This window comes from Benincasa hispida, chromosome 11, assembly GCF_027475165.1.
Source record: "Benincasa hispida cultivar pf3 chromosome 11, pf3_genome.v1.1, whole genome shotgun sequence".
Taxonomy (NCBI): Eukaryota; Viridiplantae; Streptophyta; class Magnoliopsida; order Cucurbitales; family Cucurbitaceae; genus Benincasa; species Benincasa hispida.
In genome coordinates this window covers 13432186-13504274 of record NC_143488.1, presented here as the reverse complement: position 1 = coordinate 13504274, position 72089 = coordinate 13432186, and the positions used below count along the sequence as shown (strand labels likewise).

At 33.1% G+C, this 72089-nt stretch overlaps 2 protein-coding genes across 6 annotated transcripts; one reads left to right on the top strand and one right to left on the bottom strand.

Moving 5' to 3' along the window:
• The first annotated feature begins 15602 nt into the window (after positions 1–15602).
• LOC120091164 (putative WRKY transcription factor 2) lies at positions 15603–22158 on the top strand. Of its 4 annotated transcripts, none has more exons than XM_090306846.1 (7): positions 15603–15950; positions 16726–17219; positions 19292–19480; positions 19621–20504; positions 20598–20756; positions 20845–21390; positions 21544–22158. In XM_090306846.1, exons 2-7 carry the CDS (start codon positions 16758–16760, stop codon positions 21545–21547), a joined length of 2244 nt encoding a protein of 747 aa, XP_090162972.1. In that variant the 5' UTR covers positions 15603–15950; positions 16726–16757; the 3' UTR covers positions 21548–22158. The 4 variants fall into 4 exon arrangements, with proteins under 4 accessions (XP_090162972.1, XP_038904982.2, XP_038904983.2 ...); XM_039049054.2 differs by having other exon boundaries at positions 19292–19507; positions 21544–21684; XM_039049055.2 differs by lacking the exon at positions 21544–22158 and having other exon boundaries at positions 20845–21527.
• On the bottom strand, positions 21923–42807 carry LOC120091163 (chloride channel protein CLC-f). 2 transcript variants are annotated; one of them, XR_005485670.2, is made up of 10 exons: positions 41745–42807; positions 40505–40910; positions 40178–40372; positions 25104–25558; positions 24880–24984; positions 23783–24016; positions 23475–23681; positions 22811–23031; positions 22300–22544; positions 21923–22204 (listed from the first exon to the last, which is right to left on the bottom strand). XR_005485670.2 is itself a non-coding variant. In XM_039049053.2 (9 exons), the coding sequence occupies exons 1-9, from the start codon at positions 42204–42206 to the stop codon at positions 22463–22465; spliced, it is 2367 nt and encodes a 788-aa protein (XP_038904981.1). In that variant the 5' UTR covers positions 42207–42807; the 3' UTR covers positions 21923–22462. The 2 variants fall into 2 exon arrangements, 1 of the variants encoding a protein (XP_038904981.1); XM_039049053.2 differs by having other exon boundaries at positions 21923–22544.
• Positions 42808–72089: the final 29282 nt, after the last annotated feature.

Below are 72089 nucleotides of genomic sequence, written 5' to 3'. Positions count from 1 at the left end.
AATAGATCATTAAACTTTGAATTTTGTGTTCAATAGGTTTATGAATTTAAAAATGTCAAATAGGTCAATGATGTATTAGTACACAAAATTAAAAATTTAATGCTAAGATACAAATTTTTAGATCATAATTATAAATTTAATGCCTCATTGGAGAAAATTGAAAGTTAAAGATACTTGGAAAATGTTTGGGAGTAATTCTCGAATAGTTAAAATCACTTATGTCATTTTCAAAGATACTCTAAAACATGTTTTTAATCATTCAAAAGTTAAAAACCAATTTTGATAATATAAAAATTACATTTTAAAGTATAAAATTAAATATTAAATTAATTTTAAATAATTAAAGGCATATTAAAATAATTTTAAGTGATTAACATCGTATTTTAATATCATTTTATATATGACAAAAGTAAATTTAGCCATTTTAAAATTACTCACAAACATACACTTGGATAAGGCATAAAATTTTCGTTAAAGTTTTTTTTTTTCCTGATGCAAAAACCTTACGTTTTAACCTTTAAAATTTTATTTAATAAAAAATCAGTTTTCTAAATCTTATCCAAATTTTTTTAAAAAAATAAAAAATCAATTTTTTCTTTTGTAAATTTCAGTAGCTAAATTATAGAAAATAGGCACTTTATATTGAAAATACTCTTTCATCGATACTCTTAATAGTTAGTTTTTGGACAACTATTACTACTTTATTTTAAAAAGTACCAATGAATTTTTAAAAGTCTCATTATTACTCTTAAATTTTGAAAAAAATTAAAAAAAAAATACTTCTACCGTCAATATAGGATGAAAATCGTTGTTATATAATTTAAAATATACCTATGAATTTTCAAAAGTTGCATTAATACTTTTAACATGTCATATATATATATATATATATATATGGATAATTGTTTTAAATGATAAAATTGTTGAAAATATTTTCAAATATAATAAAAATATCATTTTCTATCAATGATAAATCATGATAGTCATCTATCACTGACACTGATAGATTAGATTGCAATTAATGTCTATTTCGATTTATCACAGATAGATAGTGACATTTTGTTATATTTGTAAATAAATTAACTCATTTTTCTTTATTTGAAAACAACTCGTATATACTCTTATCATTAATATCTAGAATCATTACCTCCTTCTTCCATTTTCTAACTCTCACTCTCATCTACTTCAATCCATGGCATAATATTTTTTTTTCCTCTCTCTATTTTCTTGAATACTCTCTCCTACTATTCTTCTTCCATTTCTCAATCTCTAAAATTACCCCTTTTAATCAAGGTATATAACTACAACAAGAAAAAAGAATTACAAAACCACCGAAGAACATTAGGACTTAACTACTTTAACAAAGTTGTAAATTAAATTAATTCATTTGTAGTTCACAAATAAAGAGGTGTTGATGGTAATTCTCAAATATCGCAGAACAAAATTTGATACGGTGAAATAAAATGCAATTGAAATAAAGATATAGGGAATAGGTTACCTACTCTTAACCGTCAATGTGAACTCTTATATTTCGAATTCTTTCACATTGAAAATTTAGATCATGATTTTGAAGATTACCAATTGGAGAAAAAGAAAGAAAACTTGTATACATTCCCAAATTCATAGCAATGAATATTTTTATTGATCTTTTTTTGCGGTTCAAATTAGTCTCTTTTTTTGTGGTCACTTAAAAGGTTCTCCATGATTGAAGAAGTATTCCTTTGTTGGTTATCTTTGTATTTGGCGATACATTGTTTTGCTAAATTTTGAGAAGAGATATTTATTTTGAGAAGAGATATTTGGTGATTCATCATTTTCATGACTATGAAAAAACTTGTATTTAAGAGAAAAAAATTCGTTAATAATTTTCAAAAATACATAAAACCCTATTTTTCTTCCTACCTAAAATGCCCCCATTACCTTTCTCTCTCTCTTACCTTTATTTGCATTGCCTATGATGCCATGGAATCTCAAAATTGTAGCATGGCTTGGTGAGTTCTTTTCCTTAAAAAAAGAATACAACTGATGGAGGAGAATCAAACTTTAATATCGAGATTGAGATGGATAGTATAAATTTTATGTCAATTGAGTTATCTTCATATTAATGAATTATTATGTCTGTCTAGAGAGATTATTGAACTAAATAAGAGAGAAATTTCCAAATTCCTTCAAACTTCTAGTAAAAAAGAACAGGAATTTTAATTCCTCTTCTGGATTTTAAACAACTCGCTATATATCAACTCATTTTTTTATATTATATATATATATATATATATATATCAGTCAATTTGAAAAAAATGTAAAAATGGAAGGGGGCTCTATTGAAACTTTTATAACACGGTTGAAAAATCGCCTAAAAATTAGAAACTAATATATATGTATTATCCTAAATTTGATATTAAGTGTCTATTTAGTCCTTAATTTTTAAAAATAATTTTTAATTAAATTTCTAAATTTTCAATTTTTAGTATAATAAATCTTTTTTTATTAGTATCATTACTTAAAAGGTTGACATATAATAATAAATTGAAGTAATAAGTAATAATTTGTTACAATGTAATAAATTGAAGAGTATACAGCTGGATAAACAAAGAAGGTCCAAAAAAGTCAATGGAAACAAGAAAATACAAAATATTTTAAACTATACTTTTTTTTTATTTTATTTAAATCTTATTTCGATTCCTAAATTTTTAAAAATGTTTGTTTTAATCCCTAAATTTTTTAAAAAGTGCTTATCTAATTATATTTTTGGATGAGTAGACTACCAAATAAATTAGCTACGCTAAAAAAAAATCTAGAATTTCAATTTTTGAAGGTGGCAAAAGGGGAGAATTTAAAAGACGTTTTTAGTTCAAAATTGTAATGGTTCACTATTTTGGCTTCATCTTGTTCAATACATCTAGAACTTAGTTATCCACAAATACAAGCTCCTCCCCATTTTCGTTGAAGAGTTAACATAATTTAAGTGGTAGAGATGAAAATAAATACTTTTTAAAAGTTTAAGGACTCAAACCAATATTTTTTAAAGTCGACCAAAATAGAATTTAATTTTTTTTTCCCAACCACTCTTACTTTATCTAATTGGCATGCTTCCAAAATGTTTGTTCTTTTGCAACTTTCTGTCATTATTTCACTCAAACCACTCTAAACAATTTTCATAATTATGAAATATAAAGAATAAAACTATTTCACGAGCCGTTTTTTTTCTCTTTGAAATCAGGATAAAGAAAATCTTAATATTTAAAATTGTAGATGCTCGAAAATATAGTTATATCTTACTTCTTTAGATAATTATGTGTCTTACAAGAAAATTTATAAAGACATCCAAAAATATTAAGATAATCATATTTGTTTTCAAAGATTTCTAAATAAAAGTGCCTTGAAATGATTAATCATTTCAATCATATACTTCTATATTAAATTTATAATTTCATTGTAGTGTCTTTAGTAATTTAATATTTTTTTGTTATGCGAATTCAGTTTATATCAAATTTATATGTTTTTTTTTCTATAGAAAAAGTTTAATACATATTTGTTTTGAAAATTTTGTGAGAGATTTGAAAATTAAATATTAAAGAAGACAATTTTATGGTCAGTAATATTTGTTTTAGTGAATTATGTATTATTGAAAAAGTATAATAAATTGACCATTTCATTTTACATTTTAATTAATTGAACATAAAAGGAGCTATATATTATATCATTTAAATAAGAGTTTACTGTATATGTAAATGAATAACATAACAAATAGAGTTAATTGTATATGATTGTTTATTACTATATGAATATATTGATTTATTCTGATTATAGAATGCAAATAAAGAAGCTTGATATATATATCACACAAAAGAAAAATAAATAAAAAGAAAATGTTCTCAAAATGAAAATCTCCAAAAACCCATGTTTTAGGATGGAATCCAAAATTTTTTAGATGCTAGGATATATTACCTTACTGCAAAACGAGCAAAGTGCTGTAGATATTTGTCTCAGGTGATATAATGCAAATCTTGAATTTCCATGAAACAAACAACCTCTTACCCTTAATATTAACACAAAATTGGTGGTGAATAAAGTCCACAAGTTTTTTTTTAAAAACATATTAAATAGGTCAAAATTAGACACAAAATTAAAAGTGCAATGACTTATTAGATTAAGTGCAAAAAAATACAAATTCAAAACTTAATGACAAAAAAAATACCATCCTAAAAGTATTAAACTAAATATGTAATTCAATTGAGAAATTTTATATAAAATAAAACATAACCATTCTTACAAAAAAAAAAAAAAAAATTAATAATGGTAAATTTGATCTATATAGATTGGGCAAAATTAAATTTAATTCCAATAATTTAACAAAAGGAGTGCTTATTTATAAAAAAGACTATCAAATTATAGAGATTATTTATGAAATTTTATCAAATTATAAAGAGTAAATTCAAACTTTTAAAGTATAAACCCTAGATTTTGATAACTTTTTTAAACCATAAAAACCTAATTTATAATTTAACAAGAAAAATAAAATTAAGATGCATTTGTAATGTAAAACATTCGAAGTCCGAATAGTTTGAGAAAGTAGTTGTAAGAATGCAACATAGGTGACTGACTGTCACTGCGCGTGGGTGAACTATGTGGTGAACAGCACGCGTGGTCCTTTCCACGTGACGCTTTTACATGTGGCTGTTCATACAAGATTGGTGACAGCCCAGTGACGTTACCAAGAAAGGACAAAGACTTGGTCGGAATTCCAAATTCCTTTTTTGACCGGGTCCGACCGTCTTGGTTGCCGACCGGCTACATAAAACAACACCAATACAACATATTTTATTTATTTAATTAATTATTAGTTTTTTTTTTAATTTTTAAACATAAAAAATTAAGAAAACTATTTATATAATTTTAATCTTCTTTCATAGAAGTTAATAGAAGTCTATCAATATTTTTTTTTATTATCATTTTTATAAATAGTTTGAAATATTTTTCAACGGTGTAAATTTTTTTTTTTTTTTTTTTTTTGTTTCTTCTAAATTACTATCTTTCAGAAAAAGAAAAATTAAAAATTGATAGTGCATTTGATTTTAGTGTCTTTACCGGCTGTTTCCTTCTCCAGTTGAGGATGGCCTAAAACAAAATGCTCAACTTTGTTTATTTCAAACTTTTGATGATGACTTGCTTTTATGGAATAAAGTGTTTTTATTTTCTTTCCTTCCCTGTCTCTCAATCATCGTAATGTACAAAATAAATAAATAAAAAATAAAATAAAATCAATTTATACCTTGAATTTTATGTTGTACCAATTTAAACTTTAAATTAATAAATACTACCAAAATCAAGTCCTTTTTTTAAAAAAAAGACTAGTATTTCTTATTAAAAATTTTGTTCCTATTTCACATTATTTTGTCCTAAAATTTTTAGGGAAAAAATATACTTTTCTTTTTAATTTCTTTTTTTTTTTTTACCATTTTTATCTTTATTTCTCTCTAATTTTCTCTCCATAAAGTTTTTATAATGTTTACCTCTCATTTCATTCTTTTTTTTTTAATATCATTTTCTCACTTTTTTTTTTTCTCTCCAATAGTTTTTAACTATCTCTAGATTTTTCTCTCTCATTGTTAACTTTTTGTTCTCTCTATCTTCAAAATTTTGTTGCCTCTATTAAATTTATCCTTTCTCTAACATTTTTTTTAGTATTATTCAGCTCTTTATTTTTCTCTCTTAAACTTTTGTTTTTCGGTATAAAAGTTTCTCATCCTCTATTTTTTTTTTCCAATTTCAAATGTAATTTTTTAGTATTATGATGATTCTGGAACTACCTTTGATAACAAAGGTTATTCACTTAAACATAATTAAATTTCAATCATTTGCAAGAACAAATATTAACATGATTTTTTCACATTTTTATTTTTTTCTTGGCAAAACATGTTTGGTAAAAATGTGATAAATCATGTTTTGAACCAAATATTGACATGATTTATTATATTGTTACAAAAACTCATCATAATTAAATATTTAGTTGAAAATATTTATTCTAAAAGTTAATCTTAAATATGCTTTGAGTGATTAAAATATTTTGCAAAAAAAAAAAAAAAGAAAGAAAATCACTTAATAAAAAGTGTAGAACCAATATCAAACAACTACATTAAAAAAATTTGTTAATAAATCAATTTTGTTAAAATCACTATTTCTATAAACGCTCTCAAACATGTTCTTACACATGTTTCATTAAAAAAAATATCGTGTGAGATTATAACTTGTATCAATTAAACTCTTAATTTTTCATACATGTATCAATTTAGACTTCTAGTTAGGGATTTGTTTTGAGAAAGATTGATGCATAAATTCTAATTATCCATTTTGTAAAAGCAACATTTGAAGAAGTTTTTGCACACTTGTGGGAATTGATGTAATCATAATGAAAGGTCCAAATTGATTTACTATTAAAAAAGATAGTTTACTTGATACAAATTATAAGTTTCACATAGTGTTTTGAAACAAAATATGAAACTATAAATTGATACATTTTTTAATATTCAAACTTTAAATTGTTACAGTAATTAGTTGAGAGTTATAATTGATATAGCCCACAAATTTTCGAGTTATAAATCGTTGAGGGTTGACCAAGGCAAGACCAAAATCCAAAAGGTATTGAGAAATGGCATGGGGAGCATACGTCCAAAAAGGTAAATGTCAGTGCTTCGAGGTTTGGATCAATCAGTAGAGCCAATATAAATGTATACCAATTGGGAAATAAATGAGTCGAGCTGAACTAACATCCTACAACATCGAGCGTAAAAAAATGTCTCTAACACCTCTGTCATCACATGCAACCGTTGGCGTGTATTAGAGAATTAATTTATAAAGTCCAGTTCAACTATCCAAAAGGATAGGGTAAATAATCTCAAAAGGAAAGATCCGACCTTACTCTTAATACTGATTTAAGCATCAAAGTGTAGTATGTTCAGCACCATACCAGTACAAGATTTCTTATGTAGGTCATTTCAAAGCATTTGGAGACCAGACTAAGAGAACAGATCAGAAATCAAGGCTACTAAACACCTCTAACAAAATCTAATGTGAACGAGATCTGAACTCTAGCCATATGTTTTAGTGTCTAGTCATGTTAATATTAGTTGAGTGAATGAAATTCATTTTTTTTAAATTAAGTTTTAATTTCATCCGATTGAATTATATCTCAGTGTCTAATTTTGTTGAAAATTTGTAGAAAAATCTTGGTGTTCCCTTGACTTAAATCCTAAATGTAGGATTAGGATTTAGGGCTACACTTGAAATATAATTTTTTAATTTAAAAATTCAACATATTTTGTAGTATAAAATCATGAATTTAACGAAAAAACTAAATATAAAAAAGTTCATAACATTGTTGAATAAAAAACCAAATATATTATTATGAATTATTATTTAATGTCTCAAGTAGCTATGTTGTCCTAAAAAAAGGACCTTGTGTTATTTTAGTTGACTTTTTTATTTTTCATTTTTTTATTAAGTGATGTAGTTCTTTTAATTATTCATATATTTAATTTACTTTTATCATAATTCTATAATTTAAGTATGAACATGCCTGGATCAATTTATAGATTCAAAAACAATTTTTATCCGAATAAGTTTTATAAAAGTAACCCTTAGTTTGTACAACTTAGTTGATGTATTTCTAAATTTGAAACAATTTAATTATTAATTTGAATTTATAATAATCTACTCAAATTTTGTAACAATAAAATCTCTATCGTGAAAAAAAAATTATATAAAAAAATGAATTGTCAAAATTTTATTATATTAAATTAAAAGAAAAAGAAAATGATCTCGGACCAAAAAAACAATCAAACTCATACAAATAATCTCCAAATAATACAACTCAAAGAAACAAATCCCAAAAAGAAGTGCATATATGAATTCCCTCGCCACTTAGAATAGCGGAGGAGCACATCATATTGAATGATTTGACAAATCATATAAGAGGTGCAAGATATCACCATGGACATGAAGCTTAATACTTCTTTCAAAGATGATAGATAATTACAGACCAAGCTACTATCTAGATCTTGCATCACAAATGATTGTCTATCATAAAATGACAAATCTAGTCAAGTTTTCTGCCCTCAAGAGAGATCTTATGAGAGCAATCACCCTTGAAAGAGGTACGAATAAGGTAAAAGGGATTAACCTAGAGATCTAACTAAATTATAGGGGATTAAGGGAACTCCTTATTAAGAATCATATTCGTCGAACCACTTCCTCATAGAGCAATCATCACTTATTGTGTGTAGTAAAATTTTTGTACGAATGACCCACTCCCAAGTGTCATAACCTTTAATGACTTGTCGCCTAAAAATAAATGAAAAGTAACCTTCTACTTACGTCAAAGAGCACTTACCAAATTTTATGTAGCATCGTGTGAGGGCGTCTCTCCTAGCCTGAAAGTCTGAAATTGTCATAGCCCTAACTCGATGTGTTGGGTTATTGTGGTTTTCATTTTTCTCATACTTTTGCCACTCAGCGTAGAACCCTGTTATCGCGATTTTTTGAATGTAGTCCTGTCGCGATTTTAAAAGATATCGTGGTTCTAAAATTAAATATCTAACAATATCTATAACATATCGAATATATCAAATAATACTAAAAAAAACAAATAAAAAAAAACAAAAAACAAAACAAACAAATAAAAGACATGATTTCACACAATATTAATGTCTTATAAACGAAAAATGTTGATTTCTATTAACAGAGGATACCACATACAAAAAAAAAATAAAAAAATAAAAAAAAATTACGTATAGACAAAGAAAATCAAACAATCGGAATCCAAAATACACAGCACAGTAAAGAGGGATTCATAGACGAAGGCACTTGGGGAAGACTACGTGAAAGACAACTGATCAATCCGGAGAGAAAGAAGAAAAAAACAAAAATGCAGAGATACCAATGGAAGTTATGAATGTTGAGATCGATGCTCTAAATCTTGTGGATCCTGTAATTTGTAATTGTAATATACAAATGATTTATTTATTTAATAACATACGAGATATTTTATTTGACATTTAGTATCATTAACCCACAAAACCAATAAACTAACATTCAAGGTTATCTTCTATAATTTAAACATATATGTAGAGACATATAGGTGGATCATGTTTAAATGATAACCTAAATGGTTTGTAGTAGATGGATAAGACTGGATACTTTATCCTTGTGACACTACAAATACGTCCCGCTTTATAGATGTTACAATTGTTGTACCATCTACATGTGGAGATCAATCATGTGGAGACGTATGAGCGGGGGGTGTTCTATACAATAGAGTTCATATAAGATTGGATGAAATGAATAGTCTCATTATATGACATCGTTAACAATAGAGACTTACATTTTACCATGATAACCATAGGTGACATGACCTAAATCTTAAGTGAGTTGTGAACTCATGCCTATGAAGGCAGTCTTTTGATTGGTATGGGTGAGAGTGGTCAGATTGTCGACTCAACAATCGTACCATTTTGGGATTCGTTTGATTGGGGAGCTGGGAACATAGTTACACAAGACAAAATTCAGTCCTTCCCTAATGTCAGGGTAAGTAAATAAATTGCTCCCTTAAGGGCTAATTGCAGGACTTGAACAATGTGGCGTCATACCCTCTCTTGGCCTGAGAGGGGTTTGGTCATAGTTGGAATATGACTTATTGTTCATTAGAGGAATCAGTGGTACTTAAAGAGTTAGATGTAACTACAGGGGTAAAACGGTAATTTTGGCCCACCTGTATTTACGAGCAATCTGTGAAGGGTCATCGCCCTGTTGACTGGTTATATTTAATGGACATAGAAATATATCCGTTGTGTGAATAGTGTAGATGTCAATTTTTAGTGGAGTGACTGACAGTTAATAAATGTTGAGTACTTTAATTAAAGGAGCTTAATTAATTATTCAAGTACCATTTGAGATTCAATCTACAGGTTCATAAGGTCTCCTTTATAGCTTACGTGAGATTATTGAGGACTAATTTTGAATTAATTTGAATTGTTCAAATTAATTGAGGGAATTAATTATATGTGATATAATTAAATTAAAATTTAAATTAATTGTATGTGATATAATTAATATAATGTATTTCATACATTATAATATAAAGTTTATTTTAAGTATTTGAATATGATTCAAATATTAATTATTTAGATGAAATTCATATAATTATATTTAATATAAATGTGATTTATATTAAATTTCATGCATTATTGAGAGAAATAAAAACTATAAATTACATTGTATTTGATACAATATAAAAACTATACGTTATGTGTTATATTTGATATAATATATAGTTTAATATATATATTATATGATAAGGTGGTTATTATATATATATAATAATAATAATAATAATAATAATAATAATAATAATAATAATAATTTATTAAAAATAAATGATTTTTTAAAAATCAATTTTAGAAGGGAGTTGTAATTCCCTACCCCTCTTTTCTCTCTAGTGGAAGACGTATAGGGGGTCGTTGTTCAGTTTTCACGATTTTTCATCTTCTTCATTAGAGAAGAATACAGAGATGGTCTCTGTGAATTTTTCCTAAGGCACACTCTCCCTGCAAGAAATTTCCTCTTCTGTACAACTCTCTCCCTCTTCCCAAATAGAAGAGCATACTCCTCATGTAATTCTCATCCCTTATGGAGAATACAGATGATGATTTTGTGGTGGTGGCCATCTTGGATTGCTACGTTCTTGCGAGTTTTTTGAATTGTACGGGACCGATCAAGGAGGAGATTCGTGAAGAAGTTGTTCTTCAAGGGTAAGTTTATTTCCTAACCCTTTTTCCTTTTATTCTTGCACGCTGTAAATTATTCCGTATATATACATAATTTGTTTGTACTGTAATTTTAACTACTGTGAAAAACAAAATTGGAAACGATCAGCACTTCCGCATTGGACCTAATGGTTCCTTCAATGAAAACATGAGTCTTTCGAGATTCTATTTAATTTTAAAATCGCGACAAAGCTACGCTAAAAAAAGGGGGTTAATAGAGCACCCATGAGACTGATGACAAAAGTCTGAAAAAAAATGAAAATCGCCATAGTCCAACACATCGGGTTGATGCTACAAATGCAGTAAATGATGTAAGTAGAAGATTACTTTTCCTTTTTTTTTTTTTTTTGAGTCATTAAACGTTATGGTGTCTGAGAGTGGATCATTCGTATAAAAATATTGTGGGTAAGACATGAAAATGAACTCCCTACTTGGGATTAATACAAAAATAAGATAAAAGACATTATCTAAAGATTTACCCAAATTATCCTAATCCTATCTACGTCAACCAACATATCTCAATTAGCTAGTTAAAGAGACAATAAAAAATTGTCCTGAGACTCAATCCATTGTTGCAAAGAACACACCAACACAAGGAATTTCAAAGTACAACAACTAGCCTACAAACCAAGAGAGGCCAAACCAGGACACCACAAGATGCTTAGGGCTCAAGGAATCTCACGTACATACGAGTGATAAGAGTTTAGAATGACAAAGAAGTTAGGTTACTTGTTCTAATGTGATGGTGTTGACATTCAACAAATGGAAGCAATCAGGATTTTAAGCACTCTAATTACATTAATTTGAGATATAAAGCATGCTTGTTTAGAAACTTAATAATAGAGTTTCAGTGAATATCTTTGAAGAACTCTAAATTAGTTTCAATCTTCAACTTGATTAGATTGTGGGATCCAAAATGGAAAAAAAAAAAATTAAAAAGAGAATTTTAAGAGAGACGTTGAGTTTTGGCATGAAAATGGATGAAGAACTATTTCTTCCCAAAATTCCAGATTTTGCATGAATCCTTTCTGAATCAAAACCTTCTTCTTTATGAAATCTCTTCATGCAATTGTAATTTATGAAATATTGACACCAAAACTAAAATAGGTGAGTGGGATTCAAGGAGTAAAAGTGGAAAACCCACTAAGTTTTTCAATTTTAAATTGATTTTCACTAAAATATATTAAAACTGAAAATTTAATTTTAAATTTAAAAAACATAATTTCTGGTTTCTGATTCTTAAATAAAATAAATCAAAAAATTAATTTTAAATAAAAATCAATTAATTAAATAATTTAATATCAAATATTAAATTAATAAAGCACCTATCTTGGAAATGAATCCCTATTCATGTATACAATATTTAAATCAAAATGTTTAATTATATCATATATAATTAATAATTCCCTCAAATCGAATTTGAACATTTCAAATTTTCTCATCACACTATTCTAAGGTTTAGTCCGTTTATAAGCTAGTAGGGGGACCTAATGGACCTACAGATCATGAGCTCCAACGATTCAAGATTATTGATTAAACCCTAAAACCTAATAGTTGCATTCTCCTCGCTGTATATGTACTTCTATCCACTTGATTTAACCATGATCGGTAAGTCAATCCTTCACAAGTTGTCCGTATTAATAGTTGGGTCAAAATTATCGTTTTATCATGGTAATACATCTTGTTCCTTAAGTCTCTACTGATCCACTAATGAACAATTGGTTTATGATCCTACCAATAAGTTGAGTCCCTCTCAGTCATAGAGAAGGCAGGACCCCTGTTCAAGATTAGGAGTCAGTACTTAAGGGAATAACCTATCTATCATCACTGTTAATGGGTAGGAGAGTGAATTTCATCTTGTAGGACCATGTCTCTAGCTATCTACCGGGCCTTACCCCTAAAATGAGAGGCTTATTGAGCAGCGATGTTGGGTCAATCTCACCATTGCAGATTAAAGGATAATCTCGAATAAATAAAAGTTTGAGGTACCCAACCTTATCCTTATATTTATAGACAGTTTTGGCTATATACTCAAACTTGATCCACTTTTATGTCTCTATATAAAGTTCAAGTATTCATGCTATAGCTAGAGGTTCGCTAGTTTATTGGATTTAGGCTATTACAAGTGCAATTTACATGTTCAATAACAACTTTATTGAATAAACCTCAATAATTATTTTATTGCAAATGGAATATGTTTAACAAAATTACAAATTATGAATTTTAGGACATGCAATGGTACCTTGTAAACCGTTTCAGTTATTTATTTATTTTCTTTTTTTTTAGGATTATACAATTGGAGGGAGGGGAGTATCTAATCAATTATATAAACATACATGCATGTTTATGAATTCGCATTTTATCTCAAGAAATTTTTTTAGGACATTGAATAAATTAATTATAAATTTTAAAGTAAAAAGTCTAAATTGTTGCATATTATTAACTTTTATTTTAGAAAATGTAAAAAATCATTTGTTTTTTTTTTAAAGGACAAGTCAGCTATCTTCACTACATTAATGAAAAACGGGTAGTATAGACCAAATAAACTATTTTCTCAAACTTCAAGAGTTAATATGTCCTCAAAAACGTATATGCTACCAAATACAAACTTTAGAGAGAAAATTTATATATTTTTTAATTACTTTTAGAACTATTTTTTTAGTTTTAAAATTTTAGTTTGGTTTTTGAGAATATATTTAAAAAGTAGATAATTAAAAAAAAAAAAACTATGGATGAAATAATGTTTATAAAGTTAATCTTGAAAAACCGAAAAATAAAATAAAATAAAAAGCTTATTCTAACTTTTTGATATTTTTTTTCATAGGTATTAATATTTAAAGGGCATTTTAATTATGTGTTGTTGTCCTCTCTTGTTGTCCCCTCCATTTGGCCTAAAAACAAAATATTCAAATTTGTTATTTCAAACTTTGGATGGTGACTTCCATTTATACAAGAAAAAAAAAAAGTATTTTAAAGTCATTTCTTTACATTTTACTTCCCGTTTACAATACTAACCAAACCTCAATTTCTTAATGTTATTCTAATATAATGTAATATAGATGAAATACATTTTCCGTCGTCATCGAGTGGCCGAAAATTTGAAAACTAAATTTATAAAGTAATTTTTTAAAAACATCGTTTACTAATCATCATTTCACGCGATTAATTTGAAACACTCTTTTTTATTAGTCATACTAGATAACAAGTAACTAGTATTAAAGTTTGAAAACTAGATTTTTAATTTTTTTTCTTTGAATAAATTAAAACCAACTTATCTTCCATAAGAAAAAAAATAAACTTAAAACCAACCTTAAAATTTTTTGTTTAAATTATTAAACTAACCTACTTTGGTTATATCTAACATCCTCTAGTAAAGTTGTAATGGTCGTAGGGCCAACCACTGGGACTAAGGGCACATCCTATTCAATTATATTTTTTTTTCCCTTCAAAATTTAAGCATATTGATCATACAAAATACCATAATTTTGTTTTTCTTGTTTATTTGTTTTTTTCCATAAAAAATAAGCTATAATTTAGATGGTGTTTTATTTTTCTGATTCTTTTGAAAATAATTCTAACTAAAATGTGATCTCAATAATATTAATATTATTTCAAAATTAATTGGTATCATTAAATGCATGATAATTGACAAAAACAAAAAAAAAACATTGTATGCTTTATTTATTTTTTTATTTTTAAAAAATCTAATTAAAAAAAAAGATGAAGTTTAATTTAAATTATAAATATAATTTTATTAGAAGATTTTAGGGATAATTCTAAAATAGTTAAAATCATTTTTGTCATTTTTAAAAATCAGATGAAACATGCTTTTTAATAGTGCAAAATCAATTTTACCACTTCATATATATATATATATATTCTAATTTTTAAAAACACTCCTAAATCTTTCCACCCATAAACATATATTTTTTTAAGTTCCTGTTTGGCTACTTGTAAAATATACCCAACATAATTAATTTGATCCATTTAAATAAAAAAAAATCAATTTTCGAAATAATTACTAACTCTACCCATCTTAAAAATTTAAACTTATTCAATTGAATAACTACGAGACAATATTTATTTAAAATTTTGACAATATCTGTCCCACTTGGCCTCTTGAAAATTCTATAAATTTAACAAAATGTGAAAAGAAAAAAAAAAGATAAAGACAAATGAAGAGGGATTAGTTATAAGTTATAACACCCTCCCCATTTCAAAGCTAGAGCTTACAGGTGTTAGGTCATTGTGTAGTTGAAGACCTAAAGATCTATTACATTATATTTGTATTATTGACAATTTTTTTTAATTTAATTAAAAAAAGATATATTATTGCTGATTTTAAGGCACCAAATCAAACTCTATTATTGTCTATTCTGCAAAATAACCAATTATTGTAATAACTAGATTTAGAGTAGTGCTCATTTTCTCTCTCTCATTTTGATTTTGACCATACAGCTTAAATGTGTTAATGGAATTAGTATTAAAAAAAAAAAATTAAAGTGTTAGAACATAACCAAAATGGGCCCCTAAAAAAAGGATAGATTTTTCAAAAACTGGAATGATTTAGTTAGAAATTTATTAAAAACAAACAAAATTGTTATTATTGATTCAAGACAATAATACATACTCATTGTAAAATCTTAAAAAGAAAAGCATTGGAAATAAATAAATATTATTATTATTATTATTATTTTTTTAAAAAGGAAAATTTTCAAAATCTCCTTTCACTTTTTTGCTTTTGTTTCTTGAAATTCAAAGATTCCATCCATTCCATTCCCTGTCGTCCAAACACAATCCCCTTTCTCCCCTTTTCCTCTTCAAAGGGTCCGACCATTTTTTTTGTTCTTTCTTTCTGGGTTAATTACAAACAGTGAAAGTTTTATCTTTTTGTTTGTAATTTTCTCTCAAAATACAATCATCTCACTTATGGCCATTGTTCATCAATTGGGTTTTGACCAGAATCACAAAAAACCAATTTGAGAAACGAGAATTTGGTGCTAAGGGGTGACTGTTCTTCAATGATCCCTAAACCTTGATTCTGCTTCTGGGATTTTCCCCCTGTTCAAACCCATTTCTTGTTCTTCTTCTTTGATTTGATTTCATTTTCCTACCTTCAAATCCACTCAGGTAATCCATGTCGGAATCTAGTTTTTATTTTTGTGATTTTTTTTTTGTTAATTCTGTCTGAGGGTTCTGTTCTGTTCTGTTTCTGAAATGTTGTTTTTGTTAGCTTCAATGTTAAATGCTTAGATCTTCACTGGATCTTCGGATCCAACACCATTTTGAAGGTTCTAGGGATTTTGAAACGGTTAAAATCATCTCCAGTATGCTTTTAAACATTCAAAATTGTACTTAAAAGTGTGAAACCATACGCTAAATTGATTTTGAAGGATGAAAGATATGTTCGAGAGTGATTTTGAATCTGATAAAAGTGATTTTAATAAATTTTCGAAATCACTACTTGATTATTATCATGTTCTTGTTGGTTTCTGGGGTTTTGATTCCTTTTCCAGGATGAAATGGTTAAAGAATCTTAAACCCCTTGTTCACATAAAGACAATAAGAATTAGGAATAACAAGAATGGAAAGACATGTTGATGTTTTGTTTAACCTTTTTTTTAGCTTTTTTCAGCTGAGTTTTCTTTTTTTGCTTTGTGTTTGTTTGAGAGCTAGGATTGGATCATGCATAGTCATTCCATTTCCATCTTCCAAATCAAATGTAAATGCTAATTTTGTTGCAAAGAAGATTGGATTTTATGTTGAACTTAGATTATTACTGACTGAAGTTCAAATTGTTATTTGATTTGTTTTACATGTTGAACTTAGATTTTTATGGTGAACTTGGATTTACTGGCTGAAGTTCAAATTATTACATGATTTCTTTTACATTGTCACCCTTTAGGATTCATCGTTCAAGCTCGGGATCGAGTAGAAATGGGGAGGACTGATGATAATGTTGCTATTATTGGAGATTGGGTTCCTCCAAGTCCCAGCCCAAGAACCTTTTTCTCAGCAATGCAAATGCTAGGGGAGGATATTAGTTCTAGACCTACCATGGATACTACCAGTAATGATCATAAAACTGAAAAAATCTTTCTCAGGCCTCGAGAACATACGGTATCAGAAAATGCCGCTGCAAGAGGTGGGGTCCCGGGTGCCAATTCTGGTGATCGAGCAATGGCGTTCGGTACGTTATCAGAGCAGAAATTCCGCGGGGGACTTGTGGAAAGGATTGCAGCCAGAGCTGGATTTAATGCTCCAAGATTGAATACAGAAAGCATTAGATCAACAGACCATTCTTTGAATTCAGAAGTAAAGTCCCCTTACTTGACAATACCACCTGGTCTCAGTCCAACTACATTGCTAGATTCTCCAGTTTTTCTTTCAAATTCACTGGTAAGTTAAACATTCAAAATATATGGAACTTTGTACCTTATCTTCTTGTTTAGAGAAGCACACAATCATTATGTTTGTTTGTTTTAAATTGTGTTTGGTTTAACTTTTCAATTATTTAATTTTAAAAATAAATCATTTTGGAAAATATTGAAGTGATTGACAATCATTTAAAATAGTTTTTTAAACATTTTCAAAGTTTATTTTAAACAATTTTTACCAAAAGAGTTTAAATAAAAATGACTTTTTTGAAAATCATTTTTTCTTTAATCAATCCAAACAGACTTTTAGTGGATTAAATTTAGTTTCTAAGCTCAATTAATTGCATTCGTTTAATCATTAAACTTTAAAAAGTTTTAATTACACCTCCAAATTTTTTATTTTGATTTTAATAAGTTATTGTCATTACCACCGGTACTCCAAATTATCTTTTTTTTTTTTAATATCTATCCTATTGGGTGATATTATTTGCTTTCCTTAGTCGTCTTAAACTATAAAAGTTTTTAAAAATTTTAACTCTCTAATTTTCTCCCAAGTTTTTTAATTTTTATATAAAAGAAATTGAAGAAATTTGCCCAAAATGAGCAAATCCTGATTATGGACTCCTATATCAAATTCAAACTTAAACTTGCAATCCATGTTGTTCTAAGTTTTTTTTAATAAATTATTATTATTATTTTATACCTTATGTGGAAAGGGAGAGTCGAACTTTTACGCTCGAAATTGATAGTACTTGAACTATGCTCGTTTTAGCGGATGCCTTAGGCATTCAATTTTGAAAATGATTTTTAATGTTTTAATTTTTTTATTATATTGCTTAACTAGACATCAAAATGTATTCTATGCATTCAGCTACTGATATGACTTTTTAAAAAAGTTTTTGTACCATTTACCAAGGGAAAATGAAGTTTAAGGATGATCAGAAGATATAGGAATGAGAAATGACACACTTTTAATATTTGAAATTAAAATTATTTTTTTCCCTAGTGCTTGGATGTATTTTTAATTAAGGCTGTATCTTAATTATGGTTTAATTATACTCATTTTGTTGATGAATGTTAAAATTGGTTGAAGATGTGTTTACATGTCATGATATTTAGATTCCGTTTGAATTATCTTCTAATTTAAACACATTTAGAGAAAAAAAAATATTTTTAATTATGTTTCTTCAAAAATTGTTTTTAAATTACTCTATTTTTTTTAACTACTTTTATTAAGATGTTTTAAAAACCATTTAATAATTTTAAATCACTCAATAAGCTATATGAAACATTATTTAAATTAGGGAATTTATTTTAAATGACAAAACTGTTGAAGATATTTACAAGTAATAGCAAAATATCAGTCTATCTGTGATAGATCGTGATAGACTACTATCTGTATCTATTTGTGTCATGGTCTACCACGATCTATCACAGATAGACAGTAAAATTTTCCGTTTGGTAATCATTTGTTTCTTGAAAATTAAGCTTATGTTCTAGTGCATATATATTAAGTAAAAGAGTTGAATTCTAAACCAAATATAAAAATTGACTTGTTTTTAGTTTTCAAAACTTGGCTAGATTTTTGTAATCATTGGTAAAAAATAGATAAGAAATCAAGAACCAATGTTTACAAAAATCTAGCCTAGGAATAATCAAGAACCAATGTAAACAAAAATCTGCCCTAGGAAACATTGGTAAAAATAGCCAAGTTTTTAAAAAATTGAGTATTTATAGGTTTCATTCTCAAAAACTAAAAATTAAAAACCAAATGGTTACCAAATGGAACTTGATTTTCTCAAAGGTGCTTTTAGAAAAATCAATTTTTTTAAAAAAAAATTATTGAAAACATTAATTTTTAAAGTTATTCCAAATTTCTATCCAATTTCTATCCAAATTTCTGAGGAAAAAAAGTTGATGGATGAACAGTATGAGAAAGGAGTTGTAAGTCTTCTGTTGCTTCATTCTTCTCAAACTCATGAAGAATTTCTGTTCTAATGTTGTCAATAAGTTGTTTTTTCTTGCAATTTCTTTCAATTTATTTTTGTTTATTCTGTCACTTTGACATGTTCTCCTTCATCTGTCTTACTGCAGGCTCAGCAATCTCCCACAACTGGAAAGTTCCAATTTTTAGGAAATGTTTGTAGTAATCGGAGCTCGACGATTATGTCGGAGGCCAACAATAAAGGCAACAACAATCCTTTCGATGATAACAGTACATCATTTGCTTTCAGACCTAGTGTGGAATCTGGATCCTCCTTTTTTCTCAGTGCAGCAAGCAAAGTAATTTCACTTCCATCTCCCAAAAAAGTAGGAACAAAAAAATGAAATTTGTAGCCAATTTATAAGATGCATATACACCAAGAGACTGCATATTGTGTTATTGTTTGCTAATCTTTTTCCCCTCCAACATATGGTTGTAGACAGCTTCTGCTACTATTCTTCCACAATCTTGTCCAAGAATTGAGGTTCCAGTTCCACGTTCAGAAAATTCTTTTCAATCTCATCTTGTAGAACCATCTCTGTCTTTACCCCAAAATCAAATCGGTCACCATCCTCAAGTGGGACTCTCTACATCATATGTGGAGAAGGATGATGGCGGTAAGACTGTGTTGGATGATCAAGGACCCTTTGATTCTCTATGTGGTGGTGGTGGTGGTGGTGGTGAACATTCTTCGCCACTCAACGAGCAACCAGATGAAGGGGAGCAAAGAGGCAGTGGGGATTCTATGGCTGGTGGTGGTTGTGGTGCTCCCTCGGAGGATGGATATAACTGGAGAAAATATGGACAAAAACAAGTTAAAGGAAGTGAGTATCCTCGGAGTTATTACAAGTGCACACATCCAAACTGTCAGGTCAAGAAGAAAGTCGAGCGATCTCACGAGGGCCATATAACAGAGATCATCTATAAAGGAGCACATAAACACCCAAAGCCCTCACCAAACCGACGAGCAGCAATCGGATCTTCTGATTCCCATATCAATATGCAACTAGACATCCAAGCACAAGCAGGCCATCAGAATGCTGAAGTTCCCCTTTGGGAAGATTCACAAAAAGGGATTCCAGGTGGAGCTCCTGATTGGATGCAAGAGAACCTTGAGGTGACTTCTTCAGCATCCTTGGGTCCTGAATATGGCAATCACCTTAACCCTTTACAGGCTCAAAATAACAGTCATATTGAAACAGTTGAGGCTATTGATGCCTCATCCACATTCTCTAATGATGAAGATGAAGATGATAGGGGGACACATGGCAGTATAACATTGGGATATGAGGGGGAAGGAGATGAATCTGAGTCTAAAAAAAGGTTCTTCACGTTACCATCTTATTTTATGAATGACAAAACCGATCAGATTTGGAAAGAAGCATGAAATTAACTTGGCTTGCTTTGATGTATCAGGAAACTCGATGCCTATGTAACAGAGATGAGCGGAGCCACTAGAGCTATCCGTGAGCCTAGAGTTGTAGTCCAGACTACCAGTGAAGTAGATATTCTGGACGACGGCTATCGTTGGCGCAAATATGGACAGAAGGTTGTGAAAGGAAATCCAAATCCTAGGTACACCAAATTCCATGTTTGTGTGTTCTCGTCCTGTTACCAAGTGTATTTTTGACAAGTTTGTGGTGTGCTAATTGCTTGTGTACAGGAGTTACTACAAGTGCACGAATCCTGGCTGCACGGTGAGGAAGCATGTCGAGCGGGCATCACATGACCTGAAATCTGTGATAACCACATATGAAGGAAAACACAATCATGATGTTCCTGCCGCTCGCAACAGCAGCCACATTAGTTCTGGTACATCCAGTCCAGTAACAGGTCAAAACACGACCGCAGCAATGCAAACGCATGTTCATAGGTCAGGGCCACCCCAGACTCAAAACACTATTCCAAGATTTGAAAGGCCAGCCTTTGGCTTTTCTGGAAGACAGCAAATGGGCACTGCCCATGGCTTTGCTTTTGGAATGAACCAACCTGGACTGGGAAATCTGAACATGGCAGCAGTTGGCCAAGCCAAGCTTCCTGTTATGCCAATGCATCCTTACTTAGCACAAGCACACCATGTTAATGAAATGGGTTTCTTGTTGCCTAAAGGAGAGCCCAATGTAGAACCTACATCTGATCTTGGCCTGAACTTTAATGGTTCAACCGTGTATCAGCAAATTATGAGTAGGCTTCCACTTGGACCTGAGATGTGAGTTGAGTTTATATTTTACCCTTTTTTCTCCCAATCTTTGTTCACTAGGAAAGTAAAAGTCCTTACTAGTACACATAGTCATAATATGAATATACATGTGACATTTCCATCAGTAAATCTCTAAAATTTCTCTCTTTGGCTTTTGGTTAGATGATTGATCGGACGAAACGACATAATTCTAGTGGAAACAATTGGCACAATATTCACATAATCAGAATTCAAGAATTTCAACCAAAAGGATCCATAACTTGCAACTACAAAGAAAAAAAGAACAACTCAATTATTTCCTTCAAATCTTTCATCGACGTGTTTCAGAATTTCATCATCATTTTTTGCTTTTCGACCGAAGAGGGTACTCAGTACTCAGATTGTGGTAGATTGATCCTCAATATTATCTCAACGGGTGCTATGACTTCTTTATGCTTTTTTTTTTTCAAAGACGGAACCAAGTGGTATTTTCAATATGAAAAGGGTGGGGAAGAATACATTGCTCGACTAAATTCTCCAAGCAAACAATACAAACAAATCATGAGAAGTGGGAATGAGCTAATTCATTGAAATGAATCCACTATACCCGACCATTTACACTTACAGATCAGGAGTACACATTCCAGTGCAAAAAATAGTGAAAATTGATTGGCTACAATAAAACCTAAATTGTAAGGAGGCTGAATCCTTTCAACGGGTATGGACCATATATACCCTAATAAACCATATGGATCCCTCACAGCCTGAATTCTCAGTACACCATCAAAGGCCAACATGTTTTTCATGTTTTTCTCTCAATGTTCATCTCTGCTTCTGAATTAATCTGTGTATTATGTTACAGATGTTGGATAGTTGACTTTGTGTAAAATACAACTGGCTAAATCACTTGGAAAATTATTACATATCAACTTTACTCACCATATAATTTCTCTCTTCTCTGAAGACCAACCAGATGGTTGCAACTATTCTGTCATCAGCGGGAATAATTCTGAATAAACAAGATCATTGCAGTTCATCATTCAGTTTGTACTTTAATACTGAATGCTGGAAAACTTGAGCTCTGAATATGTTCCACAGCTCCTTAATGACCATCTGCAACAGTCTCTTGGGCAACTATCTCTTTTCCACTAGGATATACTGTTTCCCTTTGATTGATGACCTCTCTGCACAGAAACAAAAATGCCTTTTACAAGAAAAATCCAGATGCATAACCATTAATCTCAAGAAACGACTTTGTTTTATTTCTTGTAATATCCAAAAAATTTGAAAGATTTTCTTATTGGTTACATTTCTTTTCCCGGGATAAACCCAGCCTGGTATTTCAGGAGGCCTGAGCCTTTTAAGAATATAAATCCAGTAAGTACCAATTAATGTACAGGTAAACGATAATTTTTTAATAAAACACAAAAATTTAAGAATTATTAACAACCTGAGACAGCTAAAAATTGAATCATAGTGAAGAACAGCTACAATTCTTCTTTTCCTTTCTTTACCACGCTTAACAACGGGCAACTGCTTTATACCCTTAGCCTCCATAAGTTCCTTGGCAGTTGCCAGAGTAGTGTCAGGATAACATGTTAAGATCCCCCGTTCTCGCCCACGATAACTGATCCCTCGAGTATAAATAGAGGACACGAGACAGGTATCCACCTGCAAAGAATTCGGGGGATCTTTGTTATTTGTATTCAAGAGTACAAATGAAACGGAAAAACAATTATATTGAGAACAAATTTTTTATGGAAAATCTTCTGCTTTTGTAGATAGAACAAAACACTACGTGAATCAACACAAGATCATCGGTCAATGTACAGATCATAAAAGGATGCATGCATAGGAAAATGTTTTGGATTTGATATGGAGTTCTTCTGGAGACAAGATTTTGAGGCATCTACCAACTCATGGACATCTCACAAGAAAACTTCTAGAACTTATGACCACCATCCCTAGACATCAGATTTCACACTAATTGATTTTTATTAATCTAATTTCGTAAAATATGCAAACAGGATTTGAACCAACTGGGCCTTAGAAGAAAACAGAAGAAGAAAAAATAAAGCATGGAACAAAAATTGCCAGGCATAGCTGATACGTACGCTCAGTGAATCACTCATGAAAGCATCACCATACTTCTTGAAGAGATATCGTTTAATGTCACCATGTGTCAAGATCCCCTCAAGGAAATCATCATCGTCAACCACTAATGCACAGTTCTGCTGGTTATCTTTCATATATTTTAGAGCATCTTTCAGATAAATAGACAATGAAACCTTCAGACAGTTCTTTGACATCGCTTGAGAAACCTGGAAGGCAGAAAATCAAGAATAAAAGTTAGGATAAATAACAAGTTGAAGAGAGAGAAGCAGGTAAGGAGACAGGGTTTCAGAAATGGAGAAACAAGTACCTTTAGGTCTTCGAGCAAATTATCTTTATAACTAGATTCATGGCCAGATGGATTTACTACCTCAGAGAGCTCCAAGTCATTGTCACCATTATCATATCTCCAACGTGCCCCATCTTTATGTTCAGATGGTGAAAGAGAAGTATAACCTCTGGCAAGACCCCGCTTATCAGATGATTCGATTTCCTTGGTCTGTTTTGTAACTGAAGGTACCCATATGGCTAAGCCTACGGCCCCCTGCGCAAATGTCAGAACTAAGGAAAATAAGAATCAGGCTTTGAGAAGTATATGCCTCACAATATGCCTAGTAATAGGAATAACCGAGACAATACAATCGAACTGTGTTGGAATAATAAGATATCAAAAGAGTTTCTAAATTGCAACTGGCAATCCTGCACTATTTTTTTAGATTGGTATCCTCCCTACGTTTGAACTGTTGTAGTAAGGTAAGGACTCCTCACCTATTAATGCAACTGCTAAAAGACTAAAATTGACGCTGTGATTTAATTTTTTAATTTTTATCATTATTTTGGTAAATGAACTCTCAATATTGGATTAGAAAATGATAAACCGAGCGAGAGGTTCAGAAATAAACATTTCATAAACAAATATCCAAAAATGAAACTTCTAAGATAATAATTCAAAAGGATAATGTAAATGAATTTAATACTAACTACACCCACTATCCATATTATTACATCCTTGATTACCATAAATGTTGTTATCAAAAGCATTATGGGCAAAATACTAGAGAATCTCCTTTAATTCCAGAGAGACTCTAACCCAAGATTCTATGAATGCCTTTGATTTCCACAAACGGGCCAGGGAGTATTATATGAAGTTAATTTGGTAACCCTTGGAGGTGGATTAAAAATATTGTTAGATTTTTAAATTGATACGTGGTTGCACCAAGTTCATAGGGGAATGAGATTTTTGGGCGAGCATAAATAGATTTACCCAAGGAAAATTGGTATCCAGTTTCTCAACTAGACATGGTTATTTTTCACAGAAGCTTTTTTTTTTAAAAAAAAAATAATAAAAAAGAAAAAAAGAAAAGGCATCTGTAGAAGAATGTACTAAAGATATCACAGAATACTTGCCATGAGAGGAAGAAGTATCCTATAATCCTTTGTCAGCTCAAACAGAAGTAGAACGGATGTTAAAGGTACAGAACAGACTGAGGCCAGCGTAGCAGCCATTCCAACCTGTATAAAAGCATCAGATTATAAAGAATAGAACAAAGTAATGTAGGAAGTAACCACCAAAAGAATCAACGAACGCATCATTTACTTTTAACCCAAAAAAGAAGGGGGAAGGAAGTTACCAGTGCATATGCTTGTGGCTGTGCAACAGCCGCATTTCCAGGAATTGCAATATTAATGATTTCAACAGCTGAGCCCCCAAATACAGCACCAACAGCAGCACCAATCATTAGACTAGGTGCATAAAGGCCACCTACGAGCCCAGAACCCTTGCACAGAGCTGTAGCCAGAACTTTTGCAGCTGCTATTTGAGTTAATAACCAAATCCCTGGAGCTGAAGGACGATTCCCAGTATGTAGGATTTCTTCAACATTTGTGAAACCCCAATATAGGATTCCTGGGTACTTGAGAGCTATTATTCCAGCTCCCAAACCACCTAAAGCAGGACAGACAACAGGAGGAAGGCCGAACCTTTCCTTGATGAACTCAAATGATTTACCAAACCAAGCAACTAAACGTGTCACTGCTACACTCACAGCGCCACATAGCATTCCCAATATCAAGTACAATGGAAGTTCTACAATGAAACACGAGGTAATCAGTAATGAGTCAAAACCAATAAGCTTGTCTGTTATTAATCAATTTATATGCTTTGTCACAATTAAATTGTGCCATCAATTCTAAAATGAAACACAGGGTATTCGTGTGCTTTTTATTTTTAAATTGGCGATCTTTATGTGGGAAAATCAGATTTCATGCAGATCAATTTTGGTATTTGTGTGGGCATTTCCACATGTCTATATCTTTGAAGGGCTAGGGCATCATAAACGAAAGTCCCTTCTCCAAGAAGAACCCTAAAACTCAGCCAACAAAGAAAGGATAGTTTCCCTTTCATACAATCAACAACAGAACTCAAAGTTGGGGTGGTGAGCCAGAGTGTCAGTCACCAAAACATTGTTCAACGAATACAGATGATATAAACAAACTTTTCTTCTTTTATAGGGACAAGATTCTACATTTAGGGCAGAAGATAAAAAAATTAAATATATAAATAAATAAAGGGAATGGGTCTAGTCACTAGTGGCATGGGAAATCTAATATACCCAAGCCAACGGCTTCATAAAATATTATTATTATTTTTCCTTCTAATCAATTCATATTATATTTTGCAGTACAACAACATTTAGAGGTGGGATAATTAAAACCTTTGACCTCTTGGTTGAGTGTTTGTGCCTAAACCAATTGAGTCATATGCTCAAATTAGCCTAATCAATTCATATTATTATACAATTCTTGCATGATCAAATTTGCGATCACCATACTTTTTTCCGTATGTAGGAGGAAAAAAATGTAAAACAGGGTTTTCTCCGTCTATAGGACGATTCCCAGTGTGTCCTCTTTACCTCTCTTCATCTCTAAGTATGTATCCACATGGCCATCTATGCGCCCACTTCTCCTCTTTAGGGTTTTTTTCCACTTGTAGTGTCCTATGTTGTCCAACACTTAGCCCAACTCTCTCCCTTGAATATCTTATGTGCCCACTAAGCTCACTCTATGCGTCCATCCCTACTTTCTTCTCTTGGTGGTGCATAGTTCAACACAAAGTTCACTCAACACTTAACCCAATCTTCCCTGTGCTTTCACCTTGTCCCTAACCTCAAATCATGGCTCTTCAAGCTCACAGCATAGATCCTCATAACATAGCCCCTAATGTTCACAGCATAGCTCCTTATACTCATAGCATAATCTCTTGTTTCTCATAACATAGTTTCCAACATCCCCCATGCATCCAAAATTATCCACAATCACCCTTAGGATGCACCTACTATGCATCCAACTAGCTATGCTATGACTTGGTTAACTACACTATCAACTATGTTATGACTTTACCTATGCTATGACCTACTTCCTCAACTACACTATGAGTTGAACTGAGCCAAAATTCTCCAATTTCTCCTATGCTATGAATCCAACTCTTATTCTCATAGCATAGTTTGGATAGTAGAGAGTAAAAAAGTTTAGGTACTTAGTCGAACTTTTCCCTTCCAAGGCTTGAATTTTGAGTTCTTCCCTCCATACAAGGAATCCTATGAAGGCTTGGGTGTTACATCTTTAAACTCAAGAATTTTGATTTAGTCCCTAGATTTCTAGCCACTATTTTAGACTTTAAGCTTTCAAAAGTTCATTAGAACACAGATTGATCATACATTTATTGCTTCTACATTTTTTTTTAAAAAAAAAATAATGAAAACAACAACTTTCATTGAAAAAAAAAATGAAAGAATACAAGGGCATCCAAAAAACAAGTACACAAAAGCACCTTCTCTAAAGGAAGGGTGATGTAAGAAGAATGAGGTTAATTGGGTAATATTCTAAGTTAATTTTCTTTTTACCCCCACTTGTATTAAAACTCTATAAATAGGAGTCCTTTCCCTCATGTATGAACAACTAATAAATAATATTTCTACTCCAAGAATTCTCCAAGATTCATAGTCTACATCAAATTGATGTAAGAAGAATGAGGTTAATTGGGTAATATTCTAGGTTAATTTCCTTTTTACCCCACTTGTATTAAAATTCTATAAATAGAAGTCTTTCTCCTCATGTATGAACAACTAATGAATAATATTTCTATTTTAAGAATTCTCCAAGATTCGTAGTCCACATCAAATTGGTGTCAGAGTGCCTTCGTGAAAGGGCCTAATGGTAATCAAGAACACCAACAAGCTTCCCGACCTCCAAACTCGTGATGTAGAAGCATCCTTCTCCACATCTCCTCAAACCGTGGATCGAGGACTTCGCAATTTGGAAATCTCTATAAGTGGTTTATTGGATAGGACGATTGCAATGCAAACTTCAATGGCTGTTATGAAATAATCAATTGAGAATTTGACTTTTGAAGTAAGAAAGATAGCCAATAGAATGAAAATTGACCACCTCGCTATTATCCGTGCCTGGGGAAATGGAAAGAAGCTAAGAGGAACTTTGGTGGATATGACTTCTATTGGAAGAACTTCCTTTCTATACAATCGGTGAAGGCTATTGATTCACCAAGGAATGAGCTTTTTTCTTTGCTTAAAAATACTAGCTTGGTCAACGGGTACTCGAACAGCTACAATATTTGGAGTCTTGATGAACTTGATGAAACATTTAATGTTTTGGACTTTTTTTCACAATGTTTTTGTTCAAGATGTAGGAGGCTGGTTTGACCATACTCCGTTGAATAAGTTTATTTTATTTCTTGATTGTTTCAATTTCTTTTCTTTTTAAAACTTGAAGACGAGTTTTCGTTTTGAAGGGGTAGAATGATGTAAGAAGAATGAGGTTAATTGGGTAATATTCTAGATTAATTTCTTTTTTACCTCCACTTGTTTTAAAACTCTATAAATAGGAGTCTTTCCCCTCATGTATGAACAATTAATGAATAATATTTCTACTCCAAGAATTCTCCAAAATTCGAAGTATACATCAAAGGGTTTCCAACTAAATAAATTATTATGTAGGGAATAATTACAAAAAACCTTTGAAACCGAAGCTCAAAGTGAAATATGTAACATGTAACCTCACTAAGGATCAAACCTCACTAGGATCCTTTTCCAAACCTCAGAAAACTCTATTGTTCCTCTCTCCCCCAAACATCCCACAATAAAGCACACACCCTAGCAAACAAAAAAAAAGGCCTTTCTCTCAGAAAGGCAAATGCAGGAGAAACTCCCCAATCATCGTGCGAACATCCCTCTGACCAACAATCTGAACCTCAAACTCCTACAAGAAGCAAATCCACATAGACCTCGCAAACTGACAGTTCCAAAGAAGGTGATCTAAGTCTTTCTCCGCCTTCCGACAAAGAATGTAGCAAAAAAGACCAATTAACGAGGCCATCTTCCTAACAAGCCTATCCAAAGCGTTCACCTAACCTAGTAAAACTTGCAAGGTAAAGAACTCGACTTTCTTTGGCATCTCAATCCTCCAAACCACATCGTAAACCGACTCAATAATAGGAAAGGGATCTAACAACAACCTAAAAGAAGACTTACGAGAACAATCCTCCATAGGATTAGGACTCCAGCCCCGACCATCCCTTCTCCCCTCCCTAAAATTGCACTCTTCCAACAAAGAAGGAGAGAAGCAACCTCAGTCATATCCCTATTGGATAAATGACGATGGAACCCGAAAGAAAAGGACACAGAGCTATCTGGTCAAACCTAAAAGTTAGAGATCAAATGATCTTTAAAGGAAGACAAATGATAAAGATGAGGAAACACAGAACAGAGGGGGCTATCCCCCACCCACTAATCCTCTCAAAAGTATGTATCCTTACCGTGCCCCACAATGCAACGGATCAAATGAGAGAAGCTCAGAAGAAATATCTTTTCAAGGATTTCGATATGTGCCTTTGAGCCCCTTTGCCACCCACTCAAAGGGATTAGTGTCATGCTTACTCACAATGATCCTATGCCACAAGGATTCAGGCTCAAGAGCAAAACGCCAAAGGCATTTAAACAAAGCCGTGTCTCGAAGCCTTAAATTACCAATCTCCAACTCACCCTAGTTCACAAAATGCTCAATGACCTCCCAACTAACTAGATGAGAACCCTTCCCTTCCTCCACCCCGTCCCAAAGAAAGTCTCATATACTTTTCCAGGCTTTTGCAAACCGAACTGGGCCCGAAAGAGGAAAAAGTAGTAAACGAGAATGCCACTTAGCACCGATCTAATCAAAGTTAGTCTACTAGCCTTGGAAAAGAAACCTTTCTTCCAAGAGGCTAACCTTTTACGAATTTTCTTAGAAATGGGGTTCCAAAAAGCCAAGGCCCTCGGGTTACCCCCAAGGAAGGCCAAGGTAACAGCTTATCTAGAGTCATCTTTCTCCTCCTCTTTTAATTACAGCTTATTTGCCCTCTGCTTCATAATGGAGGTATTTTTTTGTAACTATTCCATAGATAGAACTTGCTTTTGTAATCTATTTCACCAATCAATGAAATAGTTTATGTTTACTATACTTTTTTTAAAAAAAAAGTTCAAGGTCAATGCTTTCAAACTATATCTTAAGTCCTACTAAGGTTGAGATTTTAAAAGTTAAAATAACCAAAATGGGGATAAATAAATTTCTTTGGGGTACCCCTAGTACCTTGTGTCACCAAAAAGAGCAAGACAACTAATTTTTTATTCTTTTCTTTTTTCCTTGTATTAGAGGATTGTTAGTGAGGCATTTATCATGAGGTGATTTATATGAACCGTTACTATTATTATTTCTTTTTATAGAAACATATCATTACTATTACTATTTCTTTCATGAGGTTTCTTCCTTATCCATAAAGTTTAAGGACCAATTTGAAATTCTAAAAGTTGGAAGTCTAAAATAAAATGGAAAAGATTTTCAACCATTATAGTACTCAAACCCCATTAAATTCTACATGCCCCCCATCTTTCTCCTCCTCTTTTAATTATAGCTTATTTGCCCTCTGCTTCATAATGGAGGTATTTTTTTGTAACTATTCCATAGATAGAACTTACTTTTGTAATCTATTTCACCAATCAATGAAATAGTTTATGTTTACTATACTTTTTTTTTAAAAAAGTTCAAGGTTAATGCTTTCAATAACTATATCTGAAGTCCTACTAAGATTGAGATTTTAAAAGTTAAAATAACCAAAATGGGGATAAATAAATTTCTTTGGGTAACCCCTTGTACCTTGCGTCACCAATAAGAGCAAGACAACTAATTTTTTATTCTTTTCTTTTTTCCTTGTATGAGAGGATTGTTAGTGAGGCATTTACCATGAGGTGATTTATATGAACCGTTACTATTATTATTTCTTTTTATAGAAACATATCATTACTATTACCATGAGGTTTCTTCCTTATTCATAAAGTTTAAGAACCAATTTGAAATTCTAAAAGTTGGAAGTCTAAAATAAAATGGGGAAGATTTTCGACCATTATAGTACTCAAACCCCATTACAAGAAAAGGTTAGGAACCATTACAGAAATCTTACTGGGAGTACCATTTGACAAGAATATTGACACAAAATTTATAAAGTCTAGGACTGGGATTGACTGTATTCTTGCACTAGCAACTTTTCTCCAGAAAAATCAATGAAAGCATCATCTTTCTAAATCTCCCATGGAGAGCCATTTCTCATTAACAAAGCTCTCTGATGGAAAAGGAATTCTCAAACCTAAAGAGCTTAGGGAGGTCATGGCCTCTAACAAATCACCACATTCAGATTGGTTTATAGCATAGTTTTTCAAAAGAATATCAAAACATCATCAACATCAAGTCTACGTTCCACAATCTTTTAAAGAAAGTTACCAATAATGCCAACCTCGATGAATAAGTTCTGTACCAAAGAAAAAGACGTCAAAGCAGTTTATCACTACACCCAAACAGCCTTTTTCAAGTGTTGGCAAAGTGCCAAGATTTTTTTTTTTTTTTTTTTGAGTTCAATATTGGGTGGGAGAATTCGAATCTCAGACTTTTTAGTCAAGGGTACATAATGCTAGTTGACCTATGCTCACTTTGGCAATGTTTCAAGATTCCTTTGAAAAATGATACCATCATACCATAATTCTAACCTTCATGAAAAATTAATATCCCTCATACCAAAGAAAAAAGACGCCAAAACAACCCATGACTATACCTCCTCCAAGTGCATATAAGATTTGGGCTAGAGTCCAATCCATAAGACTTAAAGTCGTGCTACCTCATATTGTCATAGAGTAACGATCAACTTTGTAAAAGAGTGATAGATCCTCAATGCATCATTAATTGCCATTTGCTAACAAAATTATAGATGATTGAAATTTGAAACCTTGGAAAAGAGAAAGGTTGCCATCAAACTCAATCCTAATGATGTCAAACTTTTGGCAAAGTGGATTAAAACTTTCTTAACATAATTCTTGAAGCCAAAGGATTCAGCATTAAATGGAGGACATTGATATACGCTTGTATCCCAGAGCCAATGCTTTTCATATCATCATTAATGATAAACCAAAAGGCAAAATCTTGACTTCTAGAGGCCTTGGACAGATGGACCCCTATCTCCTCTCCTTATACTGATTGTTGATTGATTGCCTTGGTAGATCAATCTCCCCAATGTTAGGTATGGACTAATATCTAGCTTCGGTTCAAAGAATGTCTCTCATTGTGTAAATGGTTAACAATTTGTATACAAGAGGTTGGCTTTTTTCAGGCTATGGTTTCATCTAGAATCTTTCCAATATAATACATATATATATATATAGTATGTATATGTGTGTGTATATATATATATATATGTAAACTTAACCAAGCATCAATAAAAAGTTTGGTAAATCATAAATTTTGGGTATTAACTTAAAGACCAATTCCATCAAAAACATTGCTCATGTTTTTGGCTGTAGGGGTGAGATCATGGCCATCATCCTATGCGAGACTTCCTCAAATGGGTAAACACCACTCCATGTCGTTTTGGCTCCCTATAATTGAAAATTTTGAAAACGTGCTTCCCGAATGGAATTAATCTTAAATATCCAAAGGTTGTAGATTGAGCATCATCCAAGTTTATTTTTTCTAACTTGCAACAAATACTACAGTTTTTATTCTCAATTCCAATTGTGGCCAGTCATCCTATCTTCAAAATTTTCTTATGGATGAGTGCTAAAAAGAGAGGACATCCAAAAACAACTTTCACAGAGAATAGTTACAAAATTTTCTAATGGATGGGTCCTAAAACAACTTTCATAGAGAAAAAATGAAAGAATACAAGGACATACCTAATGTAAGAAGAATAGGGGTTAATTGGATAATTAGATAATATTCTAGGTTAATTCCCTTTTTACCCCACTTGTAATAAAACTCTATAAATAGAACATTTCCCTCTTGTATCAAACACATTATTCATTCTAATAAAAGATCCACAATCTTGATTCTTGGAGAGAATTCTCCTTTTATTTCCTTTAGGCTACATCACATCCAAAAAACCAAAGCCCACAAAAGAAGAGAATCCCGCTAAAGAAAAAGGCTCCATCTATACAAAATAGTGCCGATAGAAAAATAATTATAAAAGGTCTCCTAAATTGAACCCAAAAGGAAACATAAAATCTAACAGTGGACTAAACATCACTAGGATCTCCCTCCATCCTTCTAAACACCCTATTATTCCGCTCCCCCAAAGAACCCATAAAATAGCATACCCCCGGAAAAGCTATAAAAAGCGCACTTGGTTAATTGGCAACATGTTGTCGCACTCCCACTTTTAAGTGGGGGACACAGCATTAGCAACATTAGAATTAAGAACCAAGCACTTCTATCTAAATCTTTTAGAAGCATGTGAAGAAAAAAAAATCTCATTTGAGAAAATTCTTTGATGCTAAATAGGGAAGTCAGATGCAAATTCTTGGCTAATAAACAAACCCCACTACTTTAAGGCTTCATGGACAACTATTTTGAAGCTCGTTGACCTCATCAAGGGTAGATCCTTTTGCAAACAAACCCCACAGTCAATGATCATTTTTTGGCATGACGGGAAGGCGACATATACTCCATTATGGCAGCAATGGTCAATGATCCATGTTTATCAACTACACAATCATGGGATAGCAAATTCCGAATGTTATTAAATGGGGAAAAAATACTTATAATGGATTGCCCTCTCCCACAAGCTCTCCTGATCCTCCCAGCCTCTTTGGATGACAAACAAATAAAGTCAAAAAAGCTTTTCTGTAAGATCTATGTTCAAGAAACTCCCCCACAGTCAAGATGCCTAGAAACACTTACAGCAAGATCTGCATAAATGTCCTGAGAATATCAAGTTCTTCCTTTGGGAGTGTAACCACACTGTCATAAACACGTGACTTTATTCAGAGAAGATCTACTAACACGGCCATCTCATCAAATTGGCGCATCATGCATGTGCAAGCGAAATGCAAAACTCAAGGGCATTTATTTATATCATGCAAGTCTGCAATCAAGTTTTGAGCTTGCTCTTAGCTTCTCTCAAATGGCAGACTTTCATGAGAAAAGAAAATAGAAGGAAGGGGATCCTTTGAGTTCAGTCGGTGAGCTCTTGTGGTGCCTAAGGATGCTACTTTTGACAATTCCTCTGCTCTGGTTTTTCTTCATGCGTTTGGCTGGTGAAAATATTTTTTTCCTTCATTTACAAATTTCTTTGGCAACCACATGTTGTAGAATCAGGAAGTTGTCTGGTGAGATTACAAGGTGCACAAAATCAATCATCTAGCTCATAGTTCATGAGGTATCGCTTGGACAAGAAAAAATCTCAGCAATCATTTCCATGGCCACAAGCTTCCAAGATCGAGATGTCCTTTTGGATGGCCACCAAGAAAACGTGAGTTATTTTCGACAAACATTGAAATTTCTTGTTAGCTGAAAATAACTTCCTTCCAAGATCTTTTAGCCCTCATAATAAGTCATAAAATTTCCTCAAACATTTCCAGCAAAGAGTCCCTATCATCTCTTTAGTTCTTCCAATGCCAAGACCATTAATTTGATGGTAACTTTCATAAGAGCAAGCACCCTCCCATAAGAAATATTGCTAAAAACCATTATTTTTTCTCTTATTAATCTTAGGAGGAAAGGATTTCTTAAATAGAAGAAATACCCATTACAAATAAGGAAAGAATAAAATACAGCAAATATAATACAATAAGTACAATATAAAATTTCACAATAAAGGAAATAATCAACACTCCCCCTCAAGCTAGTTTGAAGATATCATTCATAGCCAACTTGTCAATCAACTAGTTGAATTGCCACTTTGGAAGACCTTTGGTTAACACATCTACAATTTGCTCTGCTGTCGGGAGAAAGGGAATGCATATTATTCCTGCATCAATCTTTTCCTTTATGAAGTGTTTATCAACTTCAATATGTTTGGTCCTATCATGAAGGATTGGATTGTGGGCAATGGAGATTTGTTATCACAATAGATGCGTATGGGTATTGTCCGAGAGAAATTCAATTCTTCCAGTAGTCTTCTTATCCATATACCCTCACAAATACCATGGGCTAATGCCCTAAATTCTGCTTAGCACTACTTCTTGCAACCACACTTTGTTTTTTACTTCGCCAAGTAACCAGATTTCCTCCAACAAAAGAGCAATACCCTGAAGTAGATCTTCTATCAGTCGTGTTTCCTACCCAATCAGCATCAGTGTAAACCTCAATGTTTAGGTGGTCATGCTTTGTGAATAATATATCTTTTCCTGGAGTACCTTTCAAATATCTCAAAATTCTATAAACTGCTTCAAAGTGAACTGACCTAGGAGTATGCATGAACTGACTTACTACACTAACTGCGAAAGCAATGTCAGGACGTGTGTGAGAGAGGTATATAAGTCTCCCTACAAGCCTCTAGTACTTTTCCTTTTCTTTTACTTCTTTTTCAATTGCAGCAACCAATTTTAAATTTTGCTCAATAGGAGTTTTTGCTATCTTGCAACCAAGTAAACCTGTCTCATTCAATAGGTCAAGAATATACTTCCTCTGGTTGACAAGAATGTCATTTTTAGATCTAGCAAACTCCATTCCTAGGAAATACTTTAAGGTTCCCAAGTCCTTGATTTGAAAATCATTAGCAAGGTTTTTCTTCAAGATATTCAGTCCTGTCTCATCATTACCTGTAAGAATGATATCATCAACATACACTATCAAAACGACCAACTTACCACTTCCAATATGTTTATAGAACATAGTATGATCAGCTTGACTTTGACTGAATCCATAACTTGTGACTGCCTTTCCAAACCATTCAAACCATGCTATGGGAGATTGTTTAAACCCATAACTTGTGACTGCCTTTCCAAACCATTCAAACCATGCTATGGGAGATTGTTTAAACCCATAACTTGTGACTGCCTTTCCAAACCATTCAAACCATGCTATGGGAGATTGTTTAAACCCATATAATGATTTCTTTAACTTGCACAATTTGTTAATTCCGAGATCCACCTCAAAACCAGGTAGCAAGTCCATAAAAACCTCTTCTTCAAGATCCCCATTGAGAAAGGTATTCTTCACATCAAGTTGATAAAGAGGCCAATCAAAATTAACTACCACAGATAACAAGATTCTAATAGAATTAATTTTAGCTACTGGAGAAAATGTTTCTTGATAATCAATGTCATAAGTCTGAGTGAACCCCTTGGCAACCAATCTGGCCTTGTACCTTTCAATACTACTATCAGCTTTACATTTTATAGTGAACACCTATTTGCATCCCACCGTCTTCTTATCTTTTGGTAGTTCGACTATGTCCCATGTGCAATTTTGTTTCAGTGCATTGAACTCTTCCATCACTGCTAATTTCCAATTCAAATCATTTAGGGCTTCCTATATATTCCTTGGAACAAATAGGTTGGTTATTTTGGATGTGAAGGCTTTATGACAGTCAGACAATCTATGATAAGAAAGATAGTTTTCAATGGGATATTTGGTGCATTTACGAGTACCTTTCCTATGGGCAATTGGAATATCAAGATCAGAGACGTCAGGTTAAAGATTAGAAGGAGATGAAGAACTAGGAGAAATAGGAGTAGAGTGTCTAAAACCTAGATCTTCAGGATCATTCGTCGGAGTATTTGATTGGTCTTGTGATAAGTCAATTGTCTGATCTCGGACTCTTTGAGTCAAGTTTCTTCTAGTATAAATCTGAAGTTCAAGATTTCGACTTGTCGTTTTGTAGTGTTTCTCCCCCTGAAGAAGAACTCTCCATACTTGGTATCGAAGGACTAGAGCTCATAATTGCAGGACCACTGATGTTTGAGAGAGATAAAGTATCCCAAAAATTATCTTGAAGGTTAGATATCTCCCCCTCAAGAAAATTTGGGCCAACAAAAGGTTGATTTTCCAAAAAAGACACATCCATACTCTCAAAATACTTGTGTGTCAAAGGATCAAAACATTTGTAAGCTTTCTTATGAGAAATATAGCCTACAAAAATGCATTTAGTGGCTCGAGGATCAAGCTTAGTTCGAGAAAGAGGAGAAGTATGGACATAAGCAGTACACCCAAATAATTTAATTGGCAAATCAGAAGACAGCTGGTTATTAGGAAAAAACTTATTGAAGTGATTAAGAGGAGTTTTAAAATTCAAAACCTTAGACGACATTCGATTGATCAGATATGCAGCTATAAGAACAGTATCACCCCACAATATTTTAGAACATTCATAGAGAACATAAGGGCACGAGCAACTTCAAGTAAGTGTCTATTCTTTCGCTTAACAATGCCATTCTGCTGAGGCATGTCACGACACGTAGCTTGATGAAAAATGGCCTTTTCTTGCAAAAAATTGGTTAATTGTTCATTGAAATATTCAGTGTCGTTATCAGAGTGAAGAATTCGAATTTTAGTTTGAAATTAAGTCTCTATCATATTGTAAAACCGAACAAAAACCTCTTTTACCTCTGACTTTTTTGTTAACAAATAAAGCCAAGTTAAATTAGTGTGGTCATCTATAAAGGTAACAAACCAACGGTAACTACTATGAGTTAAGACTTTAGACGGACCCTAAACATCAGTATGAATTAAAGAAAAAGGTGATGAAGCCTTGTACGGTTTAGGCAAATAGGTGCATCGATGATGTTTGGCAAAAATGCAACTTTCACATTGAAAAACTGAACAATCAAATCCTTTAAATAAATCGGGAAACAAATACTTTAAATAAAAGAAATTTGGATGCCCTAATCTACGATGCCAAAGCATGATAATTTCTTTAACAGAAGGAGAACAAACACTACTCAAGCCTTGAACTTTTTTATGACTAGCAGAAACTTCATCAAAGTAATAGAGACCATCAATCATCCTAGCACGTCCAATCGTCCCCCCCAACTCCTGATCCTGAAAGATACAATGAGTTTCACAAAAAATAACACGACAGTTAGCATCCTTAGAGAGTTTACTAACAGACAAGTTACAAGCTAATTTTGGAACATGAAGGATAGGACGTCGTATAAGTTTTGTAGTCAAAGGAATAGTTCCTTTTCCTGCAATAGAGGTGAAGCTGCCATCGGCAATGCGAATTTTTTCATTGCAATACACAGAAGAATATGATTCAAATAAACAAGAGGAACTAGTCATATGATCAGAAGCTCCAGAGTCTATAATCCATGGAGATGAATTGAGGCAAGAGAGAGCTTGAGGACAAGTACCTAATTGTGCCAAGGAAATACTAGGATTATCAGATGATGAATTGATCTGTAGCAGCTTCAAAATTTGATCAATTTGCTCTTTATTAAACGGGCTGGAGTCAACAACATTAGCATTAGAGGCATGTTGCTTAGAACTTTTCCAATTCACAGGTTTTCTATGAAGTTTCCAACAAGTTTCACGTGTATGTCGAGGTTTATTGCAATGGTCACACCAGACACGAGGCTTTTCATGTGGCTTATTGGATTGATTAGAAGCCTTCATTGCAGTATTTTCAGTCACCAACGCAGAGCATTCAACTGAGTCAATAAGTTTTTTGTAAATCATAGCATTCATGTGACTTTCTTCCCTACGAACTTCAGAAAAAACATCATTAATAGTTGGAAGAGTAGTTTTTCCAAGTATTCTACCTCTAACTTCATCGAATCAACATTGAGGTCAACAAGGAATTTCTAAATACGACCATCTTCAACAGTTTTCCTATAGTGCTTTTGGTCCTCTGTAGACTTCCACTCATACGTATCAAAGAGGTCAAGGTCTTGCCAAATCCTTTTTAATGAATGAAAGTATTGTGTAACAGAGTTAGTTCCTTGTCGTATATCACCTAATTTTAAGTTCAACTCAAATACTTGTGACTGGTTGCCCAAATCAGAATACATCTGAGTTACACTATCCCATAATTGCTTGGCAGTAGAGTAACACATGTAGTTACAACCAATGTCTTCAACCATGGAATTGACAAGCCAAGTCATAATCATGGAGTTTTCAGCGTCCCATCCGGCGAATGAAGGGTCATCTAGACTAGGAATGGTTTTTTCTCCTGTGATGTAACCAATCTTCCCTTCTCCACGAATATACATATGGACATTTTGGGACCAACGAAGAAAATTATCCCCATTGAGTAAAATGGTAGTTATTTGGACAGTGGGACCAGTTGAATGGCCATGATTTTCGCAAACTCGAATGATGGGTACCTTAGTGTCCGACATATCATTGAAAAAAGGAAACCCAAAATACAAAACCAGTAGATCTGGAAAAAAAAAAATATAGAGGCTTAAACGAACCAGTAACTAGGAAAATTATAGCTGTCGGACAGCGGCAACCGGTCGGCAGTAGAAACAGCGGACATCCGGCGGTGGAGCTTCAGGTGGCCGACAGAAGGTTAGATTTTTTCTAGGGTTTCAAAAAGGAAAAAAATAGGGTTTTTTTTTTGGGGGTAGGGTTTCAAAAATTTTGTTGATCTGATACCATGCTAAAAACCATTATTTTTTCTCTTATTAATCTTAGGAGGAAAGGGTTTCTTAAATAGAAGAAATACCCAATTACAAATAAGGAAAGAATAAAATAATTACAAATAAGGAAAGAACAAAATACAGCAAATATAATACAATAAATACAATATAAAATTTCACAATAAAGGAAATAATCAACAAACATCGAATTATTATATCCATCATCTTGGAGATGGACTTTGGGGCCAAAGAAAAAAGAGGAAAAAAAAATTGTTAAGAGGCTACAGAGAACTAACTGAACAAGATTTGATCTGCACCGTTTTCCAATGTTAGTTGTACTTCCATCAGGCTTGGGCTGATCATACTTTAGCTAGTTGAATTGAGAGGGAAAATACAACCTTCCATAATTAATCTAGGACTCACTGTATTCTTTTAGAGACAGTAAAGCATACTTCATTCACTTGGAATGCCTTATATAGAGAATTTTCTAATCTCTCTCTCTCTATATATATATATATATATTAAATTTGATTATGGATTTTTGGCTATTTTTAAGAAACCCATGATATTAATGTTTTAATGGGCAGATATCTTATTTACCTTCCTTTATTTAGTACCTCTTCTGTCTCTTCTCAAGATTAATGAATTTTGTTATGTTCCTCACTAAATTTAAAAGTAAAAAAATAATTAATAAAAATATAGAATGTGACATACATAGATACTATCATGCACCAAAAAAAATGCCTACTAAACATGAGATGGTGTTGGATAACTGAAATGACCAAAACGGAGGGTGAGGGTGACAAAAATACCGGCAGCAGATTTCAAATCATATGCAGGTACTGTAAAAGCAGACTGTGTTCCAAGTAAAACAGTTGAGACTGTAGATGAAATAACAGATGCCAATATGATCATTGCAGTCGTAAAAGGAGGTGAATTTTCTGCACGCAGTGGCCTTAATACAGTTTCTATTGCAAAGAAGCTACCAGCAACAGCTGCATTGAAGCCTAAAAGAAAAGGAGATGAAACAAATTAGCTACTGAACAAGTAGATGGCTCTACCAAGAGGAAAGGTCAAGTTATAGCGTATGCAAAGATTAAGCCATATTGACGAATAATTGGTAGGAGGAAATCTAATACCTGAAGCAATTCCAGCTGCTGCACCAGCTGCAACAAATGCTATTTTTATCTTTTCACTGTTGTTTTCCATCATAAGATAGAACCCATTGGCACAAGATTTCCCAATATCTACACTAGGTCCTTCAGGACCCAATGAACAACCAGTACCTAAAGTGATGGCTGCCTGTATGGCTTTAACTGTAGGAAAGACTCCAGAAAGTAAATCAAATCCTTGCCCTTGGGAAGCACTTGACTGTTTTATTTGGCTGAGTATCTCAAGCAAACCATGCATCATACCCACTATAACACCTCCGGTTACCGGTATCAAGAGAATGCGATGCCAAGTATCAGCGATTCTCTGTAAGCGAAGCCAAGCAGCACCCTCATTTGGAGTGCCAGCCCAGGCCCACTCATGGATAACATGTACCTACTTGAGAACCATAGCGTCAGCAAATTCACATAATTCCTCTTGCTATCTAAGTGCTTAACCGTGCTTTTCTATAATAGGAAACATATTTTCATTGAAAGAATGAAGATTACAACAAAATAAAATAATTAGTTCTATAAAAATGGAGGAAATCCAACACAAGCCATGGGGGTTACAAAAAGGTCATCCAAGAGGCCAAACGACCATTTAAACCATAATTACATAAAGGCGAGTTACAAAATTTAGCATCAAGTCGATGCAGTCATTAAAACTGATTCAAGAATGCTGCTACTAGAAGACTTGTCTTTGCAATTAACGGCTAATACAGTACAACAATTGCGGGACGAGATTGAACCTTCAATCTCTAGGGAAGATAGTCATGCTAATTACCGTTAAGCTAAGCTCACTTTCACGAAAAATATAACTTTTATCTTTTTTTTCAAGACAATATGGCAGACAAAGTCACTAACGGCTAATCATTTCATCGCTATCGTTATTAACATTAGAAGCATTGTAACAGTTGGTGACTAAGAACATTTGGAATTTGGCTGAGCCAAAATGGGCTTCTGCAGCTAAAGGCTTCATCCTAAACTTGTGAACATCTTCACCAATCAAACAAACAAAAAACAGGTGCAAATTTGAATAGTTAAATAGATAAGCATATAACAATCAAGTCAGTAGTAATGAAAACATCAGAAAAAAATGAAGACGTGAAAGGAAAAGGCTTCACTATCATTGCAGACACCAACCAGAACATTAAGGCGCAGGCAAATGGTGCTAGTAAAGAAAAATATACAGATACTGCCAATTTAAGAACAGAACTGAGAACCTAACCCCAATGTTAAAAGCTGCAACACAAAGACCGGTGGCGAGGCCAAGGAGACATGCAATAAGCAACAAAGCCCATTCAGGAGGGGCAGTATCATCAACATTGTCGTCAATTTCGCCATCGATTGCAGTTGGGGCATGAAGAGAATGCGAATTGAAATTGTTGTGACGATCAGAAGAAGAAGAAGAAGCCGTACGACTTCTACCAACAATATTAACAGAAGAAGGGTTGAAATTAACGTTATGATTATCAATATCAAGACGCTTATAACTTAAACGACGACCAGAGAAGCTGCTCCCTCGATTGAGATGATGAAGCAGATCCAGAAACCCACCTCGTTTTCCACTGTTATTTCTCAATGGATGAACTCCATTTCCATCTTGTGATTCTAAATCAAGATCTTCCTCATTATGATCTTCCATAGATCTAAGAAGGCGATTCTGATCGGAAAATTCCCCTTCCGCCATACCCAATTACTCCCCAAGTTCGAGGACGGTGACCCTCTTGTTAGTTATCACCGACCCAGAAATCAAAAAGGCAAAATCAACGAAAATGGTGAATTGGGTAATGATTGGAATCGAATTTCAAATGGAAAATTTCAGAATTCAAATTCCGACGAGCTCTGTTGAAGCCGGGAAGGAACCCGGCGGAAGGAAGTGACGCATAAAGTTAAACAGGGAACAACGCCGCTTCACGTTCCGTATTAGATGCTGTGGGATGGATTCAAATTCGTACAAATTCTGGGGGCACTAATTTCCAAGTTTCTTCTGGATTTCGATTGCTATGTGTTTATTGATCGAAAGTTCGATCCAATGTATAATTTACACGTTCAAAATGTGAGATATATTATATGAATGTTTTTGTGGGTCAATTCATCAATACATAACAGCCTTAGCTATGCTACACGTTACTCCTATAATCGTCTTTTTTTTCCCTTTTAATTAAAGTACACCTCGAAGTTCAAGTATGTTGAATTGTTGATTAAACTTTTATGATCAAACTTTTATGTGGCTGGAAAAATGTTTATTAGAAGATTAATAAGAAGCAGGTGGAAATTAAAAGCTCTCTAAGAAAGCCTTAATCGAGAAAGACCATGGAATATTTAATGTCTCAAAGGTTGGTGCTTTTCTTCTTAATCTTAATTAATTGACACGATGATGGGTTTGAATATGCGATTTTATTGTAATTCAATATGTGGATGTGGAAGAATTTAATGTGTATATGTCTTGATTAGTCAAGTTATATTCAGATTGATATGTTTTTAAAAGACAATTAATTTAGCATTCTCATCGACTAAAGTTATGAAAGTCCATTCAACGTGAATTAGGTTATGGCAACTATTATAGTCATTTACACAAAATTTGATTGATTTCATCAATTAGCTCAACTCAACTACACCATAGTTCTCTTAAATGATAATTCATAATGAGAGGTCATTTTCTCTAAAGAGTGTGTAACAATAAAACTTTTTTTTTTTTATTTAACGAACTTGCCTCACAACATAGAAATTAGAACAGTCGAATTATGGTATGTTTGGTTTAACTTTTCAAGTGATTAAATTTGAAAATAAGTTATGTTGGAAAAAAATTGAAGTATTTAGTAATCATTGAAAAATATTTTTTAATACACTTTCTAAGTATATTTTAAACCGCTTTTATCAAAAGATTTTAAATAAAAATGATTCTAAAAAAATATATTTTGTCATGTCGATTCAAACAGATCTTTGCTTGAAAAAGGGATTCAGACAAATAATTAGAAACTAAACAACCTATGTATAAGGCAACTTAAGAGGGCCAAGGTTAAGCTATTCTTCAAATAATTCTTCAACTTAAGAGTTTTCATTTGATAACATTTCAAATCATTTTAAACGCATATATCATTGGTTTCAATTTATCACATTTAATGTGATAATTTTGGTTTGGCTAATTAGATGTTTATGTTAAATTAAATGAGTCATTCACTTGCTCAAAAATATTTAGTCCACGTTTATCCCATTGAAAACATAATAGTTTAATGAGAAAAAAAAAAGTGGACCTCATTTGATTACTTTTAATATTGTTTACTTGTGTTATGCATTTGAGTCCCACATCTAAATCTGTAATGAAATAATGCAATCTGAATGATGAATAAAAAGTACTCAATCCGATTGCACATGAGAATTACATATTATTGTTACCATTACCGTTATAGTTATTGTTACGACTACCATTATTATTATTGTTATAACCAATGTTGGTGAGAATTTTTATTTAAATGAAAATTAGATCTTTTATGGATTTTTGTGAAAATGAGAATCCCATACTACTTAATTCAACAAGGGGAAGTCCCTTTATATACCCCCACCTATAGTTTTGGGTTTGAGCCCCAAGGGATACCCATGTTTTAGAAGAGTGAAGAGATAGCCAAACATGGCTATGATGGTCATTCTACATGTGTGCCACTGCCATTCGGATGGGTGTGGAATTATTTTTTATTAAAAATAATAATTTTTATTTTATATATTTTTTATTAAAAAAATACGTAGTCTTTTACAATTTAGAGATGGTCACCCATTTTTTACACAATCTTTCGGCCGTTTTCACATCATGCGTGCATTCACACGTTACCCCTTCTGAAATGCACTTTCAAGGCCTACAAATTGCCTTCAATGCTTGAGAAGGAAGATACAAAAAAATCAGAAATTCTTCTGCTCTTCTTCTCCTCGTTCCCTTCGCGTTTTTTCGAGCATTATCAATCTACAAGGGTATTAGAATTTTGATTGGTTCTGGTGCAGTTCCAATCAACACAGAATTTTCTGGGCTATTTTATCTTAAGGATGGCGTGGCCTTATTCCGAACTGCTTGCACAAAGGGTAAAGCCACAAAACATCTTAAAGAGAGTGAGAACCACGACTCAACCTTTCACAGTTTGTTCTCTTTGTAGTATCTACTTCTAACGACTATCTTCTGTGTCGTTCGTTTATTGTCTTCTTCTGTTCGTTGGGAATTTTTTTTGACAATTTTAAGACGTGTTCCATCTACCGCGATTTATAGTCCTGTCAACACAAAATGACTTCATGCCCTCCGATCTCAACTATCCTTTCCGATTTGAAGGGGCGCACTTTAGACGTTGGAAGCAGAAGATGTCGTTCTTCCTCACTATCAAGAAGGTTGTTGACTTTTGCACCACGAAAAAGACAGTTATTTAACAAATCAAAGATGCAATTGTTTGGGAAGAAAATGATTTTCTTTGCATAAACTTTATCTTAAATGTTTTAACTGATGATCTTTATGATTATTACAATATAATAAAGACAGCAAAAGAAGTTTGAGACGCCCTATAAAAAAAAAATATACGATACCCGGTTAAAAAAAATATGCAGTAAGCCGTTACCTAAAGTTCCAAATGATAGACAAAAAATTTGTGGAGGTCCAATCCTATGAATTGTAGAAGATAGCTCATGAGATAATAAATGAAGGTATGTCCCTTAATGAGCAATTTCAAGTTGTTATTATAGACAAGTTACCCCCTATATGGAAGGATTTTAAAAATATCATAAGGCAAAAGATCAAGAAATTCTCTCCTTGGAAAGTCTAATAACATGTCTAAGGATTGAGGAGGAAGCCCGTAAGCAAGACCAGAGGGAGGAGGTAAACATCGTACAAAGGAAGGTCTGCCTCTACTGTGATAAAACTTGAACCAAAGTCAAAGGAAACTAAGTGGAAAGGTAAGAATCGGGGATCTAGCAACCAAAAGAAGCAAAAACCCCCCTCATGAGAAGTGGTACAATAACTGTAGGAACAAACTTGCAACAAACTTGGACATATGACCAGGAACTGTAGGAACAGGCGTCGTCCTGTTGAGCAGGCAAACTTGACAGAAGAGGCATTAGTAGCCATGATCACAAAAGTAAATGTGACCGGTGGCTCTTTAGTGGATAGACACTAGCGCTATACACCATGTCTATCATGACCTTAGTTTTAGGATAAAAATATATTGTTAGGGGTTCAACACTTAACAAAGTTGCTGGAGTTGGCAAGGTGGAGCTGAAGTTTACCTCTGGGAAGACCGTCACTCTGAAGGAAGTTTTGCACACTCCAGAGATAAAGAAGAATTTGGTCTCGAACTATTTTTCAACAAGGCTGGCTTTACTTAGACCATAGATCCGACTTATATACTCTTACAAAAAATTAATGTCTTCGTGAAAAAGGGGTATGCAACTAATGGAATGTCGTGACATGAATAAAACTAAGTCGTTTGTTTATTTGTTGTGTTCTTTTAATATTTGGCATTCTAGGCTTTTTCATGTCAATAAACAGATAATTAGTAACACGAGTAGGTTGAAAACATTTCCTAAGTTATCAATAAAAGACTTCGATAAATGCGGATATTAATTGTAGTCAGACTAAAATAACTAAGACTTTGCATAAATTTGCATTTAGGATATATGAGCCTCTAATTTAATTCATTCAGACTTATGTGAATTTTGTAGACACCATATTTGGTCCGACTCAATTTAAATTGTTTTATTTTATTATTATTGTTATTGTTTTGTTTTGTTAATGTTTTTTTAAAGAGAAAATTAAAAGTTAAAAGAAAAAAAATTTTCCTTTAATTGTTTTTTTTTTCATCAAAAGATTTTATTATTATTATTAATTCAAAGATAAAAATGTATTAAAAAGTAAAAAAAAATAATAATAATTAATTTTAGCCTTCCTCATTCCCCTCCTTTGTTCTTCTTTAAACCCTTCTCCATTTCTCTCAACTCTCTCCCCATTTTCTACTCTCCATATTTTCAACAACCTAAGCTAATTTAAGCTTTACTAATGGCTTATAAAAGGAACAAACACATACACGAGGAAATGGGGAAGGAACCAAAGAGACAAATTGTGAGAGAGAGAGGCAATCAAAAACAAAAGAAAATGGTAGAAGCTTAACACCTATTGCAACTTCCATGGTGGAAGAAGAAGTTGTGAGGTTGAAGAAAAAGGTGGTGGAATTGGTAAAGGTAAGTGGTGGGTCCCACTTAATTTCTTTATTAATTTGTCTATTTTCTTATTTATTTATTCTCTATTTATTACTTTTGTTTTTTTCATTAATTCATTTATTCTCCAAAATCTTGTTTTCAATTCAATTTGAAAATTTTCATAAAACTTTATTTGAATTTTTGAACTTTCAAATAAGTTCTAAACAAAAATTTCCAATTGGTTTTTATTACAAATTTTAGGTGGAGTTTCGATTTAGTTTTAATTGAGTTTTACAAACAAATTTTAATTTGATCTTTAATTCATAATTTTTAATTAAAACTGAATTCAACTTTTAATTTTGAAATTTTTAATTAGTTTCAACTTTCAATACAAGTTTTCCAATGATCATTTTAATTTCAATTTGGAGTTTACAAACAAAACTCCAATATCAATATGTGTCAAGCCCTCCATTTTGTTTTAATGAATTTTTTTAATTATGTTTCAATTTGAAGTTTCTAAAAAATGAACATTCTAATATCAACTTTAATTTTATGTTTTCATAAATAATTTTTAATCTTAATTCAAATTTGTCAATTGAATTTCGATGTTAGTTCAAATTCAATTTCTAATATATTTTAAATATATTTTAATTTGAAGTCTCTAAATAAAATTCAAATTTGATTTAAATGAATTTTGAATCATTACAATTTAGAAACTTTAAAAGCAATCTCAATTTCAATTTCAATTTGATTTTTTCATAACTAATTTTCAATTTGGTTTTAATATAAAGTTTTCAAATGAATTTTAATTTTATTCATATTTAAATACTTTAAATATAATTTCAATTTGGTTTTCATCTTGACTTATGAAATGAATTACAATCTTCCTTTGAAAGGCTTACATACTCATAAATATTAATTCATATGTTCACTTCTCAAATGTGAATTGATTCACATGAGACATTTTCTTAAATATCATGTCAATTCTCTAACGGAGTTGAAAACATCAAGCATCTTAAATTCTTAAGGTAAACATTCAAATAATAATAAAGTGACCGACATTTGTCCACTCACAAAATGCAACTTTACTTTATTCTTAAAGCTAGAATGTGATTTTGTGAGATACTATTCAAATTAAGTTTTGATATTTATGTGTCAATCAAATGCTTATCTTCTATTTTAGATTATTAAAATAATACAAAGTTTGACAATAAATTTTAAATAAAATCGACTATATGCAATGAGTTATGTCTAGGTTGAGGAAATGAGTTATATATAGGCTGAGGTACTTAAGTTGACCGTAAGGGAGCACCTCTACTTGGGAACTATTCATTAGTTGTATTTTGTTTAATTTCATTAACATTTTTTTGAATAAATATTTTTAATAAAATAAAATTTTGTTTGTACAAATAAGAACCATTTAAAAAATATTGGATTACCAAAATAAGATGTTTTCATGTTTTCAAATGAGTGTTGTAGGGTGCTAATATCTTCCCTATGCCTGGTGACCCCCGAACCTATCTTTGGAAAAGTAGACCATTTTCATTTTTAATTTTTTTAATGGATGGCCACCACATCCTAAAATGATTGGTGGCGACTCCAAACCTTTCACCTTGAAATAGACCCTTAGGGAGGGACGTCAGCCGCTCCGCGTCACGATGACGTTGCGACAAATTTGATGGTGTCTTGACTAGGAATGTCAAAGATACTTTATAATCTTTATTGATGACTACACTGACTTCACTTTTGTATATTTGTTGAAAAATAAAAGTGATGCTTTTGACATGTTCAAATTGTTTATGATTGAAATAGAAAACTAGTTTAACAAAAAATTTAAAAGACTTCATAGTGGAGGAACTGAATACGATTCAGATGTTTTCAACGATTTCTATAACTCAAATGGAATAATTCATGAAAAGACGACACCTTATTCTTCTGAAATGAATGAAAAAAGTTGAAAGGAAAAATAGCACTCTATTTGAACTGATAGTTGTTATTTTACTTAATTTAAGAGTTGTCTTTTATTGGTGAGGTGAAATTATCCGTACTACTTGTTATGTTCTTAATAGAATACAAAAATCTAAAAACACAATTTCTCCCTACGAAGTCCTTAAGAATAAGAAATTGAACTTGTCATATTTCAGAACTTAGAGGTATCTAGCCTATGAAAGAATACCAGACCCTAAAAGAAGGAAGCTTGCCAGTAGAGCCTACGAATGTGTCTTTATATGATACACAGTAAATAGTGAAGTTTATAGGTTCTATGACCTAACAAATCAAGTGATTATAGAATCCAATGATGTTGACTTCTTTAAGAATGAATTTCCCTTCAAATCAAGAATTAGTGAGAGCTCAAGTTCTAGTAATCTACCTTCAATTAGAATTCAAACTCTAAATGAGGAAGCAGACCCATACCTCAGGAGATCTAAGAGAACTCGTACTGTCAAGAACTTTGGGGATAAATTCCAAACCTTCAATGTAGAAGAAGAGCCTAAGAACTTAAAAGATGTCATGTCCTCTTTAGATGCCAATTTATGGAAAAAAGCTATAAATGATGAAATGAACTCTCTTGAGTCGAATTGAACTTGGCATTTGGTAGACCTACCCCCTAGTTACAAACCAATAGGATGGAAATGAATCTCGAGGAAGAAACTCAAACCTGATGGAACAATTGACAAGTTCAAAGCCAAACTTGTACCTAAGGGTTTCAGAGAAAGAGAAAACATAGATTTTCTTAACACCTTTTTCCCTATGACTAAGATCACCTCAATCTGCGTGTTGTTTTCTTTCGCTGCCCTAAATAACCTTGCAGTTCATTAGATGAATATAAAGACTGTATTCTTGAATGGTGGACTTGAAGAAGAAATTTACATGAAACAGCCGGAAGGCTTCATAGTCCATGGTCAAGAGAATAAGGTTTGCAAGTTAGATAAATCTCTTTGTAGCTTGAAACAAGCTCCTAAGCAATGACATGAGAAATTCGATAATCTCATCAAACTTCTAAAGGATTCAAAGTTAATGAAAGTGACAAATGCATCTATTATAAGTTGAAAATAATCTATGCACTATCATATTTTTGTATGTAGATGATTTGTTAATTTTTGGATCAAACTTGCACATTATAATTGATGTGAAATCCTTGTTGAGTGCAAACTTTGATATGAAAGACTTAAGAGAAGCAAATGTAATCTTACACATAAAAGTAACTGAGTGTGAAAAGGAAATTTATTTAAATCAATCTCATTATATAAAAAAGATTCTAAAGAAATATAATTACTTTAAATGTTAACCAACATGTACTTCTTATGACCCTAGTGTTAAATTGTTCAAGAATATCAGTGACAGTGTTAATCAATCTGAGTATGCGAGCATCATAGGCAGTCTCAGATATGCTACCGACTGCACTAGGCCCGATATAGCTTATGCTATAGGATTACTTTGTAGGTTTACAAGAAAACCTAGTACAGAGCATTGGAATGCTATAGAAAGAGTTATAAGGTACTTGAAGAAAAACCAAATCCTAAGATTACATTATCAAAAGTTTCTTGCTATCCTGGAAGAGTTCAGTAAACTGGAACTCCCTCTCAGATGATTTAAATGCTACTAGTCGCTATATTTTTAATATAGCAGGTGGAACTATTTCTTGGAAGTCTAAGAAATAGACTATTTTAGCCCAATCTATGATGGAGTCAGAAGTGATAGCACTAGCAATAGCTAGTGAAGAAGCAGACTAACTTAGAAGTCTATTATCAGAGATTCTCATATGGCAAAAATCAGTACCATCCAAAACTGTTATTACAACGGAAAGAGAGACAAATACGTCTAAGCACAGTACCATTAGAGAGTTCCTCACTATTGGTGCAGTTAAAGTGGATCACATACGGACTGATGAAAATGTGACAGATCCTTTGACGAAAGCACTAGCCAGAGAGAAGATTTTCAAAACCTCAGAAAGGATAGGACTCATGCCTATAGAATGATGAATCACTGTGAGGAAAACTCAATCTGTAGAATGAAAATCCTAAGAAACAGGTTCAATAGGTAATAACTGATCACAAATGATATGAAGTGAATCATGCTAAAAATAACACAGAGTTCTTTTCCTTCACAGTTCACCTTAATCTTAAGTTCCACCACTCAAATCCATAGTTGAGAATAGTAGAGAAGACACTTTTGGTGATCGACTACTGTTTTGAAGCACAAATTTGAGGAGAGCAGCTCGGATTTGGAGGATTCTTCAAAGGTAAAAGTTCTGGAAACCCTCTTCTTTGATGAAACCATGTTTGCATGCTTTTAAAACTCAAATTAAATGTAATTAAAGTGTTTATTGATTCTAATTGCTTCCGTTGCTTGCTTGTATATTCTAACACCTAAGCATGCTTCTAATGAAGAAGAATGGAAGAAATGAACACACCCTTGTGGATTCTTTTCCATCTTCATGTTTTCCCCTCCGAAGGTCACGATAATCTCGAGCTCCTCAACAAACAAGGACCACTCTAAGGCTACCTTGTTATCCTCTTGGAATAAAAAAAGGGTTGGAAGTGTGGGCTCCAAAAACTTTTAATGAAGGAATTTTTAGAGAGAAATTCTTTTTGGAGAAGATAGATTAGAGAGAAAGGGTGGAGGCTAGGTCATTTTCACCAAAAAAAAAAAAAAAAACTTACTCTAAAAAGGGTTATAATAGTATATTTATAGGGAAAGAGGGTAACCTCTTCTCCAAGATTTTCCACTTTCCTTTTTTTAGCTAATTAATTAATTAACTATTATTTAATTTTAGCATACAAATTAAATAACTATAGACTAAATAAAATTTAATATGAAGTTAATTGATTAATTAACATACAAATATCATATATTTATACGAATATATCTCTTTATGAATTCAATTCATATAAGTCTAATATTTGAATCTCATTCAAATACATCTCTATTATAATATAGTTTGGATTATGGATCATATTTATCATAATTCACTATACTTCATATTAATCATATTAATATATAATTCCTTTAGTTAATTTGAACAATTTAAATAATTCCTTTTTACTATCTTTAGCGAGCTAACAAGGAGACTTTATGAACCTACATATTAGAAGCTCCAATGGTATGAGATTAATTTAATTAAACTCTTTTAACTAAATCAACTAATATTCATTAACTACTAATCACTCCACTAAAGATCGATAGTTGCATTCTTTACACTGTAGATGTATTTCTATTTCCATGGTTATAACCAGTCAACAGCGAATCGACCCTTCACAAATTGCACATAACTACAGTTGAGTCAAAAAATGGTTTTACCCCTATAGTTACATCTAACTCCTTAAGTACCACTGATTCTTCTAATGAACAAATAGTTTATAGTCCAACTATAAACTAACATCTCTCGAGCCAGTGAGAGGTTGAGGTCTCATTGTTCAAGATCCGAAATCAGTTGTTAAGTGAGCAATTTGTCTACTTTCCATATGATCGGGAAGGAGTGAATTCCTTCTTGTGTAGGTGTATTCCCAGCTCCCTACTCGGACAAATCCCTAAAATGGTAGGTTTGTTAAGTCCGCTAACATGGCTGTAACGCCCAGATTCTTAAACATTATGATCCGACTGCTACGACATGCATACTCAGATTTTTCTATCATGAGATGAGTTTTGGTGAAAATTTTAAAGAACATATCTAAATTTTATTAATTAGATAGAAAAGCTATATAAAAAGTTTATTTATCAAAACACTAGGATCCATAAAACATGAGTGTGGTGGTATAAAATGCATGTGCTTATAATAGTGAGTTTGATGGTTGGCCATTTGAGCGACGTCGAATTCTGCCATCTACGCTGTGTCCTTACCTATAAAGTCTGTAAAAATATGGGATGAGTATATAATATACCCATTAAGTAGTTCTCACGTAGGGTAGTGATCAAATGCACAATCACAAGCAACATGTCATGAAAACATATGATTGGGACCGAAAACATATAATAACATGTGGTGGTCGGTTATGCTTCCAACATAAATCTCTCCGCTCTGATAGGAAGATGAGGACCTAAGCGAAAACTAACCCATCTGATGATTAGCAGGTCATGCAGTCAGTAGGGCCAGAGTCGCATCCAACATCAACCATTAGCATAAACGTAATATTGGACTAGAGGGGTACAACCATACATACCCTGCTAGTCCCTAACGTAAACATAACGTAAGATTAGGCCTGGAAGGGTGCAACCATACATGCCCTGCCAGCCCTGGAAGCATAAATTTCTCCGCTCTGATAGGAAGATGAAGACTTAAGCGGAAACTAACCCATCTGATGATTAGCAGGTCATGCAGTCAGTAGGGCCAGAGTCGCATCCAACATCAACCATTAACATAAACGTAAGATTAGACTGGAAGCATAACTTACCCCTAATTAAAACTTGATTTTAACGTAATCGTGAACAAACATAATGCATGAGGTTCCTTGTAGAGAAACGTGTTCTAAACATGTAATGCAATATAACAATTAACATAATCATGCAACCTAATAAAGGTACACTACCATAGAACACTTAAAGAGAGGGTGAGATAAACTACTTACCTTGACTGTGATCTAATTATTCCTTATTATTCTTTATGATTTGATCAGTAGAGCTTTTCCTTTTTAAATCAAAAGAAGAAATTTGGGCAGCACCTTACCCGAACTTTTCTCTTTTAGCCTCACAAAACTTCCTCACTCACATTTACTCTTTCACACGATTCTTTGTTACTGAGATTTTTTGAGAATGGGTTAAATCTTCGGCAAAAGGTCCTATTTATAGTAGTTTTCAACTCTTCTCAGTGTGACAAATCATCCTATAGGTGGCTTCTTTAAAATTACTTAGGGTTTAAGGATCCTCTCAATAAGACACCCTATCTTGGTTAACGTTTGCCCTTACGTCATCATTCTTTGTTTATATTAAATTTTAGGGTTTTTCTATGTATAATCTATAAGATCGTGGCAAAATTCAACGCATAATCCACGCTTCTGTACAAATCTCGCTCTCTTTGTTCTTAGAATCTCGCTCTCTCCAACTTTCTCGCTAGTTTGGCTCTCGCGACTTCCGCTCTCGCTCCTACTCTCGCTCTTGCTCTCACTCTCGCTCTCGCTCCCGCTCTCACTTTGCTCTTGCTCTTGCTCTCGCTTTCGCTCCCGCTCCTACTCTTTCCTACCATCTCGTTAAGAATCTCGCTCTCTTTACTCTCGCTCTCTCCAATGTTCTCTCCAATCTCGCTAGTTTTCACGCGTGGTTGCCTTCACTGCTTGTGGATTCCACTTCTTTTTTTTCAAATTTTAAGAGTATATGGGCAATTAATTCACCTTCAATTCTTCCAATGAGTAGTATCCAAACAAAAGTTATCTACTGCTCGTTGTCTCCTGAATTAGTTAGCGGCCAACTTCCAATTAATCCTCCCTGATTCTGCTCCTTTATTCATTATTTTTGGATAATGAATAAATTTCCAATTTCCAATTATTCTTATTTTTTTTTCTTCTTCTAAATTTCCACCACTTTATATAAAATTTCGTCCTGCTTATTATTTGACTTTTAATTTCCTGTATGCGTTCAAATCTGGGTCATTACAATGGCCACTCTCACCCATACAGATAAAAGGATTACCCTCATAAACAGAAGTTCGCAACTCACTCAAGATTAAGGTCAAGTAACCTATGGTCATCCTAATGAAATATTAGTTTCTTCAAGTAACGGTTTTATAAAGAGAAACCAATTATTTCGTGGTCTGATTTTGTATAAACTCTTTATACAGGATACCCCCACTCACATGTCTCCACATGAACAATACTAATCATATTGTCTAAAACATTTACAACTCATGTAACAATTACAAAGTGGACCATATCCACAGTATTACCAAGATAAGGCACCCAACCTTATCCATTTACTGCAAATCTTTTAGGTTATAACTTGAACATGAACCACTTGTATGTCTACCACACACTATTCAAATGACATCAATTTTAATTTATTGGATTGAATTATTGCAGTCTGAATGTCACATAAAATATCTCTTATTTTATTAAATAAATAATTTAAAGTTTTTCATTTACAAGAGGAGATGCCTTTCCTATAGCTACTATAGTCTCTATCTTAAAACCAACATTCTTAAGACCAAAGAGGCGGGTGGGAGGAAGCTCTCCATTCCTGGTTCTCCTGTAGCTGGATTCTCTGGAACCACAAGAATCCTTAGTTATAATGGGATTTCAACTCAATGTACCGCCAGCAGAAAAAAAAATCTTTCTTCAGGGCCTGAGTTCTTTTCAATTTGAGAACTCAAGATATTACCTGATTTGGAAGCTAACTCTTTTCAAAATACAAAGTATAAGATATACAAGATTTAGGACATTAAATCCAACACCCTTAAGATTTATGAGCCAACACGATCTGCTGATAGTGAACCGATTGCCTGGCACCCTAATCCTTCTCTATATTTTGGTGAGACGGTGGTTTCAAAATTCTATCAGAAAGCATCCTTATCTATGTAGGAGGATATTCAAGACAAGATTGTGTGCACTTCTTTTGAGCACATACGAAACCTTAAACCAGAAATAGCAATAATATTTTCCGGCATTTCCAAGATTTATAAGAGCAAATTGGCTCCTTTTCAAGAATTTGTGCATAGTTATCTTAAGAGGGTAGATAATTTCAACGCGGTAAAATCTTCATATTTCATACAATTGCCTTCAGCCAACAAGGACCATCAATTGGGTGAGAAGACATCCTGCATGAAATAAGCCCTACTTTGATAAGCTAGCTATGAGAAGAAAACAAAGTCATTCAAGAGTGAGTTGCCAAATTATCCTTGAAAAATAAAGAATTAGAAATCAACCTTCAAAGTCTAAATGCTAAGTCTAGGAATTTGTCGAGTTTATCTTGTAAGAAAAAAAAGGCCATAGACAGAAAAGAACTGGAAGTTACCAAAATCCAGGAACAAATCATTTCATTTGAGAGCACCCCCACTATAACGGATGCGACTATCGAGGCTTTTGCTACAGCTCGTAAAAACATGGAGACTGCGTGCGAAAAGTTAAAAGACTTTGAGTGAAATCTTTGATTTTAACCAGCTCCCTCCCCCCCCCCTCCCCCGTCTCACTTTTTTTTTTTTTTTTGCTCGGTTCAATCTTATTGTTTTGCATAATAGAAATATTTTCTTTTTTTTTGCGAGTGATTACACTTAAGCTACCTATATACCCTTTTATAACAAGATCAAGTCATTGAAGGAACTCTTATACAAGAGTACCTCTGAGTGGAAACGGATCTTTTCAAAAACATTGTGATAGAATTACCACATTTACATTCACACATACAGATATGCATCAAACTACTAAATTATCGGCATGCTAAGAAACAAATAAACACGAGAACAAAGAAACTTACTTGTTGAAGACTTTCTTCTCGTCAAAGCTCGTTCTCTCCAAGTGAACAGACTCCTCGCACTATCGCTAGAACAACAAGCTTTTGTTCAGCAACACCCGATCGTCTACCACAAACGGATTCCACACAAATAGACAAAGAATGAGGACGACACCACCACTTGGAACCCTTAGTATTCTCGGAGTGAGAATCCAAAGAGTGGGCTCTGTTCGAATTTGGTAGAGGGGAGGAGGAAAAAATATCGTATACAACGATCAAACAAGTGGGAGAAGGCAACGTCTATCGTATAGATAGGGTGCTTGATCGTTTATGTAAGGTACACGATCATATAGGAAAAAGTAGGTGATCGTCTATACGATCGTTTAGTAAAGCTCGGGTGCTAAGCGATCGTTTAGGAAAAGGTAAGCGATTGTTTAGTATATGCGCGTGCAAGTGTAAGTAATCAGACAGTAAACACAAGCTATTGTATAGGCTCTGAATTATTAAGCGATTGAATGTAAAACACTCCGTGAGCTATTAACCGTGTTCTTTGCAAAATGAAAAAAAAAATCATTTTATTCTTCAGTTACGAATGGAACTTCCTACTAACGTATGGTTACGGAGAAAACGGCAGCCAATTATCTCATAACTGTCCAATTAAAAAATAACAAATATAATCATATTATATTCATTAACCTATAGTTTAATATCATATATCAACAATAGTGTTTTCTCCTCCACTAAATATAAATCATATTTATATCCAATTTCCTCAGAATTAATGTATCTCACACATAAAGTCAATCATATCATATATAATTGAACTCTCTCTTGTCAATTTGAACATTTCAAACTGACCCAAAAACTAATTCTCAACTTGAATCCAAGCTATCAAGGGGACCTTATAGACCTATGGCTTGAAGCTCCAACTGTTAAATAGCTGACTAAACTCTTTAGCCACGAGATCCACCATTCGTTAACTGTCAGGCGTTCCACTAAAGACCAACAGCTGAACTCTTCTTACCACAAACATATTTTTGTGTCCATAGGATATAACAAATCACAAGTACGATAACCCTTCACAGATGCTCATAAATATAGTTGGGCTAAATTACCATTTTGCCCCTGTAGTTACATCTTACTCCTCAAGTACCAATAATCCCTCTAATGAATAATACAACATAGTCCTACTATGTGTGGACATCTTTTGAACCATGAAAAGGTGTGTGGTGCCACATTTTTCAGGCCCCCGGATCAGTCCTTAAAGAAGCAATCTATTTACTTACCCCTACTTCGGGGAAGGAATGAATTCCATCTTGTGTAGCTGAGTTCTCAACTCCCAAATTAGATGAATCCCCAAAGTGGTAGGTTTGAGTTGGCAACCTGGCCACTCGCACCCATGCAAATCAAAGGACCGCCCTCAATGGTAGGAGTTCCCAACTCACTCAGGATTGAGGTCATGTTACCTATGGTCATCATAGTGAAGTGAAATCTCTGTCATGAACGGAGTTATATAACGAGATGTTAACATATCGAGGTTAGGTCTTATACAAACTCTTTGTATAAGACGTCCCCCACTCGCATGTCCCCACACAAATGATCAGGATCAGATCATTTGTAGCAAGTCACAACACTTGTAACTATTCCACAAAGTGAGTCACATCCGTACCGTTAGTAGGATAAAGTTTCTCTCCTATATCCATATACTACAGACCATTTTGGTTATCACTTAAGACATGATCCACTTGTATGTCACAACATACATGCTTAAGTTACATAATGACAACCATGGATTTTAGTTTATTAGTTTGTGGTAAAGCAAATAAAACATCCAATATGCAAAGTCAAGTAGTGAAGAAAATATCATATATATACATCACAAGCATTCGTACAAACTATGTTTACAAACTACAGGATACGAGACTTTAAGACATCATCCCCAACAGTCATAATGTAGTTCAATTTTTTTTTTTTTTTGTCATTCATCTTTTAAGCTCATGCGGGCCAGGAGGAACGTGTAATTTATATTCTTACAATAAGGAGTTTTTTTGTTTACATAATGACTTCAAGCATAATTTTTTTTAAGAAACTTGCCATTGATTAAGTCAATTCTTAATCCTTCTCGATCTTTTTAACAATGTAGGGCCTATCCCATTTAGGTGTGAACTTATTCCCTGTATGTTTCGTTGTGATAATAGTTGTTCTTACAGCAAGTACCATATCACCAACTTCAAATGACTAAGGCTTCACATGCTTATCAAAGGCTTTGGACATTTATGCTTGGTAACATTCCAATGCCTATTGTGCCTTGAGTCTCTCTTCATCGAGTGTTTTTAACCCTTGAAGGCGTAACTTGGCATTGTATTCAGTAGTTAGCCCTTCTTAAATTGCTATCTTTAGTGATGGAATCTCTCTTTCCAATGGGAGAACAACTTCCACTCTATAAACAAGAGAAAATGGTGTGACTCCTATAGGAGTATGATGAGTGGTTTGATAAGCCCATAATGTTTCGTTGATTCTTTCTTGTCAATCCCTTTTTGTTTTGGAGACCACCTTCTTTAATAGATTATATAGAGTATTGTTGAATGCCTCTGCCAATCCGTTTGTTGCAGCATTGTACATAGAAGACTTATACCATTTGAAGTTAACCTTCTCACACAACTTATCCATTAGAGTGTATGCAAATTGTCATCCATTATCTATCACGATAAGATAAGGAATGCCATATCGATAAATGATGTGTGTTCAGATAAAGTTTAAAATGTATTCCTTTGTTGCTTCTCTTAATGGCACAACTTTAGTCTACCTTGAAAAATAATCAGTTCCTGCAAGGATATAAGAGTGTCCCGCTAATGACTTAGGTGTTATAGGTCCAACCAGGTCGAGTCCCTAAGCTTCAAAAGGCCATCAAGCTACTATTCGCTGAAAAGGCTCCGCTTCGGTGGTTGATGTATAAAATTTGCATGGAACTGACAGACTTCGCATTGTTTTTCATACTACATTGAGTCGTGGATCATTATGGGCCAGTAGTAACCCATTCTTTTTAATTGATGTTAGAGCTTAGGTCTATATTGATGAGCGCCATAGATGCCAAAATGTGCTTCTTCTAAGGCTTTTATTGATTTCTCTTTCCCTAGGCATTAGAGAAAGAGACCTTCATATGAACGTCGATAAAACGTATCATTGTAGTAAATAAATCGCGTAGCTCTTCTTCGTATCTCAGCTCTATGTCGAAGATCAATGGGAAGCTTCCCATGTTCGAGATCATCTATAAGGATTATCGTCAATCCTTCTCTTCAATCACATAAATAGATATCATATCAATTTCTTCATATTGATCTTCGATTGGTGGGACAATCCATTTTTAACAAAGAGAGATGCTTATAGGTACACCATCTAAGATCGTTAGAGTAGTGGCTAAATTTTCTACTGCAACTGCTCTCTTATTTTCTGATCTCGATATATGTTCCAGTATTATGCCGTCAAACTTATCCATCAATCTTCTGGCATAAATGAAGTAAAGCTTTAAATCTCTATGTTTCACATCATACTGTCGTGAGTTGATTTATAATTAACTTCGAATCGCCATATACCTCTATGTATGTTATCCCGATCTCTAAATCCATTTGTAAGCCAATGTTCAGCATTTGGTATTCAGCAACGTTATTTGAACACAATTCACTGAGTGTGAAGCTATACGACAACATGTGCTTCTTAAGAGAATGAAGATAATGTCGACGCCAACTCTACTTCTTCATGTTGCACCATCAAAGTACATAGTCCAAGACTCCATGCTTTTGACATAAAATACTTCTTCATCAGGCAAGTCTTCACATAAATTTCAATTTGATGGGATCGGATGATCAACTACAAAATCTGCCAATTTTTGACCTTTCACTGCATTTTGCGGTATACACACAATATCATATTGTTGAAGTATAATTGTCCATTTAGCAAGGCATCCTAAGATGATTGGCCTGGATAAGATATATTTGATAGGGTCGGCCTTTGCCACCAAGTGTACAGTGAAGGCTTACATATAATGTCTCAACTTGTCTATCGCAAATAACAAAGAAACATACATTTTCTCGATTGGAGAATAATTCAGCTCAGCTTCAGTCAAAGTTCTACTTAGATAATAGAATGTACATTCCTCGCCCTTCTTGTTTTTTGGTGCAAGTAATGCTCCAAACGATCTTTTTTTAGCAACAATATATAATATCAATGGTCTTCCAACTATAGGCACGCTCAAGAACGAAGGGTTGAGTAAATACTTCTTTATGCTATCAAATGCATTTTGGCATGTCTAGTCCCATTCAAATATTGTATCTTTCCTCATCAATCTCTGAAATGGTTGACTTCATCCTGAAAGGTTAGATATAGACCTTCTGATGTAGGTCAAGTGGCCTTGAAGGCTTATTAACTCGTGCAGGTTTCTCGGATTTTAGATTGATTGATTTTAATTCCACAGTGCCTTAAGACAAACCCCATAAACGTTCTTGAAGTCACACCGAACATACATTTAAGAGGGTTCATTTTTAATTGATATTTTTTTAGGCGATCAAAGACAAGTTTTAGGTCTTTCAGGTGGTCATATCACTTCATGGACTTCACTACAAGGCCATTGACATAAATTCAACATATTTATGTAGTATATCATTAAAGATACTTTGCATAGCAATATTTGTAATTAGTGATTCAACATATTTATGTTGTTATATGGCACCTGCAATCTTTAATCTAAAAGACACCACCTTATAACAGTATTTGCCTTTTGGAGTTTGAAATGTTGTTTTCACCTCATCTTCTAGAGCCATTCGAATCTGGTTATATCCTGATGACCCATCCATGGAAGATAGAGCCTCATGCCTTGTGGCGGCATCTACCATAATTTTTGTGATAGGCAAGGGAAATTCATCTTTTGGGCATCTACCATAATTTTTGTGATAAGGACATCATGTCATTTTACTTTTAATGAGCTCTCTGTATTTATGAAAATAAGCAACTTCCTTTTTTATTCTTGATGGAATAGCATTGGGAATTTTTTTCGTCACTTTTAACTTTGCATGCTTTGTTTTAGACCGATATGGGCGATCATTTCTGGCTTCTTGTTGTGGTCACACTTAATCTCTCGAAAGAAGATGCCATCATGGCTGGAGTCGAACACACATTACTTATTTTATTCGAGTTTGTAATTAGCCTTCGAAAGGCTAAAAGTTGGGTGGAGCCCGAAGTTGAGTGTTGACTTTTATCTTTAACTGCAGTGTACTTAGCCTTTGAAAAATTGAAGAACGTGCCCTGAAGAAGTAACACAACTAAAGATAGAAGTCCTTTGACTTTCGCTTCTATCCTCTTCTTTAGAATCGTGGCTCTCCTCTACAGTAACGTGACACGTGTTTGCAACTTTTGCTTTCCCTTTTCCAGTTATGCGAATTAACTTAAAGGACTTATTCCAAGCCCAAATCTTGAACTAGGTATAGAATATCCTTGTTTTTTAAGCTTCTTTTGCGTAGGGGAAAGCTCATGCCTTTCATCAAATATTTTTAGACTTTAAGCTTGGTGCGAGTTGTAAAGTCATAACCCGCCTTTGCGAGCAGCTTATATGCCTTTAGATCGAAGCCATCCTTAGTTCGTTTTTCTAAAAGGATTGCTTTCACCTCTTCTTTCTCAACCTTCTTTTCTTCTCATTTATCCATCTTTGTAAGTGGTATGATGAAGCTTTCATTCAAAATTATGACGTCTCCGATCATCAATTTTTTTTAACATTCTACAAACGGTGATTCGCCTTTCTTGCATCAAGAAAAAGGAACATATCATAGGATAAAGGGTTTGAGACCTTTTCTTGGGGGCGTCTGGTCTTTTCATTCTTTAGCACCTCAGACTTGATTTGAGTGGTTGGTTCATTATTCCCTCGGTTGTCGAAAGCATATACTTCATTCAACTTCGTTGTTATGATCATTTGTTGCTCGAGCTTCTAAGTGCCTTTTGGCCACAAGAACTTTTATCGATATAACTTCACTAATATAATTGCTTTCTAGATAAAACTTTGCATCAGCAAAATGAGATTCAGCCTCTACGAATGGCTTCGAGTGTGCGTCAATTTCCTTGATGCCTTGTTGATAGAATTTAAAACATTGGTGGAGCGTGAAGGTTACTACTCCATTTTCGTGAATCCATGGATGCCCTAACAATAGCCTGTAGGTGGTTCTTGTTGGGGTTGATGCCTTAAATCTCGTGGTCTTGTAGTTTGTAATTTGTATTTGTACAAATATATTATTTATCTAGTAAAATAAGTTATATTTTATTTGACATTTTGTTGCATTAACCCAAAATCAATAAACTAAGATCCAAGGTTATTAGATGTAACTTAAACATATATGTGGAGACATACATATGGATCATGTTTAAGTAATAACCTAAATAGTCTGTAGTAAATGGATAAGGTTGGGTACCTTATCCTTGTGACGCTAAGGATACGACCCACTTTGTAGTTGTTACAATTGTTGTAAAGTGCTACAGATGATCTGATCCTAAACATTCATGTGGAGACATGTGAGAGGGGGTATCCTATATAAAGATTTTGTATAAAACTGGACCAGAAATGAGTAGTCTCACTTTATAACACCGTTGCTAGAAGCAACTTATATTTTACCAGGATGACCGAAGGTGACTTGACCTTAATCCTAAGTAAATTGTGAACTCCTACCTACAAGGGCAGTCCTTTGATTTGCATAGGTGAGAGATACCAGTTTTGCCAACTCAATATGCCATTTTGGGGATTCATCTGATTGGGAAGCTGGAAACGTAGCTACACAAGAAGGAATTGATCCTTCCCTATTGTTAGGGTAGTAGATAAATTGTTCCCTTAAGGGTTGATTTCGGATTTGAATAATGTGGCGTCACACCCTCTCTTGGCCCAAGAGGGGTTTGGTTATAGTTGGACTATAATTAATTGTTTATTAGAGGGATCAGTGGTACTTAAAAAGTTACATATAATTACAAGGGTAAAACGGAAAATTTGACCCAACTGTCTTACGAGCAATTTGTGAAGGGTCAACACGCTGTTGATTGGTTATATTCAATGGACACAGAAATATATTTATAGTACAAAGAGTGCAGCTATCGATCTTTAATGGAGTGACTGACCGTTAATGAAGGTTGATTAATTTAGTTAAAGAGTTTAATTAATTAATCAAGTATCATTGGAGCTTCAATATATAGGTTCATAAGGTCTCCTTGTTAGCTAAATAAGAATCAATGAAAATCAAATTAATTGATCTGTTCACTAAAGGAAAGTAATTATATAAGATATAATTGACATAACGTATATGATATATTATAATATAAAGTTTTAATGAGAGAAATAACTATTTGAATATGATTCAAATATTAATTATATGAATGTGATTCATATAAAAACTAAAGATTAAAATTAATATGAATATGATTCATATTAATACTATAGGTTATATGAGAGAATGAATAAACCATATGTTATATTATATGTGATATAATATAAATTATAGGTTATATGTTATATGTGATATAACATATCGTTTAATATTTATATATATTAAGTTAGTTCACATGTGTGTGTGTATATATATATATACATATATTATGAAAATTTAGATTGTTTGAATTATTTTAATTTTAAAAAGGGGAGGGAGATATTTTAATCACTCCTTCAACCCGTCTCCCTTTTCATATACGTGAAACATAGATTGTGGAGAGAAAAACTTCAACTATTTCATCTTCATCCTTTAACTCTCTGTCGATTTTTCTCTATGTGTGAATTTTTCTCTCAATCAAAATCTCCTTCCCTTTTCACGAAATTAAATGCAAGCCCACATAACTTTGTGTGATTCTCACCTTGAAAATAATGAGAAAGAACTTTTGGTGGTGTTCCTTTTAGGTTGTCTTGGGAGAAGAGGTTGAGTTAGTGGTACTTGGCAGTGGAGGGGAAACGTGAAGAGTTAAGTCTTCAAAAGTGAATTTCTTATTTCCCTTTCTTCTTTGTAAAATTCTCATTAGAGATAGCATGCTTAATTAATTTTTTGTTTATCCATATTTTCATTCCTCTGAGTTTTGTATTCTGTAAAACAAAATTGAGATACATGGATTCAATTGTTTTTGCTTCGGGGTATTCCAAATCCTTCAGTTCTTGTATTGATCACGTGAAATATCATGCTCGCTTGCAAATCCCCTATGGTGATATCTAGACAAGTTGTACATATCACTCATCGCGCTCCTTGATTAAAGCCTTCAATCACCAATTTACTACCTGATAACTCCTCCATCGAAATGCCCAATTGATTCATGGTCGATTTTGGCAATATGTTGATAGCTGAGCCATTATCGATGAGGATTCGACTGAGTTTTTTTGCTCTAAAACTTACCCCGACACAAATAAGGGTCTATGACGAAGCTTTGACCCAAGTAAAAAATCTTCGTTAGTGAATGATATTGATATACAACATGAAGCACATCTATTTGTTTGGGTTCTAAAATTGGTTGGAATTCCATCATCTTTTAATATTTCGTCAAGTGTATTCTTGGTCTCCTACGAGAGTGACAACAAATCATTTATGCTGAAAGAAGGTAGTTCTTCCAGCTCAGTCATTGCTACTGTAGAATTTGAAGGAGTGTCATCATCTTTAGTCGTACTGACAACGTGACACGAAACTGTTTCAGGGAAAACTCTTTGGAAAGAAGTCTTTCAAAGTGATTAATTGTCAAGGTCTAAGAAGCTCCTCTCGTTCTTTAATGATTGGTCGAAGTCTCCTTGTATTCTTCCTTACTTTTCTTCTTTGCAATTTACTCTTCCTTTTATATTTTCAATACAAACAAGATTCTTTCTGAATGAAACTTTGTTTACTGCTCTTCCAACGAGTTAATAGTGTCCATCCTTCATCTGCATCTTTCATTTGCTCTTTTTTTTCCTAGGAGTCAACTTTCTGGAAGTCGGTGTTTTGTGAGGCCTCTTGTGAAGAATATATAATAATAGGCTTAAGAGATCCAAATTGGATTAAACTTCCTATTGGAGATAGCTGAATATCATGATGAATCATTACTGCGGCGTGATTTGTTTGCCCCACATCGTCAAGGTCCAACTTAGTCTTTTTTTTCTTGAGATAACTTCAAAATTAACTCCTTCAGTACAAGACACTTTTCTACTGGATGACTGACAACTCCATGATACTTGCAGTAATTGGGATCATTTCCTCTCCCCATTTCTACGGGTTATTTACATTCAGAAAGTTCAATGAGTTGTTTCTCCAATAGTTACTTTAACATATCAGGAAAATTAGAATCTGGAAAAAGGTAAACTTTTTCTTATCTCTCTTTCAACGTTAGGCGTCTTTTCTCACCCCCATCTTGGCATTTCTCAATCTTTTTCTCCTTAGAGATAAATTTTAAGGGGTCATATTGACGACCATAGCTTATTTAGTATCACCCTTCAATACCTTCTGGGTGTTTTTCACTTCTTTCTTTTCTTTCTTTACTTCTAGGACCAATAAATCCTTGCTTCCTCTATTAGCAATGCTTAGCTCCATATCATGAGCTCGAATTGCCAACTCTTCAAAGGTGCGGGGTTTTATCCATTGCAAGATATATAGAAATCCCTAGTGCATTCTTTGAGTACACATTTCCACTGCTGACAGTTCAGTTAATCTATTTTTGCAATCAATGCTTATACTCTCCAGCGATTGATATAAGTCAATGATCGACTCGCTTTTTCAATGTTTGATGGCAGTGAGCTCTATCATGTTGACAGTATGCCTAGTACTATAGAAGCGGTTGAGGAATTCTCTTTCAAGTTGCTCTCAACTATCAATAATTTCATGTTTAAAATCAGTGTACCAGTTGAAGGCATTTCCCTTCAGAGTTCGAGCGAACTATCTGACCATCAAATCTCCTCGCGTATAAGCGTTTTCACATGTTTCGATGAAATGAGCAACATGTTGCTTTGGGTTTCCCTTCCCATCAAATTGTTGGAACTTGAGCGGTCGGTATCCATTTAGCATTCTTAGATTATCGATCCTCTTTGTATATAGCTTAGAATATAAGAGGGAATTTTGGGTAGGTCCACCATATTGAGCCTGGATGGAGTTGGCAATCATCTCCCACAATTGTTGAATAGACAGTGAAGCAATTGACGTCAAATTTTGTGGTTGAATTTATTGTAGAATAGTCTTCCCTTTGTCATCATCTTGACTACGTGTGTATGGCTTGATTCCGCAATGGCACAACTCTCGATGTGATTCTTGAGGGATGAAATTTCATAATCCGTTTCTTCGGCTGCCTTCATTAGCATGTTAATTTTCTTTTCGAGTTCGGCCATCCTTTCTTCACTTGTTCTCACGTCGACCTTCATGACTGATACTATATTTGGGTGTGATGCCTCCTCACTTGATTGTTCAGAAGGTGAAATATTCTTATTAACGGCAGGATTTTCTCTAATAACAACTCTACCTTGCAATTGTTTTGAAATTTGTTCCCATATATTTCTCGTGATTTCAAAGGGTGGCAGCTTTTTAGATTTTTTAATCATGTTAGAGCGAATGCATGTAATTGGTCTGTTGTAGACGTCGCTTGAAGTTTTGGTAGTATTATCTTTAGATGTCATGACTTCTTTAGGTAAATCTTGTTATAGAGAAAGAGATGAAAGGTATAGATTGTCCCACCAGGCGTGGCAAACTGTTCAATGAGATTTTTGAAGGAATTTAATGTTTGATCATTCTCTCAAACAAGGGATAAAGTTTAAGTTTCTAATTCTTCAATCTTCAAGGAGTTTCTTTGAACTTCAATCTTCTGGAATTCAAGGAAGTTTTGATCTTCCAAGTCCTCAATCTTCAGACGGTTGTAATCTTGAGATCAATCAGAGCTTCAATCTTCTGGCGTTCAAGGAAGTTTTAATCTTCCAAGTCTTCAATCTTTTAAAAGGTGGTAATCTTGAAATCAATCAAAACATCAAAGTCTTGAGAGCTTCAGAGTTTTAGTCTTGACCTTCAGAGCTTCAGCACTTTGTTGTCAATTTTCCTAACATCCCCAAACGAAAGGGCAAGGTCTCTATTTATAGAGGATTTCCATGGGCTTTAGGTGGAGCTTAGACCCTATTTGCTTTTGAGTTATTAGGCTTGGGCCCAACTATTTTTTTGGGTTTGGACTAAAGTTAGGCTTGGGCTCAACTATTTTTTGGATTTTGGTTAAAGTTGGGCTGGGGCCTAATATTTCCTTCGGCCCAAATTTTCCATCATAGGCTTGAATCCTATTGGACTTTGGGTCTGAGCGACTTTAATTACTCGGCTCGATCTAATTTACAATTTGAAGCCCAATTGAACCTTTGGTCAAAAATTTATCGATCATGATTTAGGCTTCATCTTCGTTGAAGTTGATAAGCCCATTATTGTGATCAAATGACCGGTTGGAAGGTACGTGGCATTTTGTAATTGGTTGAAATTTCTACTCCAACCAAGAGAGAATATCAAAAGGTTTAAAATGTTTCCAAATGTTGCTACAATCTATGAATGCAACAAAAAACTAAAAAACAGAAAAACTAAACCAATCCAAAGTGATTCAATGGTTTGGTTTTCTTAAAGTATAAAATTGGACATATTGGTTTCTATTGGGAGAAAATAAAAAAAATATGAGTTCATATAGGTTGTTTATTTGAAAAACCAATCAAAACCAAATCGAACAACACCTATATATGCTCTTAAATACGAACTCTAACATTAAGTATGTACATATATTTGTTGTCTATTGTAAAAAGAAAAAATTAATTATTATGGTGTTTGTATATATATTTTTTTTTTATTTAGATAAGTGGCAAGAAAAAAACAAAAATATCACATTTCAATTTTTTTTTAAAAAAAAACCGATTTTAATTTAGAATTAACAAAAATAACCAATTCAAAACAAACGTGGAAATAAAAATAATAATTTAGAAGAAAAAATAAAATACCAAAAACCAAGAACCAAACCAAATAAACACCAATCTATTGGTTTTGTTTTTTATTGGACATTGGTTTGATTTCTTCTTTGTAAAACCATTGGTCCAATAATTTTGGATTGGCCTCAAAACCAACAAAATTGAACCGATTATCACTCTTAGTAAAATCTAGTTAATGAAAAATTCTTAAATTTTTAGACATCTATATAATATTAGTTATATAATAAGCTAGTCCCTTAAATATTTCTACTTTGAGCTGACCAGATAAATAACAGAATTTAAGTTTCCATTTGGACAAATAGCAAAAACTTTTTAAAATTGTAAAAATAGCAAACAGAATATAAAATTAAAAAAATAAAGATTAGTAATTGTCAAAACTACCCCCAATGAAATTTTAAAGATCAGAGTATTTTAAAATCGTTTGAAAATAACAAATACATTATACCTACTCCTATCACACCTCACAATAATCAATGAACTTTAACTAAAACCCTTTGTGCAAAACTCTTCACCTTCTTCCGACGCTTCAGACGGTTCACGGATGTTTCTTGCAGACGCTATTGTTCACCTTCAGACGGTTCACGGACGTTTCTTGCAAACGCTTCAGACGGTTCACGGTATTGTACAATAAACGTTCGTACAGCTTCAAGCGCTTCAGACGCTTCTTCTTCACAATAATACCGTCAACGCTTCAGACGCTTTAGACGCTTCTTCGACGTTTATCCATTCGACGCTTCACCTTCTTCAATCCTCAGACGCTTCACCTCCTTGAATCTTTCAGACGCTTCACCTCCTTCAACGCTTCAGACGAATATTGGTCTCCTTGAATCCTTCACCTTCTTCGACGGCGGCAATAATATCTCTTTCAGACGCTTCACCTTCGACGGTGGCAATAATATCTCTTTCAAATGCTTCATCTTCAACGGCGGTAATAATATCTCTTTCACCTTCACCTTCTTGGCTTTCTTTCAGACGGCGGCAGACGCTTCACCTTCGACGACGGCAATAATATTTCTTTCTCGGCTTTCTTTCTCTTCCTTTTAGACGTTTGACCTTCGAGAGCTTCTTGCCAGACAGCTTCAAGCGGCAGGTACAAGAGATGAAACCAGTGTTGGTCATCACTCTTTATATTCCATTATTTTCCAAAAATAAGAAAATATTTAATAATGGTTTTACTGTTGAGTATTTAGATTCGAATATTTTAGGATAGAAAAAAAAATGTCATTTTTTTAGGAGCAGAAAACAGATATAAAATCTGGCCCTTTGATAAGTCTACCATTTATCAAATATTAGAAGCCATGAACGCTGGAATAACTGGTGAAAAAAAAACAAGCAAAGGGCCAATAGTTCTCAACAGTGAGGTATGTTTTTAATTTACTTTTAATGTATTTAAAAACATCAAATTTTAAACATATATATAAAACAGGGGAAAACAGAGAATGACAAGGGGATCATGCAACTCCAATAACTAGCAACAAACGAAAGCGCGGTGGTTTTGCAATAGAGCTGAAAATTCAAGCAAACAACCCAAGTATAAAGAGCAAGGTTAGAATTATTTGAAGAAAAAAAAAGCAAGGTCAACAAGAATGTTGGTTGAAAATCTTATAGATCTAAATTGTGATGCAGGCTATGAAAAAAAGTTAGAACCAAAGAAGAAAGGGAGAAAAGAAGTAGTAGAAGAAAAAGAAGAGCAAGATGAACAACATGAGAAAAGGTATGATAATGTACATTTATAGTGTATTTTTTAACGTATATACATAATATAATTACTAAATAATGATGAACTAATCTATTAATTACAGTGTGTTTGTTAATTTTAGTGATAGGGAAAGATGAACTAATCTATTAATTACAGTGTATTTGTTAACGTATATACATAATATAATTACTAAATAATGAAACAGGATGAACAAGATAGTAACGAGTATGAAGAGGAAGAAGAGAAGCTTGAAGGAACATGTGAAAATGTGCACGATGAAAGCAAAGACAATGAAGAAGAACAGTCACAAAGTCGTGGGTAAACAACACAATCAGAAAAGAGACCATCTAGTGGAGAATCGGACAAGAGGATAGAAACAACTAAAGGAAAGAAGGTAATCATCTATGGAATGGATATAGTGAGGTATTCTTACTTAAATATTTATTGATATTTGAAAATATTAGGTAATAACTAGATCTGATAAAGGGAAAGGAAAAGTAGGAACATGCCAAAAGGGAAAAACAATCGAATTGATAGAACCACGTGAGGTATTTTTACTCAAATACTCTGTACTTGTTTTTACTATTAGCATATTATTAAGCTTGTGTTTCTGGTTTATTTCAAATGTGTTAGGACTCTTTGTATCTGATGGATAGTGCAAAGAGAAATGAACCACTGAAAATAAACTTGCAAACAAAGACTTCTGTAATTGATAAAATCAAGGAGAATTTAAGTGACGAGTTACAATAGAGATTTAGAGAAACCGCTTTTGGACATTTTCTTGATTTTTTTCATTACAAATCAATCTTCTCAACTATTGTTACACTAATACAAAAACAATGTAAACCAAAGTCATCATCCCAGCTGAATTTCTTCATAGGGGTAGAGTAATGAAATTTGGTTTGAGAGAGTTTGCATTGATAACTGGTCTAAATTGTGGGGAATTACCTATAATTGATACAAGTGGGATAAAGAGAGGAGGAAATATAAGAAAAATGTACTTCGAGGATATGAAAGCTGGGAGTAGATATTTTCTTAACATAGTTTTTAATGTTAACAGGGTAGAATGTGACAGTGATAGGATAAAAATGACGAAGTTGCATTTCTTGGAACGTTTTCTTCTCCCAAAACAAGATTCGGTGAATGTGAATATAGACCACATACTGATGGTTGATGACGATGACCTCTTCGATAACTACCCATGGCGAAGGGTTGCATTTAATTTACTTGTTGATGTTATGCATAGATTAATACACAACAAAGGTAAATCGGGAATATCAATGGGGGGATTCATATTTCCAATCTTAGCATGGGCATACGAGGCCATACCCACCTTGAGTTCATCACAAAATTTCTTTGCCAGGAAAGTTTCTATCAATGTTCAAAGAATAATAAATTGGGCTGTCAACAGTCAACGCAAATGGAAGGATCTCAAGCGAAAAGTGTTTGATTCAAAAGAGGTATAAATATCTATACAACGAAATATACGTAGAGTTTTAAATTCTAATCTATAAACTATCTTATTCCCTTGTTTACTTGACAGCTTGAAATTTGTCCATTACTTGCAACTCCACATGAAATGACTATGCCATATTTTGCCCCATTCATTAAGGAGGAAAAAATGGTGTTGCAATAGGTCGAAGAAGAAATGAGCAAATATAGACCGAAAGAGAGAGTGGTTGAACTATCCTTAAATAGAAGACCCAGTTTATCATATGACAAAGATGAAATGGAACAAAGGTTTGAAGGAATAGAGAAAATACAACAATTAATGAACACGAGGATGAATGAAAGCTTTGATGTCATGAAGAATAGTCAGCAAATCTTAATGAAGAAGATCGATGATTTGGTGGAGTCGTTAATCAAACTGATTAACTACATGAAGACTACACAAGCTGTCCAATCACATGCATTAACAAGCAATCTTTTTATGGTATGTACACTAACTACACTGTATTTATTGTTTTTCATAGTACAAACCTATTATGAATTATATGGAAACAACCTGCATCCCAGTTCGAAAAGGAACTAGATAGTATTGAAAAAGAACAAGAAGAAAAAGGTGTTGGTTGATGGTTCTGATGCTCCTACAATGGTTTGAAGAAAAGATGACGATGAAGATGAAGAAGGCAATGGAAACAATGATCATGGACTGAAAATACAATCAGTAGTACACAAAGAAACATGCCATGGAGATAAAAACAAGGAGTCTGAAGAAAAAGGAAGTAAAGAAACAGAGGTCAAGGTGAGTTGATATAAGCATGTTGCATATTATAACTTTTAACAATACATGGAAATTGACTAGCATAATTGATTGAGATAGGACAATCAAGACGCTGATGAAGAAATCAACAAAGTGATACGATCAATTGATA

What these genes read in the sequence shown, in the direction of transcription:
- LOC120091163 (XM_039049053.2), bottom strand. Translation starts at nt 42,206, where the DNA reads ATGGCGGAAGGGGAATTTTCCGATCAGAATCGCCTTCTTAGATCTATG. An exon ending in GGATACTTCTTCCTCTCATG is followed by an intron (nt 24,017 to 24,879) that starts GCAAGTATTCTG and finishes ACATTTGCGCAG; the next exon opens with GGGGCCGTAGGCTTAGCCAT. An exon ending in TCATGAGTGATTCACTGAGC is followed by an intron (nt 23,032 to 23,474) that starts GTACGTATCAGC and finishes AATTCTTTGCAG; the next exon opens with GTGGATACCTGTCTCGTGTC.
- LOC120091164 (XM_039049054.2), top strand. Translation starts at nt 16,758, where the DNA reads ATGGGGAGGACTGATGATAATGTTGCTATTATTGGAGATTGGGTTCCT. An exon ending in TTTTTCTTTCAAATTCACTG is followed by an intron (nt 17,220 to 19,291) that starts GTAAGTTAAACA and finishes GTCTTACTGCAG; the next exon opens with GCTCAGCAATCTCCCACAAC. An exon ending in CACTTCCATCTCCCAAAAAA is followed by an intron (nt 19,508 to 19,620) that starts GTAGGAACAAAA and finishes ATATGGTTGTAG; the next exon opens with ACAGCTTCTGCTACTATTCT.